The sequence below is a fragment of the Coregonus lavaretus genome, assembly GCF_964263955.1.
Source record: "Coregonus lavaretus genome assembly, chromosome: 18".
NCBI lineage: Eukaryota > Metazoa > Chordata > Actinopteri > Salmoniformes > Salmonidae > Coregonus > Coregonus lavaretus.
The window spans coordinates 22403596-22471990 of NC_140005.1; the positions used below are offsets into that span (position 1 = coordinate 22403596).

The following is a 68395-nucleotide window of genomic DNA, read 5'->3' on the forward strand; positions in this document are numbered from 1 at the left end:
AAAAAATAGAGACCCCTCTAATGTCAGAGTATAATTTGTACTCTGGATGCCACTTTCAAGTGAATTTACTGATCTATGCTAATACTTTTAAATCAAATCCTGACCTTGAATCCAAACACTGTAACAAGTGTTTTGGAATTTATTTATGATTTATTTGATCAGGGAAATGTACAAAACCTAAGCTGAAGCATTTCATATGTTGAACCATCATAATTATATTGAAAAAATCCACCTTGCATCGATTAAGGTTCAATATGTTATGGCCCCCCTAAACTGGGTCTGTATATCCACCCCATTCAAAATGTTCTGGACATGCCAGTGTCAATGTATTTTACAACACTAAGTACAGTACTTATTCATGGTAGACAGGATCAAAACAAATGTGAGCTGTAGGTGTGTTCTGGGTTATTTTGAAACAAGGCCACTTACCTCATGATCTTCCACTAAAGTCACCACTCTACCTAGCTGTGGAGGATAAGGACCAGAGAGATAAGGACAGAGATAAAGAGAGCAGGCACACTCAGCATTGTTTTACCAATTCATTTCCACTTAGGCTACAGTAGCCTACTACATGTGAGCCTATCTGGTTAGGTATTGTTGGCCATGCCAGACCTTTATGTGCATTGACATTTCCATAACCAATATGTTTGCATCACAAATCAGACTTTTTATTTGACCTCCCACTTCCTGAAGCTCAACAGTTTGATCTGAGATAATATTATGTCTGTCTACAGCAGCAGCAAATACATTGATTGTATTTCTGAAGGTAAAGACTTACCATGTCTTTGTCTCCTCGATGAAAATTGTCCCCATGCCAGAAGCGTCTACTATATCCTTTGATATAACCAACGTTGCTTCTCTTGTATTTGAAGTCTGGTTTCCAGACTAAGGAGCCATATCCGAATATATACAGGCTTGGTGTTTCTGATGTAGTAATGTCCAGAAGCTTCATTATGGTTCGTTGGTGGTGTTCAGGTAAGATGTAAGAGAATATGTAAAATGTTGCCTATTTTCTTCTGTCAAGAAATAACCCACTGGGCACACACTGGTTGAATCAACGTTGTTTCCACAACCAAAGTGGAATTGACGTTTAATTGAGGTCTGTGGCCAGTGGGAGCTGTTCTACGATGTTACCGGTGGAGCTCACTCTCCTTTGTAGATGCATTCCGAAGCGTGAGACTACTAAACTATTCTCTATAAATGCATATCGCTGACCATGTTTTTTCCTTGGCGTTTCGAATAGTCTTGCTGATGCGTAATAACCCTATCATAGCCTACCCCAAGATGTTGATAAAATGTAAAAGAGCTGATGCATAGGCCTAGTATCTCTCACTGCAACTTCTATCAGTACAATCAGTTTGGTGTGTCTATCAGCCAATGTGCAGTACTACTATAACAGTACAGACAGACACGTGTATGTGTTGTGGCGGGACATCAGACCAAGACGTTGCTGACCAATGATATCATAGAAGTTCGTCGTACTAGAAGTACAAGCCAACCAATTAGAAACCTTCTCGAGAGCAAAACATTCTCAGGAATCCAGTTTTCGAATGTTACAATGTTGCCATAATGATTTGGCTGCGTATCTCACGAAGACACTGACAACAATAACATGGTAGGGGAGAGTGGGGGTAAATTGAGCCAAATGGGTAAATTGAGCCACCATTGTTTCTAGGAAACCATACACAAAATGTATAATTTGACCAAATATTTAGGAAGAGGTCATCATTTCATGGAGTCTGTGAAGGAAGAAACCACATGGCATGGAAAAAGTGGTAAGCAAATTGGGTCCCCAAAAATATTTTCACCAAGTCAAATGAATGTATTGTGTTAGAGGTTTCATGATGCTTGTATCTAAACTAAAGTGGATCATTTAAAGATTGTTCTATACATCAGTTGGGGTCTCTATAAGCTTCAATATGAGGTCCTAAACCTAGCATGAAAGTGCATCCTTGTAGCTGAGTGGCCTAATTATAGTCTAAATGTTTGCCTTGGGGTAAGTTGAGCCAATGGCCATGGGATAAATTGAGCCAATTTTTTAGCCAATGGTAAGTTGACCAAATTGAAGTGTTTTCTTCATAGCGTAATGCAAGGCATTATCACTGGGATATGAGGTAACAACAGGGCCTGGCCTAGGTTACAAGTGTAAAAAAAAATGCATTCATTTGAATAATGACCCAAACGAAGCCGGGCCGGCTTCGTTTGGGTCATTTAGAACGTGTCTCTATTTTTCTGTTTTATCACTGGCGCTGTAGTCAAACAAAACAATACAAATGTTGTCATTATTCACTTTTATTTCGAGCTCATTTGAATTGGAAGAGGTAGCTAAGGGTTGAGGCTTTAGCATACATGCTAAATTAGACTAATTTGTCTACTTATGGAAAACAACATCGCTATAAGCAAAGATGACTGGAGATATGAACTATCCTGCTAGCATACTGTCACTGCTCTGCCTGTCCCGTCCTTTCCACCCTCCCCGCTCTGCTTGCCCCGCCCACCCGCTTCTGGTGAGTTATACCCTGTCCCGCGGCCGAACTTACCCCATACCTGTGGTAAATTGTGCCAAGAGACCACTTTTTTTGGACAAGCTATGTTTTCAAAACTGGAATGTTTACATTAATTCTGATTATTTCCAGGGAAATATATGTAGATATCTTTGTTAGAAAATAATACTAATTCTAGTGACGGAGTGATGCTGAATGAAAAAAATTGCTCAACTTACCCCACTCTCCTCTACTGTCTGAATTGATTTTGATAAGAGAGGGGATTTATTAAGTGTGTCATTTAATCTTTACTTGGGGTGTCACTGGAAGTAATGTACAATGTAGCCTACTGTACATGCAATCTTGTAGTCGTTTCATTTACTGAAAATGGTGTCTAATAATCATGAGCCACATAAAAGACACAGAAATATAAAGTAATTCAATAATTAATTAATTAATTTCTTCATTCATTAATTCTTCCATCCGTTCATTGTATTTCAGAGAATAGTTTACATAACACAGAAACTGCAAGCTATTTTTGCCCCATTCACAGGATGTTGAAAGCTCTTACGTTATGTTCCCTGGTTATACATAGATTGACAGTGACACTGGCTGTCCAATGTCCAATCTTGTCAGTTGAATTGAGTATATCCTGTAAAAATGCTTTGCTTGAGATCTTGCAATTCCACCATGGATGTTGGTGCAATAGTAGTGTGTTTGAAAAAGACATGTTTACTCTCTTTGAAGTACTTTGAAGTACTGTACGTATATCAATGTTTGCTTCATTGCTCTCCACAGTCAGGAAAGTAAGGCAAGCAGCAAGCCTGCAGTCTCTTTTTAACCATGTGTGAAAATGGAGCTCCCATTATATCCTTGAGTGTCACATAGTGTGATACCGCAGAAGCAGCTAATGAGATTAGCTATAAATAGAAGCATTAGCTTGCAGAATAAGATCCAAGTATTGTAAAGCCCATTAAACATCTGTTCTCTTCTTAGGTGTCTCTCTATCACCCTATATAAGCTTGTATCATACCTGATCAATGAATGACGCTTAAGCAGACGATTTACCTTCAGCCCTCTTTGACCTCTGGCTAGGACAATGATGTTTTGGTCCTACCGTGGCATGAACAACACAGTCTGATAATGTGGTTCCATATACAATAGTTTATTTGATTTCATCACAAAATCATAAAATATAGAATACTCCCCGTGCTTTGCATATGCCATTAGACTAAATTGTTTGTAATGACCTCATTGTCAAAGCCTCTAGTTATCCAATTCTCATTTTAAGTATTGAAGGAAATGTTGGAAGTACCTTCCATGTATGGTTTACTGCCCCCATGTGTTAATTAAGAACATTACAAGAAGAAAGGAAACTGTCTGAAGTCCTGTAGTTACTGTATTTCCTGAGATCAGATGCCCTTTCCTCAATGTTAACATGCAAATTATTGTCAATACACTCTATTTTTTAAACTGTTTTAGGTTTAATTTAGATTTTATTCTCATTGTTTGAGTGTTGTAAAGCAGTCATTCACAATTGTCTTTATTTTTCTGGATAGTCACTAGTTGGGGTCTCCTTTGGTAAGGTATATTTTTGGATGTACAAGTCCCTCAGTCGAGCACCTGATACTCTTTTGTTCAAGCTGGCCTGAAGCGCATTTAGCATACTCTCTTTCAATCAGTCATTCACTATGTTTGTTGTTTATAGGACTTCAATGACTTTTGTGATGAATAGATGCCTTTATAATCAAACATCTTATACTTGTGAAATACATATAGCAATTGATCATGATATTTGTAACCATAGGAAATAGGAAAGGGAGAGTTTAAATGCTATCAATATGCAGACTTTCTGTAACAGATGTGTGAGAAAAGTTGTTGGCCGGTGTCCTGTGCATTTTAATCTGACGGGATGCAGGAAATGATGTCACTTGGCCAAAAACAGGATGCTTTGATTATAACACAGTGAAAATACGTGGCTTTGTGGTAGATTATAAAATGAAACGGTTATAAAATGAGAAAGAATATGTAAAAAATACAAAAGTTTGGGTGTTAGGCTTGTTAAGACAAAATAATTAATCAAACTAATCAAAATAATACTAGAGATGGATGATCAGGTGTTAAGCATGTGATAGTTATTTTTGTTGGGAGATCTGGACTGGCTGGGGTGATGTGTTGGCTTTAGCACCCCTTCAAGGCTGCCAGTAACTTGGCATTGGACTCTTGGGGCCATATTTGCTGCGTTCACGCTCAGTTAGAGAGGAGGCACTGATTTTCCCAGTGGTGTAGGGTCACACCCCAAAGCATCTGCCTGGTTTTGTTAAGTAGCCTCTTTTCCAGATTGTGCCCCCTCCTCGTCTCAGTATTTTAGCTTATTGGGTGGACGTCCAAGTAAACAGCTTGACATTTTAACACCAGAAGAGCAGAGTGAGTCATTTTGACTCAATGTGAATTAAAAATTCAATTATCTCTACAATTTCTTAAGTAATGCCCCCTCCATCCTTGACTTTTCCTAAATAAGTCTATTTAACACATGTATGTAGTAAGAATTTCGATATCACAAACAATTTTGTAAATTTTTTGTCCTGAGCACCAAAAATTGACTTTTTCAAATCCTCCTACAGAGTCACATGCGGCAACAGATAGCCTACAGTAACATACATGAATGAACATGCTATTGAGTTAAATTAAATATATATTTTTTCTTATTCTGATGTTACCCAGACCTTCATAAACACAAGCCAATTTTTTTCTTTTCGATAGCATATATTAGATGTATTTATTAGACTGTTAAGAGCGTTTGAGTCACAATTACTGCTCGTTGCCTCAAATGGAGGGGATCCCTTGAGACCCAGCTTTTCTAGTGTTAAGCCAGTTGAAAGCAACTTGAACTCTTGACGACAAGGGGCTTAAGGATGAGATTGGTGTTCTTTTTGAAAGAAACAGTTCCATACAAATATTGACCATTCTGTGTACTCTACTTTAACATTTTTATTCCTTTTTTTTATATATATAACTTTTGTCCATATTTCTCACATTGCTGTCAAATACAATACTGTCCACTAAATGATTGCGTGCACATTGATTTCACATCACATTGACTCACCAGTCACCACTGTATACATGGGATTATTAGAACTGCTACAAGGTCATACATCATCTAGACAATGAAGCCATTTCCACACCAGGTGATGGACTGAAGTTTCTTGATCATTCCAATATTTAGGCATATTTAAAGCTCTATAGTTGACCACTTCTACTCAACATGAAGCAAACAAACAGCAGTGTACCAGATATGTTTTCATTGTTTAAAAAACAACAATCACAACAACATTAAACATTCAAATAAATTCAACTTTTTGGGCATCAAATTGAAAACCGTTGTACACCGACTTCTAAATTTATAAATATACATTATATACAAAATAATCATATAAAACATAATAGAAAGGCCAGTGCTTCATAATATTTAAATAACTAGTGAAATACTAATCTTTAAAAAAAACATTATTAGTTCAGTAATGTCAATTCTAATTATAGGCATCCTTGGTATGATAGTCACTTTTGTTTTTCTTTGTCTCATTTCTGGCCAATGTTGCATAATAAGAAGTAAAAATAGCTTCTTCTTGAATCCCCCTGGCACTGTATTGCATCAGTTGTTTTCTCTTAAAAGTATTTTCCCTTCATTTTTTGTTGTGCAATGGATCCAAGAAGAAGCAGGGCATCAAGCTCTATAACCCATACTTAAGGCTCTGTGATTCGGGATGCATACATTCTTTCTGAAAAAAAATTATTCAAAACAAAAACAGGTAATTTACAAAATTGACATAGGCCTGGGTCTAAAATATTCTCATAAAATGAACCGTTTCTAGTATTTTTTCTCTCTCCTTGAAAGTGTATTAAACAAAGTCTCCTTTTTTGCATAGCACATCACCAGGGTAAATGGAAGTAGCTGGCTCCTTCCACAGGCTTGTTGGCAGTAAGTTGATTGGTTGGTTTCTGATTATCACAATAAGGTGGAGTATCTCCAGAAAGAGCCCTCTCGTCCTGCTGATTGGCATGCTGGCATAAACACATAGGCCTATTTTCCATGGATATGGTGGGAAACGTCCTGTCAAGGGGCTGAATCTGTCAGTACACCCTGAAGGTGAAACATCCAAAAGTCCAAGTTGTGTATTATTTCTCACAGTCTGTTCAGTCCTTACATTCTAACAAAGGTCTGTAGTTTGAGTCCTATTGCATTCATAGAGCACACCGGCTCGGTCCAGTTATCAAGTTTTCAAGAGCAGCAATTCACAGTGAAATAAATCCCTGTCTGTTTCTACACTGTAAACAGTCCAGAAGATATCCATTCTTCAGAATGGCTGATACCCTCCATGTATTATACCTGGTAGTAGAAGAAAAAAAGTTAACTAGTTGAATCATCGGAGCAATATAATGGAAACCTTGATCAACTTTTGCATTGCTGATTGATAACTGTTGTCAAGAGTTGCAGGAACATGTTCAGAGGAAATTTGAAAAAATAAGCTTACCTCAGTTGCTATGACGCATTCATTTTTCTCCTCTGCTATCACAAACACAGACTGGTACATAGAATCTCTTGGAGAACATATCGTTGATACCCTACACTCTGGCCTTTCACTGTAAATGAAAAGAAAAACATGTCAACACTTAAACACAAATCCAAACCACTGTCATTTATCAAAAACTGGAGAATAGGAAGTAGGTCAAAATCTATCCAGGTTGTCATCTGCAGGCAGCATTTGAACTTACCTGTACTTTCTACTCAATGGCATTTTCTCCTCTATGGTCTTTTTACAGTTGTCATCTTTATCCTCTTGTGACGGTTCATCCTTGTAGTCCTTGGAGGTTTTGTAGTCCAAGTGGTAGTTGATGTGTTTGTGGTTTTGGAACTTCTTCCTGGGACAATCCACCTCCAGGTCCAGGTCCACCTTTTTGTTGGTGTTCTTCGGCTGCAGGTCAGATATGAGGTTCTCCTTCTGGACATCTGATATGTTGTTCATGGTCTCTGAGTCCTGCTCCCTCTTCCTCTGCTGCTGGATGTGGCGCAGGACCATGGCCACCATGCAGATCAGCACCAGGAGCACCACCAGGCCCACACCCAGACAGATGGCTGCCCAGTGGAGCCTGTCCTGGGGCTCTCTGACGGGACTGGGGCTGGGTCTGGGGCTGGGGGGGATGAGTAAAGGCACATCGTAGGACTGGCACTGGGTGCCGCTGAAGTGGGCTGGGCAGGTGCAGTCAGCAGGCTGGCCTTTGGCCCCGTTGGTGCAGGTCCCACCGTTCAGGCATGGTTTGGAGGCACAGCTGTCAGTGGGCTTGTCACAGTTGCGGCCGGTGTAGCCCAGGGGGCAGATACAGGTATATTCGTTGATGCGGTCCATGCAAGTTGCTCCGTTGGCGCAGGGGTTCATGGAACACTCATTGATGTTGATCTCGCAGCGCAGGCCGGTGAATCCTGAGCGGCAGCTGCACCAGCGTGTGGTGCCGTGGATAACACAACGTCCACCTGAACAGAGTAGACCAGCATTATCAAACAGTGCACATCATAGTCACTTTAGGTTAGCTCTAATGCAGATGTCTCTAGAGAGAACATTCCAAATTGATTTGTTTGACTAAGTGCTCTGTACTGACAGTGTAGAAAATAACTCAAAGACAATAAACAAATTCCTTCTAATCGTTGTTGTTGAGATGTAGAGAGAGTGGAAACTATCACATACCATTTGTACAGGGCAGGGAGGTGCATTTGTCCACTTTCTTCTCACAGTTGAGTCCAGTGAAGCCCCCTGGGCACTCGCACAAGTAGCTCCGCCCGTTGTCCCTTTCTCTGCACTTCCCGTGGAAGCAGGGTGAATCGGCACAAGTCAGCATTCTGTGCTCGCAGTGCGTCCCCTCAAACCCCTGTGGGCATGCACACCTATAGCCGTTCTCAAGGTCCTGTTGGCCACAGATAGACAGAGGTTATCACAGCCCACTGTCACAGGAAACAATCCCAGCAAAAAGAGCAGTGTAGGTTTGTTGCTGTGCCTCTCATTTCGATGCCCTTGCGACTCCACATTATTATCTCATAATTCTCATGCCCCCTGTGCCCCAGTTTGAATTACATTCATTTACAGGAGAGAGTATGTGAACTGGCTAAAGGTCTGTCTGTTGCATTCTTCTATCTGGCCCAGAGATGTGGAGTAGATAGAGGAAAAACAATAACAGGAAAGCCTGTGTGTGCTGTGTGTTTTGGGAAATGGATAGGCTTTCCGGGCTTACCAAGCACTGGCCTCCGTTCCGACAGGGCTGACTGTCGCACTCCTTGACCTCGCTGTCACACTTGTCCCCTGTGAAGCCCGGCTGGCAGGTACAGGTGTAGCTTCCCTGGCCCGTATTCATACAGGTGGCCCCGTTACGACATGGCTTGTGATGGGTACAATAGTTCAGATCTGTGGATGAATGTGTATATGAAAAACTGTTACTCCCTGCCTCTAGTCTCCTATCATAATCAGGATGCCTGATGACTCTTGCTCTTGCAATGTTATAGGAACATGTCATATTTCTACTGTCATATAGCATGTCCTGTGGTTTGCCCCTATGGGCTATTGAACAGCAGTACTTCTGTATTGTTTCACAGCAGGACACAGAGGAGCCTAAGACACTGACCTTGGTCACAGAGGAGGCCTCCCCAGCCCTCTTTGCAGGAGCACTGCCAGGGCTGCTGACAGGTGCCATGTTTGCAGGATGGATGCCTCTTACACTCATTACAGAAGGTTCCCTGCCAGCCCTCTCTGCATCTGTCACAGACAAAACACCACACCTTTAGCACTGTGTGCATACACACATGCAGGCATATACACATGCAGGCATATACACATGCAGGCAGGCAGGCAAGCATGCATGTAAACACACACACACACACACACACAGAGAGAGACACACACACAATAGAATAACTATTGTATACTTACACACACTCTCCTGGCCTTGAGCAATTTCCATTCATTTTGCTGCACCCTTCAAGGCAAATTGCTGCATACAAAAAATTGACAAAACAGGAACTTAATTTTTTGTAAACTCATTCAACAATACATCATAAAGCTTCTGGCTTCGATTAAGTATCCCCTTCCCACTGTTGTAGTATCAAAACTGTTACCTGTCTATTTCTAATTAAACCTTCATTTGCTGTTTCTGTGTTGTGACATTGAATTTGCATGGTTACAAGACTAGTGTTTAACGGCTGGTTAGGCCTGAGCAGATGCTTGCTCTCAAAAGCGGACAGCTGCCCCATTGTTGTTCGTAGGCTGTTGAACCCTGTTTGCAGCTGCTGCCCTACCGCTCAACAATAGAGCCCGCAATTTAGTGGCGCGTGGCTGATAATAATGCCGCGATTAACCCGGCGCGTGCTGCTTTCCCAGAACGCTACCCGGATTATTCTACCCACATGTGCCCAAAGTGGTGAGAAATCTAGGGGTGAAGGGGCTGGGTTGGGAGGGAGCGCGCCGCGCTATTTTCGCTCATCCTTGTCACTCCAAAATGCAAATCTAAGCCTTTCTAGAGCACCAGCATCTCGACACTATAGGTCCTATTATGCAAATACTTCTAGAAATAACATCCTGCTACATAATGTGAAAAGTATTCTTAAGAAACCCAGAACATTTTATTCTGATTGCTTACGTTCTTCGCAGTAGTGTCCCTTCCAGCCCGGTAGACATGATATTTGCCCGTCAGGGTTGCAGGTGTAGTGGCCAAAATGGTCGTCTCTTGGAGCGCATATTTTGGAACAACTGTCCCCGTAGTAATTTTCATTGCAGATGAACCGGTATGAGTACCTTAACTCCGTCTGCCCCACACTCTGCACATCCTGGGACCACTCATCCCCTACTTCCAACTTTCTTTGAATGGCAAAATAACTAATCAATAAGGCAGGGTTGTTTGTATCTGCTGGGATAGAGAACAAAACACGTGTCAAGATAGTATGGCCTATCAAATAGGCTACTACTGTATGATTGCATGCTTTTTAAAAAGGCCAAACAAACAGTGCACATTGTCTTTAATTATTTCTCTCAATAGGATATATAGAATGTAAATGTTTAATGCAAGTTATCAGTTTATGATAGGCATATATCAAGGCCTGTGCGCAATTTTTTCAACTGCGATTGAAATGTCATCTTCCTTTATGTCAGCAAAACATTTTGAACCCATTATTCCCCTTCCAAAGGGCGGAACAGCAAAAGGTGTAAAATACAGGAAAGGCAGTCAGTGGCTTTTGGCAAGGTTTAGATATCCTCACTAAAGACTTGCACACTTTCCCACGCTTAAAATAAACTAGAGGAAGTGCGATTGTGTTGGACACAGAGCATGAAAGAAGTGTTCTGTTGCACGTAATTCATCATGACACATGGACATCAACACGTTCACGTTTCCAAGTTTCATTATAACTGCAACATTTCTGTATAAATTGCATTTATTTATACTGCGTAATGATTTAAATCTAGTGCATAGGGAGTATTTGTCATGCATCTGTAACAGTGCCATGTATCCCTCTAGTGGTGGTCATGTATGGAGCGCGCCACTCACCTTCAGGTAGATCCGCTGAAGGAGAATACCATGCTTCAATGATTAGAGAAAACGAGCCCTAGAAGGACAGGTGGATAAAAAATATTAGCCTACAATGAGTTTCATTTTTTCAGTTGCACATCTTTTTTCTTTTCTTTTTTTTCTTTAGATAATATCTATTGAATTATATGTAGACTAGGCTAATAACATAATAACATGTTATCATAAATCCTCATATTTCATGTTATGCACATCCATATAGGCTAGTGCAGTCGTTTGATTTATGCTTAGCTCTTCACCACTCATCTTATTGCAAACACCGTTATTCCATGTATCAATAGGCAGATATATTCTCAACCACCTCAATGTGGTATTATAGCGTCTTACCGGCCATGCAAAGTGGGTGACTGGCAGGCGAATAGGTTTAGTGAACGTGCCGTCCTCCATGACCGTGAACGAGTTGGTGCCTAGTACAGGTGTAACGGCACTGCCGAAGTAGCAGTCACCTGGTGACACTACGGTCTGGTAGTTCTTCAAGCAAACTCGGAAAAAAGTCCTACAGGCTGGACTGCAAGCTATGCCGTTTGCCAGCAAACCTCTATTATTCTGAAACTGATGAAGATCAAGCTCGAATACACCAGATCCCAGAACCTAAAGGAGGAGAATCAATTAATATGTAGAACAATATTTAATTGCAATCATTTACATTCTGCATTATTATAGGCGTATTATATGCTATTATATTGTGTATTATTACACTGTTGCTGTGTCAACACAGGCATGAACGACTCCAATAATAGTTTAACTATAAAATTACCTGCGTAAAAATCGTTATAATAATTGCGATGATAAAGGTAAACCAAGTTGCCATTCTTTTCCAAAGATCGGTTCGTATCCTTTGAAAAATAACCTGTTCTCCACAGAGGGCTCCTATTCCAAGCAGTGATGATGAAATATGAAATTTGGAAATGAGAAATAAATAAATCCTTCTTCAAAACCGTTTTGGACGAGACCCGAGCTCCGCAATCCAAAACGCGCAGAAGTTGAGAAACCTTATTATCCAGACAGTGAGATGCAGGTTAAACGCATAACAGTAACGTCAATATCCACAGTTTATTCATCCTTCTGTCTTTACGTTGACCTTCCATCCTGATCCTGCTGAAAATGTGTTTTCTCTTGATGTTGTGTCGATGCAACTCTTGCGCTTTGCTTATACAGAAAGCTTCTGGTGGCGCCAATATTGTTGTGAAAATGTGGCAGGACATCAGTCACAGAGCACTCTGTTTCTTAATGAAGGGTGTTTCAAGTCTCGGCACAAGTTATATACTTGTGTACTCATTATGAATACTGTCAATCAATAAACGCCGCCCCTTTCCATCCACGCCTGCTGCAACCAACCCTCATGTCCAATTTTAATAATCCTGCCGTTGTCTCTCGCAGGAGACAGACTTTTGACTATCAACAATTCGGCATCTGTTGATATGTTTTTGTTTCACTGAAAGGGTTTTTCAGCACGTGTAGCCTTATAGTAGGTTTGAATTTGTTTAACAAATAGAAATCACATTTTATTACACATTTTTATTCCAAATATATTTTAAGTAATTATTGTTTTATTAATTAATAGCAATTCCTTTTCATCCTCTTTATTTGATGTTTGTATCAGTAATTACGAAATGAATATAAGAACGGATTACCCTTTCCTTTTTTTTTTACCTGTGTATCCATTTTGCACTCTCCAATTGGCCGTGCGTCATTGGGTGCGCCCTCATCCACAAAGACGCCGCGTGCCTCTTTGGTCGCGTGCCTCGCATTATCACCGACCACACATCTTTTTTAATGTCACATATTATATAGAATAGTGAAGACAAAGCGGGAGATAACCATACAGCTGTATGATAATGAGCTGAGCTCTATCCAAACCATGGGCCTCAAAAATCATAACTCTTTAAAGGTGCCCACTCCTCAGAAATGTGAAGAACTGCTCAAATCCAAACTGGCAGTCTCATTCTCTCACAGACTTACTGTAACAGAGGTTATCAAGATATGTACTTTTATTAGTGCATTAAATCAATATTGTTTTTCAACTTTATAAATGTTTTTGTTTACACATTTGATTATTGTTGTGTGTTTCATGTAAACACATTTGATTCTTGTTGTATGTTTTGTGTAAACTAAGTGTTAATTACCCTGTTCATGTTTTGTTGATATCTATTAAATAAATGCCCAGTAAAATACCATGCCACCTGCTCAACCAATCACCATTATATGACCTTCACTGGAAGACAGCCAATTCTGGAAAATGAAGTGGGGGTTGACTGTAGTCCAACTCACTGTATGTTAGTTTAACTTAAACAGCTATGTTTATTGAACTTGTAATATCCAGCCAAGCTGTTAAATAACTTTCCCTCTTTCCTTTTTAAGATCAAATGATTGTTGAGAGAAGGAAACCAAAATGAACCCAATTAAGTAAATGTAGGACTTAAACAAATCACTGAAACCCTCTATACAGTTTTATCACACATAGACTCATGCTGGGTAGCAGCATTGTTGGCTTTATCACTTATTGAGCAGACTGCCTTGTCCAGCAGGATTTACAGTGGCGGAGTGAGGGAACAGGATTTACTAACCGTTCCCTGGCCAGATGAAGGTGTCTCACGACAGAACACTCCTGCAGAGATGACCTCATTTACACCCCCCACGTTTGACTTATTGGTGGAAGGCGACTCTGTTGAGCACAGGGACAATGGACTATTGAGTCTGAACAGCCATGTGAGTAAGAGGCCCGGACATCTTACATCTCCACTGCACTGGAGCCCTTTTCCCACCATTCACCGTGGCACACTGGACTGGTCCTGTGGAGAATCGCTGGAGTCTTCAGACTGGTCTGTGTAGATGAGAGGTTAACTCAACCCGTACAGTAGCAGTGATGCTCAGAATGTCAGGAGATCAGAGTCATAGCACCAGAGCTCAGCCAGACTTCTGTAGGGTTATGTTCCTGTTTTCTTAAGTGATAGCATGGATGCAATCGGTTAAAAGCCTGTTTATTCTGACTGAATGAAGGAAACTGGTGAGCTTCAGTACTGTGCTAATGAGTCATACCCAAGGCCCCTCATACACACTTCAAAACATCTATACACATGAATAATTTAAGAGGTGGTAAATTAATAACTGTACAAGTTAAGTTGCCTGGATTTGTAACCTACATCCTCTAAATATGATAAACAAAAACAGACAGCATCATATAGGCCTATGGAGCTGTATCTCCAGTATTCTACACTCATAATGGTGTCATCAAACTTTCTCAATATTTACCCATCACCCCGTACCTACCCCAATCCCATTTTATCACTATTTTTGTGCACTTATTTATTTGAGCATTTTAAGATTCTAGGCTGAAATAATATGACATTTCAGCCTTTACCCTAGTGTTATTTACACTCTGCCAATGCAAACTATAACCTAACTGTCTCTATTCTCTCCTCTCATTGCATGCCTTGTGTAAACACATCTTTGGAAACGAGACATAGGCCGTCCATAATTCCATCTGCAGCAGCCCTTTATCGCTCGTCATTTTTCTTTGTGGCAGTGTTTTGTAAAGCTGCCCTCTCTGTGATTGTTCTCCTGCCTTTTAGCTTGGATCTGAAACCTTTAGAAATACAATTTTCATTGGGAAACAAGAAGGTATGAAAGTGCATTTGGATTTAGCTTTAAGCGCTGCTGCTACTAATCGTTTCTACTAATGATAAATTGCCTGAAGCCATCTTTTCTTTGGCCAGGTTATCTTCTATTAGCCTCAAACAAACTATTCTGATCTGGTGAGCTTACATTCTGTTTCTCTACATGGCTACAACAGAACGTAAGCTCGCCAGATCAGGATGGTTCGTACGAGGCTAATCTTCTATAGCCTTTAGGTCAGAATGTGCAGTGTCTAATGAAACTCCCTTGACATCCCATTACAAATATCCAACCTAAATCAACCCTTATTACATTGATCTTAAGTCTTGTATTAGTCTTGAAAGTAATGTGTGAGTGTACCAGCACAACACTGACATTACACATTTCTCTAAGGCTCTATCAATGCTAATATATTTCCAAAACATATTGAAAGATGAAGATACGCCTTCATCACCGGTCAAGTCAAGGGGGATCAAAGCATTTATTTCAGCTGTGTGTCCACATTTCTTTACTGTAAATCTGTATTGTCTCATTGCCAGTGTAAGAACTATGTCATGTCCGATATGTGCCTATTTTGTTCACTGTTCCAACAGTATCAACACACTGGGTAAGTGCAATGGGAAATTAGCTACAGTGTTAACAGATGGCCCCTTTTAGGCCAAAACCTGCCCCCATTTAAGGCACAGCGGTTTAACACTTCTTAACAGCACATTTGATCTCTATGCTCCAATCTGTCCAGTGAATCAATGGAGCTTTTGATGTGCTCTGCCAATGGATCTGAGGCTGGATCTAACCATGTCGCCCTATACGAAGAGAAATCACCTGCTGTTATGACTAGAGAACCCAGTGCTGTTTGTCCTCAACACTGCACTCTGCTGCCCTGTTTCATCTGAAACTGGAGCTACACATGTAGTTATGCAATGCTGCATATGCAAATCCTCTGCAAAGTAGAGTTTTTGTAGAGTTTGTATAAAATATTTAAGTTCAGCAGCAAACCTCAACATTTTCAAAGCAGTAATGGCAGTATTTTTTGAAGAACATAGCGTATTTGCCAGTGAATGTGACTGCAGTGCAGCCTCCCTTGTTTGACAGGCTTCCAGCACCAAGCACAGTTTCCTGATAAACCCTTTCTGGGCAGGCAGCAGGATTTATACCTACAGTATATTAGGGAGTGGTGGGTGAGAGGAACTCATGTCTGACACATTTGACGTGTTACAGTGTAATGGAATCAGATTGTTCTCCATTTTCTTCCAAGGGAAAACGTGGAGGTGCACTATAGCTGCAGTCATAGAAATACACAAATATATAGTTTCCATCTTCAGTAATTCCCATGTTGTTTGTCACTCTCCCATCACGAGAGTTGTAATCTTGATCTTCATCATCTTCATAGTAACCAGTAAACTTAGACAATCCTGTAGGTGAGTTGAGAGCACCTGCACTGCAGATGGCTGCTGGCTCTGGCGTCAGACGTATTAGAAATGAGAGCCCCAGGCTGTTTTGGAACTTTCCAACCACCCTCTTGGTGTAGTGTTGACTAAACAATGTCCTGTCAGCACTCTGCTACCCCTACTACAGCACTGACAACACTCTTTTATAACTGGGGATGTTTAGTGCTGCCTGGGATTTAGGTGACACTGGAACAAAGAGGACATGGCCTATTAAGTATCTAACTGCTCTCTGGACACACACTAAGAAGTCAGTTGGTTAGCATGTTGAGTCAAGTTTACAATGTGATACATGAGAATTCAGCCATTTGGATCTGTTAGTAATAATAATAACACAACATGTGTACAGTGATGTATGATAGGTTGATGCATAAACAAGTAGCTACTTACAGTAGCATATGTACTGGGGTTAAAACAAGAATGTTTCCTTTTCTTAAAGCAATGTTTTTAAGGTTGGAGAGTATAAATCAGTTTGTGGTGTCAGGGACCAGTGGGTGTGTGACAGCTGCCTGTGTGCCAGCCTACAGAGCCCCACGGGCCAGGACCAGCCTGGGAAGAGTGATCCATCCACAGGGACAACAGGACAGGGACAACACACGTCATTCCTACCTCCCACCCAGGGACCATTACCCCAGCCAGGAGGGGCAGGGCAGGGCCCTTCAATGAACACTATTGATCACTGTAGCTCTGCTCTGTTCAGCTCCGCTCCAGGTCTTACACATGGTGGGGCAGCAGGGGTGTAAAGCCGGCCATTAGGGCATCTGTCACTGTAGGACCATGTCTCCTCCGGCCTCTGACTCACTTAGAGGAAGTGTATTTCTGTGTCAAGTAGAAAGAAAGTCAAATATCTTTGCTACCGCACGGCAAGCGGTACCGGAGCGCCAAGTCTAGGACCAAAAGGCTTCTTAACAGCTTGTACCCCCTGACTCCTGAACAGCTAATCATGGCTACCCAGACTATTTGCATTGCCCCCCCCAACCCCCTCTTTTACGCTGCTGCTACTCTGTTTATTATTTATGCATAGTCACTTTAACTACCCATGTGTACATATTACCTCAATTACCTCGACTAACCGGTGCCCCCGCACATTGACTCTGTACCGGTACCCCCTGTATATAACCTCCCTACTGTTATTTTATTTTACTGCTGCTCTTTAATTATTTGCTTTTTGTATTTTTTTCTTAAACTGCATTGTTGGTTATGGGCTTGTAAGTAAGCATTTCACTGTAACGTCTACACCTGTTGTATTTGGCGCATGTGGCAAATAAAATTTGATTTTGATTTGATAAAAAAAATTAAAAATAGTGACACTTGAAGGACAAGTACATTAAAGCTGCATGTGTTATTTTTTAGTCACAATAATATGTTTTTTGTGTGTGATGTCTGACAGCAAAGCTAATTGTGTGTGTGGAAGTTGTGGACCTTAAGGAAATCCTTCCCCATAGAGGTCAAGGCATCGCCTAACAGAAGAGACAAAACCCTCCGACAGGAAAAGGAAAGAGAAAAATGGAGGAGTGGGATTAAGTCTGACGGTGTGAAGAGGGCCATTAAGATCACACCAGCTCAGGCAGCTTCTGAGATTTACACCCTGACAGAACACAGGCCCCTCAGGTTTACCGGACTGCAGTTTACACTCAAATCGACCACTTTATGTGACTCTGAAACAGGGGCATTCCCTTCTTCATATGCTGCACAGTAGAGGTCTATGTTTCCTAAGTCACCATGTTCCATTATCAGTAAGGCAGTGCAGATATACAGTCATACAGTCCCATACTCATTTAATGGTAATTCCCTTACGTTAAAGCCACAGACAGTACTGTAGTCAGTATCAACAGGAGTTTTAATAATATGTAGTAATGCATATTGAACTGCATATTACAATTTAAACTGTAATGTGTCAGTATTTTTAAGTAATGTAGTTACACTGTTCTGTTCTCCCCAAGAACATCATGAGACTGATTGGGATCAAATAATTTCACCTTGTCATAGAGTTCCCGTAGTTGGCGTGATTATATGCGATAACGGCCTGTGATTCTGGCTTAATTATAGAGTGGGCTAATGATCCCTAATCAGCTGTTCTTCCTGCACTTCCTGGCCAAGGGCACATGACCTCTAAGACTGGGTAGTCATATTATTGTTTATTTACAGTGAAGGACTGGGGTTATTTTTGGAGGGCGTTGTTTTTTCCTTTTTGATTAGAAATTCCTGGTTTGTCCCTTTCCCATTTGGTGGATGCCGAGGCCGTTTCCTACCCTGCTTCCGATTCACATAGTATGATTCCTGGGAATTAGGTGTGTTTATGGGTTCTTGTCTGTGAGAGAGTATGTCCTTTTGGGTCAGAAGTGAGGTCTGCAAGGCAGATCTCAGGTTTTCATTAGAGCACAATTACAATCACTTGTAATTGCATTCGGAAAGTATTCAGACCCCTTACTTTTTACGCATTTTGTTACGTTACAGCCTTATTCTAAAATGAATACAATTGTTTTTTCCCCTCATCAATCTACACACAATACCACATAATTAAAAAGCAAAAACAGGTTTATATAATTTTTTGCAAATATATTACAAATAAGAAAGAGTAATACCTTATTTACATACACTACCAGTCAAAAGTTTTAGAACACCTACTCATTCAAGGGTTTTTCTTTATTTTTACTATTTTCTACATTGTAGGATAATAGTGAAGACATCAAAACTATGAAATAACACATATGGAATCATGTAGTAACCAAAAAAGTGTTAAACAAATCAAAATATATTTTATATTTGAGATTCTTCAAATAGCCACCCTTCGCCTTGATGACAGCTTTGCACACTCTTGGCATTCTCTCAACCAGCTTCACCTGGAATGCTTTTACAACAGTCTTGAAGGAGTTCCCACATATGCTGAGCACTTGTTGGATACTTTTCCTTCACTCTGCGGTCCGACTCATCCCAAACCATCTCAATTTGGTTGAGGTCGGGGGATTGTGGAGGCCAGGTCATCTGATGCAGCACTCCATCATTCTCCTTCTTGGTAAAATAGCCCTTACACATTATAGTCCCACTAAGCCCAAACCAGATGGAATGGCGTATCGTTGCAGAATGCTGTGGTAGCCATGCTTTTTAAGTGTGCCTTGAATTCTAAATAAATCACAGACAGTGTCACCAGCAAAGCACCCCCACACCATAACAGCTCCTCCTCCATGCTTTACGGTGGGAAATACACATGCGGAGATCATCCGTTCACCCACACCGCGTCTCACAAAGACACGGCGGTTGGAACCAAAAAACTCAAATTTGGACTCCAGACCAAAGGACACATTTCCACCGGTCTAATGTCCATTGCTCGTGTTTCTTGGCCCAAGCAAGTCTCTTTTTCTTATTGGTGTCCTTTAGTAATGGTTTCTTTGCAGCAATTCGACCATGAAGGCCTGATTCACACAGTCTCCTCTGAACAGTTGATGTTGAGATGTGAAGCATTTATTTGGGCTGCAATTTCTGAGGCTGACAACTCTATTGAACTTATCCTCTGCAGCAGAGGTAACTCTGGGTCTTCCATTCCTGTGGCGGTCCTCATGAGAGCCAGTTTCATCATAGTGCTTGATGGTTTTTGCGACTGCACTTGAAGAAACTTTCAAAGTTCTTGAAATGTTCCGTATTGACTGACCTTCATCTCTTAAGGTAATGATGGACTGTAATTTCTCTTTGCTTATTTGAGCGGTTCTTGCAGTAATATGGACTTGCTCTTTTACCAAATAGGGATATCTTCTGTATACCCCCCTACCTGTCACAACACAACTGATTGGCTCAAACGCATTAAGAAGGAAAAAATTTCCACAAATTAACTTTTAAGAATGCACACCTGTTAATTAAAATGTATTCCAGGTGACTACCTCATGAAGCTGGTTGAGAGAATGCCAAGAGTGTGCAAAGCTGTCATCAAGGCACAGGGTGGCTATTTGAAGAATCTCAAATATAAAATATATTTTCATTTGTTTAACACTTTTTTGGTTACTACATGATTCCATATGTGTTATTTCATAGTTTTGAAATCTTCACTATTATTCTACAATGTAGAAAATAGTAAAAATAAAGAAAAACCCTTGAATGAGTAGGTGTTCTGTCACGGACAGAAGAGGACCCAAGAGCGCAAGTTCAAAATCAGAGTTCTTTATTGAAGGTTTCAGGCGGGAAGAGGAGTGCCAGGGGTGTCAGGGGTTCCAGGGGTGCTTGGGGCTCTGGGGTTTTTCAGGGTCCTGTGGGTACCTGTGCTCCGGGGGTCACCAAATGTCCGGGGGTGTCCAGTCCAAGTGCTTAGTGTGTGTGTTCCCCAGTGATGGAGCGGCGTATCGGGCTGAGGGTGGTGAAGCGTCTGGGCACGCTCATCTGGTGGTCGGAGACCTGGGGGAACACACACACAACAGCAATATGAATGGCAGGCAGAAGTACAGATCAGGGCTGGGCAAATATCGTGGTGAGAGACAGAAAGCAGAATCGAGTTACCGGAGGGGCTGAAGATCGGAGAGTAGTCGAGGTCCAGAAGGCAGGTCGGGATAGACGGGGCAGTAGAACAAGGAGGCAGTCAAGAAAGGATCGGTATCACAAACAGGAGTCAGAGCGCAGACAGGCAGGTTACTGGTCCGGGTATGAAGACGATCTGACAGGGCTTGGCTGAAAAACAGGGCTTGATATACTGGGAGAGGTTAGTGGGGAAATGCAGTTCAGCTGGCAGAGTAATTAGAACAGAGTGAGGCAAGGTGAGGATGGTGAGTGGGAAATGCAGTGCAGCTGGCCAGGTAACAAGAGCAGAGCAGGGCGGAGCCAGGTGGAGCTCGTTAGGCAGAGTAGGGAGAGAGTGAGCAGAGTGGCAGAGAATTGAATGCAATTAATGTTGCTACCAGGGAGAGAGAGTGCTCCTGACAGGACCCCCCCTCCAAGGGACGGCCCCAGAAGTCCCAAGAACAACATCATGCCGGGAGGGTGGAGGGGAGCAGGCGGCGGGTCAGAACTCCTCCGAGCGGTCCGAGTGAATCTCCTCATCCTCAGAAGGAGCTGGAGGGTCACGGTCGGGAGACAGGACAGGCACTGAGACAGGAGCAGGGTCAGGCACAGGACAGGAAGCAGGGCGGGCAGGACGGCTAGGAACCCCTCTTGGACGGCCCCTACGGATTGCAGGCTGATCAGGATGTAGTCGGTGGAAGTCAGTGATAAGGGTCCGGTCCACTATCCTCCTGGCCGGGATCCAGGTCCTCTCCTCTGGACCATATCCCTCCCAGTCAACGAGGTACTGGAGACCCCTACCCCTTCGCCTAGAGCGGAGCAGCCGCCGGACGGTGAAGACAGGACCGCCATCTACGAGGCGCGGAGGAGGTGGCGCCGGAGCTGCAGGGACCAGGGGACTTTCATGGACCGGCTTGACCTTGGAGACGTGGAAGGTGGGGTGGACCCGCATGGAAGCGGGCAACTGAAGTCGGACCGCCGTTGGACTGATGACTTTCTGCACAGGAAAAGGACCAATGAAGCGAGGGGCCAGCTTTCGTGATTCAACCCGCAGCGGCAGATCCCGGGCAGACAGCCAGACCTTCTGACCAACCCGGTAAGTAGGTGCTGGGGTCCTCCGTCGGTTGGCACCGACGGCGTAGCTGGTTCCAGACTTCAGGAGCACAGTGCGAGCCTGGGCCCAAGTGCGGCGGCAGCGGCGGGCATACGCAAGAGCAGACGGACAGGTGGCATCCGCCTCCTGGCTGGCAAACAGTGGAGGTTGATACCCGTAGACACACTGAAAGGGGGAGAGCCCGGTGGAGGAACTGGTGAGTGAATTATGGGCATATTCCACCCAGAGCAGGTGTTGAGCCCAGGCCCGGGGATTTTGGGAAGCCACACACCTCAGTGCCTTCTCCAGCTCCTGGTTCATGCGTTCAGTCTGGCCGTTTGACTGCGGGTGGAATCCAGACGATAGGCTGGCGGTGGCCCCAAGGAGATGACAGAACTCCTTCCAAAAGGTTGCTGAGAATTGCGGGCCCCGGTCTGACACTATATCCTGGGGTAGGCCATGGATACGAAACACATGTTCCAGGACCACCTGGGAGGTCTCTTTAGCAGAGGGTAGTTTGGGAAGGGGCACGAAGTGGGTCATCTTACTAAAGCGGTCAACAATGGTAAGGATGACTGTGTGTCCGTCAGAGGGCGGAAGGCCCGTAACAAAGTCCAGTGAAACGTGGGACCAGGGCCTCTTGGGTATGAGTAGGGGTTGCAGCAACCCAGCAGGAGGCTGGTTGGGGGTCTTGTTTCGGTTACAAGTGGGACAAGCTCGGATGAATTCTCGGACATCCCGTCTCATCCGCCGCCACCAGAACCGCTGGCGGACCAGATGAAGGGTGCGAGTGATGCCGGGATGACAGGCCAGACGGGATTCGTGCCCCCACTGAATCACAGGTGACCTGAGATTTGCTGGAACAAACAGACGGTTGGGGGCGCTGGTGCTTGGACCTGGCTGGTCCCGAAGAGCCTCCATGACCTGCTTCTCGATCTCCCAGGTGAGGGCCGCTACGACCAAGTGGCTGGGAAGAATGGGGGCTGTCATGGCGGTGGTCTCGTCCTTCTGAAACATCCGGGAAAGAGCATCAGGTTTGATGTTGCGAGATCCCGGGCGGTAGGAGAGCGTGAAATTGAAGCGCGTAAAGAACAGAGACCACCGCTGTTGACGGGAGTTCAGCCTCCTGGCTGTTTGGATATACTCCAGGTTCTTGTGGTCTGTCCACACTACGAATGGTTCCTTTGACCCCTCTAACCAGTGCCGCCATTCTTCAAGGGCGAGCTTGACAGCCAACAGCTCGCGGTTCCCAATGTCGTAGTTGCATTCGGCAGGGGTTAGCCGACGGGAGTAGAAGGCACAGGGGTGCATCTTGCCATCCTCAGCTGCTCTTTGAGAAAGCACTGCACCCACTCCCACGTCCGAAGCATCTACCTCCACCACAAACTGCCTTGCTGCATCTGGCATCTGGAGGATGGGAGCAGAAGTGAAACATGTCTTGAGGATATTGAAGGCCTTATCAGCAGCTGATGTCCATTGGTACGGTTGTTTAGTGCTGGTTAGCGCCGTGAGGGGTGCAGCCACTGTGCTATAGTTTCTGATGAATCTCCTATAAAAGTTGGCAAAGCCCAGGAACTGTTGCAACTTTTTCCGAGACTCAGGAACTGGCCAGGAAGTGACAGCCGACACCTTCGTGAGATCCATCTGAATGCTGCCCTCGGTCACCACATACCCCAGGAATGAAACGGTCTTGGCATGGAACTCGCACTTCTCTGCCTTCACGAAAAGAGAGTTCTCCAGCAGGCGGCGCAGGACCAACTGGACGTGGTGCGTGTGTTCTGACAGAGTCTTTGAGAATATTAAAATATCGTCAAGGTACACAAATACGAACGTATTTAGCATGTCCCTGAGGATATCATTCACTAGGGCTTGAAAAACTGCTGGGGCATTGGTGAGGCCGAAGGGCATGACGAGATATTCATAGTGGCCGGTTGGTGTGTTGAACGCTGTCTTCCATTCGTCTCCCTCCCTCATCCGCACCAGATGGTAGGCATTGCGAAGGTCCAGCTTTGTGAATACAGTGGCTCCCTGCAGCAGTTCGAAGGCAGACGAAAGTAAGGGCAGTGGGTAGCGATTCTTAACCGTGATGTCGTTCAGACCCCGGTAATCTATGCATGGACGAAGAGAACCGTCCTTCTTGCCGACAAAGAAGAATCCCGCTCCTGCGGGGGAAGATGACGGTCTAATTATCCCGGCGGCAAGAGAGTCATTAATGTAGTCCTCCATGGCCTTTCTTTCCGGGGCTGACAGTGAATACAGACGACCCTTGGGAGGTGCTGTGCCAGGCAGGAGATCAATCGCGCAGTCATAGGGTCTGTGTGGGGGTAGAGATGTCGCCTTGGATTTGTTGAACACCTCTTTCAGGCTGTGGTAACAGGCCGGAACATTGGATATGTCGGGGGTAGCGCTAGATCTTTCCCGGTGAACGGGCAGGGTGGCCCCCCTTAAACAGGTCTGGTGACAACTCCTTCCCCACTCACGGACTGTTCCTGTCTCCCAGTCGATGTGGGGGTTGTGCTGACGGAGCCACGGGTATCCAAGAATGAGTGGTTGGCCAGGTGAGTGTAGGAGGTGAAACTGGATGGACTCCTGGTGGTTTCCTGACAGCAGGATTGTCACAGGGGCGGAGATATGAGTGACAGTGCCAAGATGATGCCCATCCAGGGCTCGTGCAGGAATGGGTTGTGTCAGTTGATGATGGTTCACGCCCAGTTGCTGTGCAAGCTCAGGGTCCATGATGTTTGCTTCGGCTCCGGAATCCACAAGGGCGGCCAATGTATGAGTCTTGTCAGAAAGCTGAAGGCGGAGATGAAGCAGGGTCTTTCGGATGGAGGGAGACTGAAGGCTTGTTGAGCTCACCCGGATCTCCCCTACACCTGGTGAGCTGCGGCTTTTGCCGGACAAGTGGCGACACGGTGATTTTCGCCACCACAGTAGAGGCAAAGGTTGGAGCTTAGACGGCGCCGACGCTCCTCGGGAGTCAGAGAGGCACGGCCAATCTCCATGGGCTCAGGCTGATTGAGTTGGCTATGGGACTTGACAGGCAGGGGCTGGACAGAAGCGGTATCGACCCGAGTGCGGATGGCAGGTTGACTGAGACGGCCCTTCTCCCTCCTCCGGGTCTGTATACGGCGGTCAATGCGGACGGCAAGGTCAATGGCGGCATCAAGCGTTGAGGGCGGGTCATGGGAAACAAGCTCGTCTTTGATATAGTCCGCCAGGCTATGGAGGAAGGCTTGCACCAGTGCCTCTGGGTTAAACGAGCTTTGACTGGCCAGGGTACGAAAGTCAATGGAGAAGTCTGCCACTGTCCGATTGCCCTGACGGATGGTGAGCAGAGCTTGTGACGCTTCGGCTGTTGGCGAGCCTAGGTCAAAGACCTTTAACATCTCCTCCTCAAAGGCACTGAAGGAGGCACAGGCTGGGGTTTGCCGGTCGAATTCCGCCGTTCCCCACAACCGAGCTCGACCGGTGAGATGTGTGATGACATACCCCACCTTGGCTCCCTCTGTTGAGAAAGTCCTGGGCTGTAGTGCAAACTGGATTCGGCAGCTGCTCAAGAATGGTCTTACTTGCTTCTGGTTGCCATCAAAACGTTCCGGGTTCCCAATCTTTGGTTCAGGAGCGTGGGGATCTGGTGGCAGCACTGCCGGGCCTGCAGCATTGGGACCTCCAGCGGAGGGATGAAGGAGTGTCGGTGGTACAGGAACAGAAGGACCAGGGGGGGGTGCAGGTGGAGTAGCCGGGTTTGAGAGTAGTTGCAGGGCTTGGGCTAGCTGTTGTTGCTGCAGTTGGAACTGTTGTTGCTGCTGGTTGAATAGCTGGAGAAGGGAAGCGATGTCGCCAGCCATCCGATTTATGTCTCCCTCAGAGCGTTCCAGTCGCTGTAGGGCAGTCATCTCTGGCTCTTCTTCCATCGTGGTCAGGAAGTGCGCTGGGTCCATGATGGTCAGATCGTTCTGTCACGGACAGAAGAGGACCCAAGAGCGCAAGTTCAAAATCAGAGTTCTTTATTGAAGGTTTCAGGCGGGAAGAGGAGTGCCAGGGGTGTCAGGGGTTCCAGGGGTGCTTGGGGCTCTGGGGTTTTTCAGGGTCCTGTGGGTACCTGTGCTCCGGGGGTCACCAAATGTCCGGGGGTGTCCAGTCCAAGTGCTTAGTGTGTGTGTTCCCCAGTGATGGAGCGGCGTATCGGGCTGAGGGTGGTGAAGCGTCTGGGCACGCTCATCTGGTGGTCGGAGACCTGGGGGAACACACACACAACAGCAATATGAATGGCAGGCAGAAGTACAGATCAGGGCTGGGCAAATATCGTGGTGAGAGACAGAAAGCAGAATCGAGTTACCGGAGGGGCTGAAGATCGGAGAGTAGTCGAGGTCCAGAAGGCAGGTCGGGATAGACGGGGCAGTAGAACAAGGAGGCAGTCAAGAAAGGATCGGTATCACAAACAGGAGTCAGAGCGCAGACAGGCAGGTTACTGGTCCGGGTATGAAGACGATCTGACAGGGCTTGGCTGAAAAACAGGGCTTGATATACTGGGAGAGGTTAGTGGGGAAATGCAGTTCAGCTGGCAGAGTAATTAGAACAGAGTGAGGCAAGGTGAGGATGGTGAGTGGGAAATGCAGTGCAGCTGGCCAGGTAACAAGAGCAGAGCAGGGCGGAGCCAGGTGGAGCTCGTTAGGCAGAGTAGGGAGAGAGTGAGCAGAGTGGCAGAGAATTGAATGCAATTAATGTTGCTACCAGGGAGAGAGAGTGCTCCTGACATGTTCTAAAACTTTTGACCGGAAGTGTAAGTATTCAGACCCTTTGCTATGAGACTCGAAATTGACCTGAGGTGCATCCTGTTTCCATTGATATTATTGCGATATTATTGAGTGGCGCCGGAGAAGATGGCTGCCGTTTTACAGCCCTCTAACCAATTGTACTATTATGTGTGTTTTTTCACGTTATTTGTAATTTATTTTGTACATAATGTTTCTGCTATCGTCTCTTATAACCAAAAAGAGCTTCTGGATATCAGGACAGCGATTACTCACCTCGTATTGGACGAATAATTTTTCTTCAACGAGGCGGCCGCGAAGGATATCCTACAGACACCCGACAAGGCCCAAATCCCCGTCATTCGCATGAGGAAGAGACGGAGATATCGTGGACGTAGGTCGGGGTGCCTTGTAAGGATCCGACGGCAAGCGAGTAAACTGCGGCTTCCATCAATCCTATTAGCCAATCTTCAATCATTGGAAAATAAATTGGATGACCTAAGATTACGGTTATCCTACCAACGGGACATTAAAAACTGTAATATCTTATGTTTCACCGAGTCGTGGCTGAACGACGACATGGATAACATACAGCTAGCGGGCTATACGCTACATCGGCAGGATAGAACGGCTGACTCCGGTAAGACAAGGGGTGGCGGTCTGTGTATATTTGTAAACAACAGCTGGTGCACAAAATCAAATACTAAGGAAGTCTCGAGGTTTTGCTCGCCTGAGGTAGAGTATCTTATGATAAGCTGTAGACCACACTATTTACCAAGAGAGTTTTCATCTATTTTTCATAGCTGTCTATTTACCACCACAAACCAATGCTGGCATTAAGATTGCACTGAATGAGCTGTATAAGGCCATAAGTCAATAGGAAAACGCTCATCCAGAGGCAGCGCTCCTAGTGACCGGGACTTTAATGCAGGGAAACTTAAATCCGTTCAACCTAATTTCTACCAGCATGTTAAATGTGCAACCAGAGGAAAAAAAACTCTAGACCACCTTTACTCCACACACAGAGACGCATACAAAGCTCTCCCTCGCCCTCCATTTGGCAAATCTGACCATAACTCTATCCTCCTGATTCCTGCTTATAAGCAAAAACTAAAGCAGGAAGCACCAGTGACTCGGTTAATAAAAAAGTGGTCAGATGACGCAGATGCTAAGCTACAGGACTGTTTTGCTATCACAGACTCGAACATGTTCCGGGATTCTTCAGATAGCATTGAGGAGTACACCACATCAGTCACTGGCTTCATTAATAAGTGCATCGATGATGTCGTCCCCACAGTGACCGTACGTACATACCCCAACCAGAAGCCATGGATTACAGGAAACATCCGCACTGAGCTAAAGGGTAGAGCTGCCGCTTTCAAGGAGCGGGACTCTAACCCGGACGCTTATAAGAAATCCCGCTATGCCCTCCGACGAACCATCAAACAGGCAAAGAGTCAATACAGGACTAAGATTGAATCGTACTACACCGGCTCTGACGCTCATCGGATGTGGCAGGGCTTGAAAACTATTACAGACTACAAAGGGAAGCACAGCCGCGAGCTTCCCAGTGACACAAGCCTACCAGACGAGCTAAACCACTTCTATGCTCGCTTCGAGGCAAGCAACACTGAAGCATGCATGAGAGCACCAGCTGTTCCGGATGACTATGTGATCACGCTCTCCGTAGCCGATGTGATTAAGACTTTTAAGCAGGTCAACATTCACAAGGCCGCAGGGCCAGAAGGATTACCAGGACGTGTACTCCGAGCATGTGCTGACCAACTGGCAAGTGTCTTCACTGACATTTTCAACATGTCCCTGACTGAGTCTGTAATACCAACATGTTTCAAGCAGACCACCATAGTCCCCGTGCCCAAGGACACTAAGATAACCTGCCTAAATGACTACCGACCCGTAGCACTGACGTCTGTAGCCATGAAGTGCTTTGAAAGGCTGGTCATGGCTCACATCAACACCATTATCCCAGAAACCCTAGACTCACTCCAATTTGCATACCGCCCCAACAGATCCACAGATGATGCAATCTCTATTGCACTCCACACTGCCCTTTCCCACCTGGACAAGAGGAACACCTATGTGAGAATGCTATTCATTGACTACAGCTCAGCATTCAACACAATAGTGCCCTCAAAGCTCATCACTAAGCTAAGGATCCTGGGACTAAACACCTCCCTCTGCAACTGGATTCTGGACTTCCTGAATGGCCACCCCCAGTTGGTAAGGGTAGGTAACAACACATCTGCCACACTGATCCTCAACACGGGGGCCCCTCAGGGGTGCGTGCTCAGTCCCCTCCTGTACTCCCTGTTCACCCATGACTGCATGGCCAGGCACGACTCCAACACCATCATTAAGTTTGCCGACGACACAACAGTGGTAGGCCTGATCACCGACAACGATGAGACTATTTGCACTGCCCCCCCACCCCATCTTTTTACGCTGCTGCTACTCTGTTAATTATTTATGCATAGTCACTTTAACTCTACCCACATGTAGATATTACTTCAACTACCTCAACTAGCCGGTGCCCCCGCACATTGACTCTGCACAGGTACCCCCCTGTATATATAGCCTCCCTACTGTTATTTTATTTTACTTCTGCTCTTTTTTTCTCAACACTTTTTTGCTGTTGTTTTATTTTACTTTTTTATTAAAAATAAATGCACTGTTGGTTAAGGGCTGTAAGTAAGCATTTCACTGTAATGTCTGCACCTGTTGTATTCGGCGCATGTGGCCAATAAAATTTTATTTTATTTTATTTTATTTTATTTTATTTGATCATTATTGAGATGTTTCTACAACTTGATTAGAGTCCACCTGTGGTAAATTCAATTGATTGGACATGATTTGGAAAGGCACACACCTGTCTATATAAGGTCCCACAGTTGACAGTGCATGTCAGAGCAAAAACCAAGCCATGAGGTCGAAGGAATTGTCCCTAGAGCTCCGAGATAGGATTGTGTAGAGGCAAAGATCTGGGGAAGCTTACCAAAACATTTCTGAAGCATTGAAGGACCCCAAGAACACAGTGGCCTCCATCATTCTTAAATGGAAGAAGTTTGGAACCACCAAGACTCTTCCTAGAGCAGGCCGCCTGGCCAAACTGAGCAATCGGGGGAGAAGGGCCTTGGTCAGGGAGGAGACCAAGAACCCGATGGTCACTCTGACAGCGCTCCAGAGTTCCTCTGTGGAGATGGAAGAACCTTCCAGAAGGACAACCACCTCTGCAGCACTCCACCAATCAGGCCTTTATGGTAGAGTGGCCAGAAGGAATCCACTTCTCGATAAAAGGCACATGAGAGCCCGCTTGGAGTTTGCCAAAAGGCACCTAAAGGACTCTCAGACCATGAGAAACAAGATTCTCTGGTCTGATGAAACCAAGTTTGAACTCTTTGGCCTGAATGCCAAGCGTCACGTCTGGAGGAAACCTGGCACCATTCCTACTGTGAAGCATGGTGGTGGCAGTATCCTGCTTTGGGGATGTTTTTAAGGGGCAGGGACTGGGAGACTAGTCAGGATCGAGGGAAAGATGAACGGAGCAAAGTACAGAGAGATCCTTGATGAAAACCTGCTCCAGAGCGCTCAGGACCTCGGACTGGGACGAAGAGTCACCTTCCAACAGGACATCAACCCTAAGCAACCAGCCAAGACAACACATGAGTGGCTTCGGGACAAGTTTCTGAATGTCCTTGATTGGCCCAGCCAGAGTCCGGACTTGATCCTGATCTAACATCTCTGGAGAGATCTGAAAATAGCTGTGCAGCGACGCTCCCCATCCAACCTGACAGAGCTTGAGAGGATCTGCAGAGAAGAATGGGAGAAACTCCCCAAATACAGGTGTGCCAAGCTTGTAGCTTCTTACCCAAGAACACTCAAGGCTGTAATCGCTGCCAAAGGTGCATCAACAAAGTACTGAGTAAAGGGTCTGAATACTAATGTAAGTGTGATATTTTAGTTATTTCTTTTTAATACATTTGCAAAAATTTCTAAAACCTGTTTTTGCTTCGTCATTATGGGGTATTGTGTGTAGATTGATGAGGAAAAAATACAATTTAATACATTTTAGAATAAGGCTGTAGCTTAACAAAGTGTTGAAAAAGTCAATACTTTTTCAGAATGTATACTTTCCGAATGCACTGTATGTGGTATCACTGTATGGAATTTTCCATTGACACTATACACTGTGTACAAAATATGAAAAACACCTGCTCTTTCCATTACGTAAACTGACCAGGTGAATCCAGGTGAAAGCTATGATCCCTTGTTGATGTCACCTTTTATATCTACTTCACTCAGTGTAGATGAAGGGGAAGAGACAGGTTAAAGAAGGATTTTTAAGCCTTAAGACAATTGAGAATGTGTATGTGTGCCATTCAGAGGGTGAATGGGCAAGACAAAATATTTAAGTGCCTTTGAATGGGGTATGGTAGTAGGTGCCAGCCGCACTGGTTTGAGTGTGTCAAGAACTGCAACGCTGCTGGGTTTTTCATGCTCAACAGTTTCCTGTGTGTATCAAGAATGGTCCACCACCCAAAGGACATCTAGCCTACTTGACATAACCGTGGGAAGCATTGAAGTCAACATGGGCCAGCATCCCTGTGGAACACTTTCGACACCTTGTAGAGTCCATGCCCCGACAAATTGAGGCTGTTCTGATGGTAAAAGGGGGTGCATCTCAATATTAGGGAGGTGTTCCTAAGGTTTTGTACACTTAGTGTATGATGGGATTATTTAAATTAGTGTTTAAGGTGTAAATGTTTGTGTTTTATGGACTGAGGTAAGCAGTCTGGTTCCATATGAATTTACAGTAAATAGGCTATTGTACACTGTGTGTAAGGTAAATATAAGCCATAGATAAATGTCAATTTTACAATTTCAAAAAAAACTTTTGCACTTAATTCACCCTATAGTAAGCTACGCGCTGATGTACTGTAACTTATGCTTAGTAATGGAATATATTTTAGTTGAGGTATGTACTTAAGAAATATATTTTGGAAGAGAAAAGGTATTTAAATGACTGTGTTCATAATTCTAATGTAGCAACGGCAGAAAGTGATACAGTATCCACTCAGATTTCCTGGCCTGAAATGTTTGAGTAGATGTCCGCATGGATGTCAGAGCCAACATAAGCCTAATATATCTGTCACAACTTCCTCCGAAGCTGCCTCCCCTACTTGTTCGGGCTTCGGCATTCGTCGTCACCGGCCTTCTAGCCACTGCCGCTCCATATCTGATCATTCCATTTGTCTTGTATTGTCAATTACACACACCTGGTTCATATTCCCCTCATTAGTACATGTATAAGTGTTCCCTCTGCCCCCTTGTCCTTGTGGGTGATTGTTTCATGTGAGATGAGTGTAGCTCGGTGGAGCTACAGTACCTGTACTTTGTATTGGCGGGGTATATTTTCCCAGTGTGCCTGTATTTTTTCCAGTGCGCCTGTTTTGCGCACTGGACTGTTGACGCTATCCAGCGTAACTGTGTACTACGGAATAAACTCTGTATTCTGTGATTTACCCTCCTGCGCCTGACTCCTTCAAATCACACTCTCACAATATCTACCACATATTTGATCTCTGGGCATTTTAGCTAAATAACTTTTCTTTAATGTTTTTACGGTCTGTTTGGTTTTGTTGACGTTCTGACAATCCCCAAAGGTCCAAATAATAATATTTTATTCATATATTTCCCACTTACTGTACTGTATATTGTAAAAGCTTGTTAGAGCTCTGTAGGAAAGTAGACTGAAATCATACTCTGACTGTATATGAAAGGGAAAGTGCTATGTCCACAGCTGTTTAGTTAGATCTGTGTTTGCTGTCTTCAAGCACTAATGCCTGCTATGCATCATAATTCATATTTACTTAGTTGTTTGTTCTCAATCAATTGCTATCTGAACTAGGATTGATCTCATAAGAGCTAGTTGGTGTACATACACACCTATGCAGCGCAGGATACAATAGGTTGTGAGCCTTTTCTTAAGTACAACATGCTTTAACTCAAACCCCATATCTCATGCATTAAGCTTAGCAAATACTATACACTGCAAATGTAACTCGGCAGATTTTCACAGTCAATTAGAGTCCATGGGCAATAGGCAGTCTTCATGCTGAGTCCCTGGCCAATAGGCAGGCTTCGTGCTGAGTTTGCTATCATTCAGGCAGTAAGTTGGTGCTTACTCAGCTGCACTAATAAGACAACAGGAGCTGTCTGAATCGCACCTGATAAATGCTCTCTATGGGACGTCTCTGTGGGATGTCAGAGGAGAGGCAGAAGTGGGTTAGTTGCGACCCAGGGTGTCTGTGTAACGAGGCCTGTATGAGGCTGAGCGGTCTCTGATGAGGGGTGGGTGGAGGAGGGCTAGGCTTCATGGTGATAAATGGCTCTTCACATGGGCCTCTGTGACGGGAAGACTGATGTATTTGCCCCACTTTGGAGACCCCGGCCCAGAGTTTCCTCATTGGCAGGGTTGAAGGCTACTGTGTGTTGTTCTTAGATTATCCCCCTTTCCCTCTGGGGTCTAACTGACTTTATCGTGTCTCTACCCACCAAGCTACACCTCTGAGAACCACACGTCCAAATGAACTGTGAGGGCAGAGTTCCTACTCTCCTACTCTGCGACACTTCAATCCAAACGTGTGCATTGTTGATGTTTTCTCACTAAATGGCACTATTTCTAATGGCTGGAGTTGCAATGTAAACCACACAGTGCTAATTCATTTTCCTGCAGGCCCAACTTTCTCATACACCCTGTGTGATGTATTATCCCTAGTGATGAATGACATAGATACTGTAAGTGCAGAGCTAGCACATTGAAACCCTATCCCCTCCACCAGCCAGCCATGTAGTTCTCTTACCTAGGAGAAGTGGCTCTATTTAGTTTAACTTCCCCTTTCCTGACCTCTCTAGAGGAGGTGGACTGTGTTAGGTATGGCTGGCATGGGAGGGTTTTACTCAGAGAGGAAGCCATCTCTGCACTGATATACTCTGTGTTTTGCAACTTCAGGGGCTACAAAGGGGGTGTTCTGGAAGTCTCCTGGGAAGTCATAGAATTGCCTGTCCAAATAGTAAATTGCTTTTCCCTTACAATAGGTAAGACAATATTAAAGGGCTCTTTATAGAGTCCTAACCAGGGGCCTTATGACTTTCATTTACTGTTTTTATTTTCATCTGCACTGACACCAGGACTTCACTCTGCTCTCAACATACACCCACCCAGTTCACCATCAACATAATGCATGTCAGCATAATGTCACCTTTGTGGTGGAAGACGGGATTTTGCTAGGTCCAAATGGAGCAGTGTAATTTGGTTCGGCTCCAAACTTTGTATGATATGTTGATGCTGATAAGGCTGAGAGAACAGCAGTGCCTACCCTCTCACGGTAATTACAAACACAGAGCAATGAGTCGCTTATGTAATCCCAGCGGACCGCTGGCCTGCCTGTCTCACACACACTTTCATCTGATCAGTCTTGCTGGCCAGACCACGGCTAGTCCGACCAGCTGGATGCAGAACTATAACTGACATACCATGGAACTAGTGTTCTGTAGTCACTATACTGCTCCAGTGCCCATCACTATATCATTGTGAGTCACTTCTATGAGTTCCCCATATATACAGTAGTGAGAGCATGAAGGCCCTAATGGATTAAGTGTTTCAGCTACTCAACATTAAACTCTCATTGAAAACGAATGAGGAACTATAAAGGCTTTATTAGGGCTTCATAACTTTAATCTGTCCAGTGCATTAAACTAATGGACATTCAGACCCACAGTGTGAGCAGTCCATGAAAAGCTATGAATTTAGGTACTTATGCCCTCTAAAAATGTCATTTGGAGCAAATGTGTTTCCATAGACACAGCACAGTGCTTACGGTAACAAGTGTCCATTGGTCAGCTCGTGTCACTCTCTCCCCTCACTACCGTCACCCCCCGCCCCCTCACCCCATCCTCAGCCTGAGCCTGGGAGCGGAATTCTGGGAACATTTTTCCATGTGAAATGCCGAGGTCCAGTCGAGGGGTGTGACGCCACTGCATTGTTCGAGCAGCAAAAAAAGGAACCGCTTGTGATGAGGCCAATTCCTGTTGGTCCCAAAAAAACAGGCACTTTCTCACACCGGCTTCCTTCCTCATTGGACAGCACAAAACAATCCCAGACTGGCCAGCCGAGCAGAGAGAGGGAGAAGAGAGAGAGAGAGAGAGAGAGAGAGAGAGAGAGAGAGAGAGAGAGAGAGAGAGAGAGAGAGAGAGAGAGAGAGAGAGAGAGAGAGAGATAGGTGGAGGGACACAGAGGTGGCGATAGAGGTTTTCTGTCAGTCTCAGCAGACAGTTTATCAGTAGCTGAAAACACACCAAGCGCCTCTGCAATCTCCTGCATCCACCTGACACTGTCACCACAAAGGTAGAGGGGAATGAGCCCTTTATCAGTCAGCACAGACACCAACAAACATTGTTTGCCATTTTAGCAAGCTGCTCTTATCTCTAGTGGTGGTAGGAAACCACACCACATGATATCAATGCTCAGAGGATTGTATAGCTATCACAATTTGCCTTCCAGAAATCTCAACCCTTCACTTCCAACCATCTGGCCAATGCACTTTGCTTTTGATAGTAACCCAATGTTTTCAACATCATCCTACTTTTTTAGAAAGGTTTACATCAATGATAGATGAGGGGGAGAGGGAGGGAGAGAGAGAGGTTGAACTGATTGAGAGTGCAGTACTCAGGAAGCATCTGTCTGTGTGGCGGCCCGTGCGTTTATCTGACCCCGCTCACATCAGGTGGTTTCCTTGTTTACGTTAGCCCCCCTGCTCCCAGTGGCCCAGCCCTCATTGGCCACTCCTTTTTCCACCACATTCATTGATCTTGAGAGAGTTCTGCACTTCCCTGCTTCTCCTTTCCCACCATACTGGCTGTAGTGAGAGAGGTTTGGAGAGAGAGGAGGGGTATTAGTTGAACCCCCTGCCCCTGCCCCTACACCTCCTCTCCACATCCCTTGGCTCTCTTTCCACTTGCTAATGGATCTCTGCTTCTCCTAAAGCCTCTCGCCTCTGTCCTCAGAAGGTAAACACATGGGCCTTGAAGACAACTTCCCTTTACCGCTTCTTCCCTATACTTGGGCTCAGTGAAAACAAGCAAACTCATCAATTAGGCTGAATGATAGCCCTGAGCTCTGTGTGCCCCCACTTGTCAGCTGTATTGCTCAACCCTTACTCAGCGATGTGGCTTTGTGTCCCAAAATCTGAATGGTATCGTGGCAGTCAATAGCAATACCATTGATAAGAATCTGATGTCTCTTTCCTCTCAATGAAAAGTAGCACCATTTATGGGAAAGGTAATTGCATAGTATTTATAGAGCTGTTAGTCAATGTTGTAATCCCTTTAGTGTACTTGTTGATGGTAAATTGTTGATTGTTGTCGCTCATAAAGATTACAGGTGTACCTTTATGATTGGTCTACAGCCACTCATATAGCCCCTCTGTAGCCAGTACAGGACACAGCTGAGCACACTGTCACAAACAGACACCACCTTCCTGGTCCCCTCAGTGTGCACACTTCCCTTCCCCCTGGCCGACCCCTCTCTCCCCCTGGCCCACCCCTCTCTCCTGCTGGTCCACCCTTCTCTCCCTTTGGCCCAATTCTCTTGCCCTCTTCCTCTATGTGGAGCGCTCCGTGGCCTTTCAGCGGCTCTGCTTTCCTTACTATCTTGTTATCTCAGCAAGTGTTTCCTGAGAGCACCTCTCTCCTCTGTGGGACATGGTGTGGAGCTCGTGCTGTGTTACGTCTGAGGGGTATTGTTCTCCCTCACTCTGAGCATCGTAAATGAGCTGGAAACGATTTGTCAGATATGAGAAGGGGGTAGAGGAGAGAGAGAGAAAACAACATACGAACAGAGCCCTGACATACCCCTGCTGTTGAATCGTACCTCTCAGATACGGTAATGGAGCGCTCTAATTGCCGCAATTCAAGCCATTAAGAAAAACATTATCCAGAGCCCCCATATATAGGCTAATTTAATGGCATTTTCTCATTTTATGCCTCCATGAGAATGTTTGACACCGTTACTTGTAATGCCATATGCTTGGCATTTTCTATATTTGTCATCCCCTGAGACACTTGCTGAAATTATGTCATGTTTCAATGCTGTTCAGTCCCCTAGCCCAGTCCAGGCAGCTGAAATACTGCATGGTAATCACATTTTTACAATGGCACTATGAATGAATGCATAGTACTTCTGAATGATGTGATTAAAGCATGTTTGACTGAATATTATTTGCCTCATACATCTCACAGAACCAAAGAACATTCCTTTCATGTATTTTGAATTTACGCTTTTGATTGCCCAGCAAACCGGGAACATTCCTGGGACATTAGCTAACATTCTAATTAAGTTCTAGGTAGGGTTTTATCTAACATTAGGATGATAACATTCCAAAAACTTTCAAAAAATGTATATTTTTTATGTTTTAAATGAAATATCCTTGGAATGTTCTCCTAACATTCACTAAAATGTTGTGCACAACATCTGTAACAACCACCCCAGATCATTCCCCTAAGGTTATTATTAGGTTTCCAGGTAATGTAATAAGAAAGTGTGTTCTGGCAACATCAGGCGTATGTTTTATACAAACATTGTATGATCATCTGTACAACTGGACAGTTTTTATGTTATTAGAGCTTTTGGGGCAACCTAATGAATGTTCTGGAAACGTACATGTTGTACGATGAATGAGTCCCATGTTTATTTGGCTCCAGCGGAGTTCTCCTCTGTTTATTCCGTCACTGATTCCTATGTGACCATCAGCATGAATTTCTTTAATGAGAAAATTCCCGAAACATCAGAGGATGTCCACGCACATCCTGGCCCTTAATCAGTGAACGCAGGGAGAGTCACCTTCGCTGTGAAGGTCACACAGGGGTCACACCATTCGGAGAGGGGTCGCACATCCTTCTGAGACACTACTCCCTATCCCTCCTAAAAAAACATCCACACATGGCCTTGCCATATAGGGACCCAGGTTGAGTGTCCATGCCCCACATGTCCTCGCTGGCCTCCCTCCCTCTCCCCAGTTTGGATGCTGCAGAACATTCTTCATGTTAAAAGTATCCTGTGCCTTCCTCTGCTTTTCTGTCAGCCTCTTGACTTCCCTGTGCTGCGTACGTCCACTGGGTTCCCAATGTGACCATAGCCAGTGTTCCCATGGATGGGGCTGACCCCTGAGAGTCAGGATGTGACACAGAGCAGAGCATGACAAGAAAATAAAGGTCTCCAAACATCCACGAGACCTGACAGAGGAGCAAAAAGGACAACATGCTATAAAGCAAACCCATAACATTAGCATGGTTCTGACATGGGAACCCCACCCCCTCTCCCGCTACGCCAGGCCCAACTGGCCCTGTACCCCCTGGACAGAGCTCACAGGTCACACATGGGCCCCAGCCCAGGCCCACTATAGCTGAGCCAGCTGGGTCCCTCTCTGCTGCTAGCTACCTCATGCCATGTAAAACAGGGCTGGGAATGGACTGAGTTGACCCTAAACCTTGAGATTGGCCCTGATTTTCTATATACAGTGGGGGAAAAAAGTATTTAGTCAGCCACCAATTGTGCAAGTTCTCCCACTTAAAAAGATGAGAGAGGCCTGTAATTTTCATCATATGTACACGTCAACTATGACAGACAAAATGAGAAAAAAAAATCCAGAAACTCACATTGTAGGATTTTTAATGAATTTATTTGCAAATTATGGTGGAAAATAAGTATTTGGTCAACTTCAAACAAGCAAGATTTCTGTCTCTCACAGACCTGTAACTTCTTCTTTAAGAGGCTCCTCTGTCCTCCACTCGTTACCTGTATTAATGGCACCTGTTTGAACTTGTTATCAGTATAAAAGACACCGGTCCACAACCTCAAACAGTCACACTCCAAACTCCACTATGGCCAAGACCAAAGAGCTGTCAAAGGACACCAGAAACAAAATTGTAGACCTGCACCAGGCTGGGAAGACTGAATCTGCAATAGGTAAGCAGCTTGGTTTGAAAAAATCAACTGTGGGAGCAATTATTAGGAAATGGAAGACATACAAGACCACTGATAATCTCCCTCGATCTGGGGCTCCACGCAAGATCTCACCCCGTGGAGTCAAAATGATCACAAGAACGGTGAGCAAAAATCCCAGAACCACACGGGGGGACCTAGTGAATGACCTGCAGAGAGCTGGGACCAAAGTAACAAAGCCTACCATCAGTAACACACTACGCCGCCAGGGACTCAAATCCTGCAGTGTCAGACGTGTCCCCCTGCTTAAGCCAGTACATGTCCAGGCCCGTCTGAAGTTTGCTAGAGTGCATTTGGATGATCCAGAAGAGGATTGGGAGAATGTCATATGGTCAGATGAAACCAAAATATAAATTTTTGGTAAAAACTTAACTCGTTGTGTTTGGAGGAGAAAGAATGCTGAGTTGCATCCAAAGAACACCATACCTACTGTGAAGCATGGGGGTGGAAACATCATGCTTTGGGGCTGTTTTTCTGAAAAGGGACCAGGACGACTGATCCGTGTAAAGGAAAAAATGAATGGGGCCATGTATCGTGAGATTTTGAGTGAAAACCTCCTTCCATCAGCAAGGACATTGAAGATGACACGTGGCTGGGTCTTTCAGCATGACAATGATCCCAAACACACCGCCCGGGCAACGAAGGAGTGGCTTCGTAAGAAGCATTTCAAGGTCCTGGAGTGGCCTAGCCAGTCTCCAAATCTCAATCCCATAGAAAATCTTTGGAGGGAGTTGAAAGTCTGTGTTGCCCAGCGACAGCCCCAAAACATCACTGCTCTAGAGAAGATCTGCATGGAGGAATGGGCCAAAATACCAGCAACAGTGTGTGAAAACCTTGTGAAGACTTACAGAAAACGTTTGACCTGTGTCATTGCCAACAAAGGGTATATAACAAAGTATTGAGAAACTTTTGTTATTGACCAAATACTTATTTTCCACTATCATTTGCAAATAAATTCATTAAAAATCCTACAATTTGATTTTCAGGATTTTTTTTTCTCATTTTGTCTGTCAAGTATTTGATACACTGCCGATTTTGCAGGTTTTCCTACTTACAAAGCATGTAGAGATCTGTAATTTTTATCATAGGTACACTTCAACTGTGAGAGACGGAATCTAAAACAAAAATCCAGAAAATCACATTGCTAGGCCACTCCAGGACCTTGAGATGCTTCTTACGGAGCCACTCCTTAGTTGCCCTGGCTGTGTGTTTCGGGTCGTTGTCATGCTGGAAGACCCAGCCACGACCCATCTTCAATGCTCTTACAGAGGGAAGGAGGTTGTTGGCCAAGATCTCGCGATACATGGCCCCATCCATCCTCCCCTCAATACGGTGCAGTCGTCCTGTCCCCTTTGCAGAAAAGCATCCCCAAAGAATGATGTTTCCACCTCCATGCTTCACGGTTGGGATGATGTTCTTGGGGTTGTACTCATTCTTCTTCTTCCTCCAAACACGGCGAGTGGAGTTTAGACCAAAAAGCTCAATTTTTGTCTCATCAGACCACATGACCTTCTCCCATTCCTCCTCTGGATCATCCAGATGGTCATTGGCAAACTTCAGACGGGCCTGGACATGCACTGGCTTGACCAGGGGGACCTTGCGTGTGCTGCAGGATTTTAATCCATGACGGCGTAGTGTGTTACTAATGGTTTTCTTTGAGACTGTGGTCCCAGCTCTCTTCAGGTCATTGACCAGGTCCTGCTGTGTAGTTCTGGGCTGATCCCTCACCTTCCTCATGATCATTGATGCCCCACGAGGTGAGATCTTGCATGGAGCCCCAGACCGAGGGTGATTGACCGTCATCTTGAACTTCTTCCATTTTCTAATAATTGCACCAACAGTTGTTGCCTTCTCACCAAGCTGCTTGCCTATTGTCCTGTAGCCCATCCCAGCCTTGTGCAGGTCTACAATTTTATCCCTGATGTCCTTACACAGCTCTCTGATCTTGGCCATTGTGGAGAGGTTGGAGTCTGTTTGATTGAGTGTGTGGACAGGTGTCTTTTATACAGGTAACGAGTTCAAACAGGTGCAGTTAATACAGGTAATGAGTGGAGAACAGGAGGGCTTCTTAAAGAAAGACTAACAGGTCTGTGAGAGCCGGAATTCTTACTGGTTGGTAGGTGATCAAATACTTATGTCATGCAATAAAATGCAAATTAATTACTTAAAAATCATACAATGTGATTTTCTGGATTTTTGTTTTAGATTCAGTCTCTCACAGTTGAAGTGTACCTATGATAAAAATTACAGACCTCTACATGCTTTGTAAGTAGGAAAACCTGCAAAATCGTCAGTGTATCAAATACTTCTTCTCCCCACTGTATATATATATATATATATATATATATAGAGAGAGAGAGAGAGAGAGAGAGAGAGAGAGAGAGAGAGAGAGAGAGAGAGAGAGAGAGAGAGAGAGAGAGAGAGAGAGATAGATAGATAGATAGATAGATAGATAGATAGATACATTTACATTTTACATTTACGTCATTTAGCAGACGCTCTTATCCAGAGCGACTTACAAATTGGTGCATTCACCTTATAGCCAGTAGTACAACCACTTTACAATGTGTTTTTTTTTTTTTTTTTTTTTTTTTTTTTTTTTAGGGGGGGGTGGTGGGTTGGGGTAAGGGGGGGGTAGAAGGATTACTTTATCCTATCCCAGGTATTCCTTAAAGAGGTGGGGTTTCAAATGTCTCCGGAAGGTGGTGAGTGACTCCGCTGTCCTGGCGTCGTGAGGGAGCTTGTTCCACCATTGGGGTGCCAGAGCAGCGAACAGTTTTGACTGGGCTGAGCGGGAACTATGCTTCCGCAGAGGAAGGGGAGCCAGCAGGCCAGAGGTGGATGAACGCAATGCCCTCGTTTGGGTGTAGGGACTGATCAGAGCCTGAAGGTACGGAGGTGCCGTTCCCCTCACAGCTCCATAGGCAAGCACCATGGTCTTGTAACAGATGCGAGCTTCAACTGGAAGCCAGTGGAGTGTGCGGAGGAGCGGGGTGACGTGAGAGAACTTGGGAAGGTTGAACACCAGGCGGGCTGCGGCATTCTGGATGAGTTGTAGGGGTTTAATGGCACAGGCAGGGAGCCCAGCCAACAGCGAGTTGCAGTAATCCAGACGGGAGATGACAAGTGCCTGGATTAGGACCTGTGCCGCTTCCTGTGTAAGGCAGGGTCGTACTCTCCGAATGTTGTAGAGCATGAACCTACAGGATCGGGTCACCGCCTTGATGTTAGCGGAGAACGACAGGGTGTTGTCCAGGGTCACGCCAAGGCTCTTCGCACTCTGGGAGGAGGACACAACAGAGTTGTCAACCGTGATGGCGAGATCATGGAACGGGCAGTCCTTCCCCGGGAGGAAGAGCAGCTCCGTCTTGCCAAGGTTCAGCTTGAGGTGGTGATCCGTCATCCATACTGATATGTCTGCCAGACATGCAGAGATGCGATTCGCCACCTGGTTATCAGAAGGGGGAAAGGAGAAGTTTGTTGTGTATCGTCAGCGTAGCAATGATAGGAGAGGCCATGTGAGGATATGACAGAGCCAAGTGACTTGGTGTATAGCGAGAATAGGAGAGGGCCTAGAACTGAGCCCTGGGGGACACCAGTGGTGAGAGCACATGGTGCGGAGACAGCTTCTCGCCACGCCACTTGGTAGAAGCGACCGGTCAGGTAGGACGCAATCCAAGAGTGAGCCGCGCCGGAGATGCCCAGCTCGGAGAGGGTGGAGAGGAGGATCTGATGGTTCACAGTATCAAAGGCAGCAGACAGGTCTAGAAGGATAAGAGCAGAGGAGAGAGAGTTAGCTTTAGCAGTGCGGAGAGCCTCCGTGACACAGAGAAGAGCAGTCTCAGTTGAATGACCAGTCTTGAAACCTGACTGGTTTGGATCAAGAAGGTCATTCTGAGAGAGATAGCAAGAGAGTTGGCTAGAGACGGCACGCTCAATAGTTTTGGAGAGAAAAGAAAGAAGGGATACTGGTCTGTAGTTGTTGACATCAGAGGGATCGAGTGTTGGTTTTTTGAGAAGGGGTGCAACTCTCGCTCTCTTGAAGACGGAAGGGACATAGCCAGCGGTCAAGGATGAGTTGATCAGCGAGGTGAGGTAGGGGAGAAGGTCACCGGAGATGGTCTGGAGAAGAGAGGAGGGGATAGGGTCAAGCGGGCAGGTTGTTGGGCGGCCTGCCGTCACAAGTCGCATGATTTTATCTGGAGAGAGAGGGGAGAAAGAAGTCAAAGCATAGGGTAGGGCAGTGTGAGCAGGACCAGCAGTGTCATTTGGCTTAACAAACGAGGATCGGATGTCGTCAACCTTTTTTTCAAAGTGGTTGACGAAGTCATCCACAGAGAGGGGGGGGGGGGGGGGATTCAGCAGGGAGGAGAATGTGGCAAAGAGCTTCCTAGGGTTAGAGGCAGATGCTTGGAATTTAGAGTGGTAGAAAGTGGCCTTAGCAGCAGAAACAGATGAAGAAAATGTAGAGAGGAGGGAGTGAAAAGATGCCAGGTCCGCAGGGAGTCTAGTTTTCTTCAATTTCCGCTCAGCTGCCCGGAGCTCTGTTCTGTGAGCTCGCAATGAGTCATCAAGCCACGGAGCTGGAGGGGAGGACCGAGCCGGCCGGGAGGATAGGGGACATAGAGAGTCAAAGGATGCAGAAAGGGAGGAGAGGAGGGTTGAGGAGGCAGAATCAGGAGATTGGAGGGAGAAGGATTGAGCAGAGGGAAGAGATGATAGGATGGAAGAGGAGAGAGTAGCGGGAGAGAGAGAGCGAAGGTTGCGACGGCGCATTACCATCTGTGTAGGGGCAGAGTGAGTAGTGTTGGAGGAGAGCGAGAGAGAGAAGGATACAAAGTAGTGGTCGGAGACATGGAGGGGAGTTGCAGTGAGATTAGTAGAAGAACAGCATCTAGTAAAGATGAGGTCAAGCGTATTGCCTGCCTTGTGAGTAGGGGGGGACGGTGAGAGGGTGAGGTCAAAAGAGGAGAGGAGTGGAAAGAAGGAGGCAGAGAGAAATGAGTCAAATGTAGACGTAGGGAGGTTGAAATCCCCCAGAACTGTGAGGGGTGAGCCATCCTCAGGAAAGGAGCTTATCAAGGCGTCAAGCTCATTGATGAACTCTCCAAGGGAACCTGGAGGGCGATAGATGACAAGGATATTAAGCTTAAATGGGCTAGTGACTGTGACAGCATGGAATTCAAATGAGGAGATAGACAGATGGTTTAGGGGAAAAATTGAGAATGTCCACTTGGGAGATATGAGGATTCCTGTGCCACCACCCCGCTGACCAGATGCTCTCGGGGTATGCGAGAACACATGGTCAGACGAGGAGAGAGCAGTAGGAGTAGCAGTGTTTTCAGTGGTAATCCATGTTTCCGTCAGCACCAAGAAGTCGAGGGATTGGAGGGTAGCATAGGCTGGGATGAACTCTGCCTTGTTGGCAGCAGAACGGCAGTTCCAGAGGCTGCCTGAGACCTGGAACTCCAGGTGAGTGGTGCGTGCAGGGACCACCAGGTTAGAGAGGCAGCAGCCACGCGGTGTGAGGCGTTTGTGTAGCCTGTGCGGAGAGGAGAGAACAGGGATAGGCAGAGGCAGATAGATAGATAGATAGATAGATAGATAGATAGATAGATAGATAGATAGATAGATAGATAGATAGATAGATAGATAGATAGATAGATAGATAGATAGATAGATAGATAGATAGATAGATAGATAGATAGATAGATAGATAGATAGATAGATAGATAGATAGATAGATAGATAGATAGATAGATAGATAGATAGATAGATAGATAGATAGATACTGCATATACATATATAATATATATATATAGATAGATCGATAGGGACTGACCAGGGCAGGCCAGTATTGTTCCCAACCGTCTGCTTAGGGTTAGTGCTATCTGGGATCTTTGGGACGTCCCTACCCTAAACCCAAACCAAAGACAGTACAGTATGAAGATAGGCTAAAACTGCTTCTCCAATAGAAATCCCAGATCACAATTGTAGTCGATGTCATGGCGACATTGGCTAGCTAAGCACATACGCAGAAACACGTCATCGGGTCTAATGGTCGTCTAGCGAAATGCACATGTGCAGGCCATCAAATCAAAGGCACCTTTGAAATAAAGTTGTTTTTGACGAAAATGAAAACGTGTCAGTTTGTCACTTTCACGAGGTTGGAGTAATAACATGTTCAGCTACTTAAGACATTGGCTTGAATCTAGGTTGTGAATTTAGATTTCGAGAAAATGAACAACTAATTAATAATTTATTCTCATTGACTTCTTAAAACCCCAAACCCTAGCCTCGTCTGTTTCGCTAGCGTTCCCGGAAGTCTCGCGATGTTGCGCCTCTGGGTTTAGAAACTCTGTACCCTAACCCTAGGAACTTGTTCCTAGCCCTAACCCTAAGGGCTTGAACACAGCTACCGAGAGTACTTGCGAACCGAGTGCAAACCAATTGTACATGTAGAATCGCGCGAAAATGTCGGCAGTCAGACATCAACAGCAAGCTGAACGAACGGGAGATCCACATTCGGTGCGATGTGTGCAAACCTTAGCCTTACCCTAACCCTAACTTTAACCGTTTTAAATTCAACTTCAATGGGGTGATGTCATAGTTTGGACGTCCCAAGGATTCCATTTAGACAAATGGAACCATGAGTGCACCATTACCATGGCACCATGTATTTTGGGAGGGGGAAATGATGGCAGGAGGACAATATTAAAGGGTTGTTGTTTTGTGTGTGATGTTGGAAGCTGTAGATGTTTCCTGGCTCCTCTCCTTGTTCTGCAGGTGTGTAGGGGAAGACAAACAGATTCAAATGAAACGGGAGCGTGAGCTTGGCTTGGTGAGCTTGGCTTGATGCATGCTGGACAGCCTGAGCGTGCGATGTGGACTGTTGTCTGTCTGCCTCAGATCTGGCCAAATAACAGAAACACTGCACATCAACAAAAGACAAGGCAATTAAGGGCGAGAAAATAATCACATCAACAAAAGAGAAGGAAATTAAGGGCAAGAAAATAATCACATCAACAAAAGCTTTTGGTTGGTTTTCTGATGGTTCTTGTTCAGAATAACACTTTACAATCCAGGTTTTGATAGTTTAGATTGAGAGCATCAGCCCATTGTTCATTATTTTAATTTTAATATATTGACAGTTTTAACAAAGTCTTTCATTTGACCAGCGTCAAAAATAGACATATTGCCAGATTATTATTTTGTGTGCAATTCCTCTGGTGGTATTTTGCTTCTTAAATGCAGCCATCTATCGCTCTTAGGCAATGATTTCCATTTGCTCTAAAATTGAGGTTGACTGTAATTTCATCAGCTCTATCTTGTTTTTCCTATCTCTGCATATACATCTAAATGATGTGCAGTAGAACTGCATTATATCTGCTCTCATTTCATTCCCCACCACAGCTCTCTCTCTCTCTCGCAACCTCCGCGGGGTGGCTTGTGAAAGGGAGATAAGCGTCACCTCCATGTTCTGGACGGTTCCTGTTTGTCCTGTGAGAAAGGAGAGTAGAGGGGGTTCTGTGCTGCTGTTAAACCTATTAAGGTACACACTGTATACTACAGGAGAATGGGACCCTCACTAGACAACATGGCTCCTCATCAGACAATAAGGCTGTCATCTGACAGTGCATTGTGCCTTCTCAGACAATGTGGGTCTGCTACTAGGAGTGTGCAGGGTGGGAGCCTATAGCCAATGGAATGGTGGTGAGTAAAGCAGCTTACTGTAAATGCAAAAGTTCAGTTTACACTGTCAGCTTGATTGATTGTCTAAAGCTATTTGGTATTTCAAATGTCATCATTAATTGAATGATCAAGGTATTCACATCATTGTTTCTCCTATGGTGGTTATGATGTGTAACACAACTCTGTCAAATGACAAATCCCCTACACTCTTAGAAAAGAAGGTGCTATCTAGAACCTAAAAGGATTATTTGGCTGTCCCCATAGGAGAACCCTTTGAATAACCCTTTTTGGTTCCAGGTTGAACCCTTTGGTTCCAGGTAGAACCCTTTCCACATAGGGTTCTATATGGAACCCAAAGGGTTCTACCTGGAACCAGAATGGGTTCTACCTGGAACCAAAAAGGGTTCTCCTATGGGGACAGCCGAATAACCCTTTTTCTAAGAGTGTACCTTGACCAACAGGACCACATGACGTGAAAACACACTGACCAATCTCTGAGTGCCTGTGCTAATGTATTCACCATGACACAATCAATTCATCTGGAAAGCCGTGTCACTTCCCCTCCTGACCTACACCCACTCCCCCATCATCTCCCGGTTCGGCTCATTCATAGAATCACAGGACTTTGTCATTCTCATGGAGCACAATGTCCATTGTTCTCATTGGTGCCCCTGGCTGACAACCAGAGAAAAATATACTACAATTTAAGATTACTATTGAATTTTAATGGGAACAATTTGTTTTTTTTTCATCTTATGGCAATTACAACATTGTTTTCGGCATTGTCAATAGTTACACATATACTTACTTCAACCTGTGCTTGTGTGTGTGTGTGTGTGTGTGTGTGTATACGTACGTGCATGTGTCTCTACGTGTGTGTTTGAGGAGGAAAAGGCAAGGAAGAGCTCATTCTGTGTGATGTTATTATGTCATGGCCCACCCCTGCTGGGTCCCTGTTCCCTCTTCCCCCATGTTCCCCCCGTGTTTCCACTGTGTTCCCTCATGTTACAACTGTGTTCCCCCATATTCCCACTGTGTTTCCCATGTGTTTCCACTGTGTTCTCCCGTGTTCCAATTGTGTTCCCACTGTGTTCTCCCGTATTCCCCCCGTATTCCCACCATGTTCCCCCAGTGTTCCCACTGTGTTCACCCGTATCCCCCCGTATTCTCACTGTGTTCCCACCTTGTTCCCTCGTGTTTGTATGCGGCTTTATTAACTCAAATATATATATATATTTTTTTTTACATTGTTTGCAAACTGATATGTGACACGTATTAATGCCAAAATAACATGCAAAACAGGCAAGCCAATATATATATATATATATATATATATATATATATATATATATATATATATATATATATATACAGTGGGGGAAAAAAAGTATTTAGTCAGCCACCAATTGTGCAAGTTCTCGCACTTAAAAAGATGAGAGAGGCCTGTAATTTTCATCATAGGTACACGTCAACTATGACAGACAAATTGAGATTTTTTTTCTCCAGAAAATCACATTGTAGGATTTTTTATGAATTTATTTTCAAATTATGGTGGAAAATAAGTATTTGGTCACCTACAAACAAGCAAGATTTCTGGCTCTCACAGACCTGTAACTTCTTCTTTAAGAGGCTACTCTGTCCTCCACTCGTTACCTGTATTAATGGCACCTGTTTGAACTTGTTATCAGTATTAAAGACACCTGTCAACAACCTCAAACAGTCACACTCCAAACTCCACTATGGCCAAGACCAAAGAGCTGTCAAAGGACACCAGAAACAGAATTGTAGACCTGCACCAGGCTGGGAAGACTGAATCTGCAATAGGTAAGCAGCTTGGTTTGAAGAAATCAACTGTGGGAGCAATTATTAGGAAATGGAAGACATACAAGACCACTGATAATCTCCCTCGATCTGGGGCTCCACGCAAGATCTCACCCCGTGGGGTCAAAATGATCACAAGAATGGTGAGCAAAAATCCCAGAACCACACGGGGGGACCTAGTGAATGACCTGCAGAGAGCTGGGACCAAAGTAACAAAGCCTACCATCAGTAACACACTACGCCGCCAGGGACTCAAATCCTGCAGTGCCAGACGTGTCCCCCTGCTTTAGCCAGTACATGTCCAGGCCCGTCTGAAGTTTACTAGAGTGCATTTGGATGATCCAGAAGAGGATTGGGAGAATGTCATATGGTCAGATGAAACCAAAATAGAACTCTTTGGTAAAAACTCAACTCGTCGTGTTTGGAGGACAAAGAATGCTGAGTTGCATCCAAAGAACACCATACCTACTGTGAAGCATGGGGGTGGAAACATCATGCTTTGGGGCTGTTTTTCTGCAAAGGGACCAGGACGACTGATCCGTGTAAAGGAAAGAATGGCACCAAGGCACGTAAATGTAAAATGTAAATGAAAGAATGAATGGGGCCATGTATCGTGAGATTTTGAGTGAAAACCTCCTTCCATCAGCAAGGGCATTGAAGATGAAACGTGGCTGGGTCTTTCAGCATGACAATGATCCCAAACACACCGCCCGGGCAACGAAGGAGTGGCTTCGTAAGAAGCATTTCAAGGTCCTGGAGTGGCCTAGCCAGTCTCCAGATCTCAACCCCATAGAAAATCTTTGGAGGGAGTTGAAAGTCCGTGTTGCCCAGTGACAGCCCCAAAACATCACTGCTCTAGAGGATATCTGCATGGAGGAATGGGCCAAAATACCAGCAACAGTGTGTGAAAACCTTGTGAAGACTTACAGAAAACGTTTCACCTGTGTCATTGCCAACAAAGGGTATATAACAAAGTTTTGAGAAACTTTTGTTATTGACCAAATACTTATTTTCCACCATAATTAGCAAATAAATTCATTAAAAATCCTACAATGTGATTTTCTGGAGAAAAAAAATCTCATTTTGTCTGTCATAGTTGACATGTACCTATGATGAAAATTACAGGCCTCTCTCATCTTTTTAAGTGGGAGAACTTGCACAATTGGTGGCTGACTAAATACTTTTTTCCCCCACTGTATATATATATATATATTTATTTTTTATTAGTATTTTTGTTGCTAAAACTTTGGGGCTCTGCCCCACCTGCCCTGAATGACAGGTCGCCACTGGTCCTTCTACATTCTCTAGACTTGGCTGGGAAAAAACAACAGTTTAGAAAAACACACACTGGTGACAGGTGCATAACAATAGAGTGCTAATTCAAACCGGTTTATCACTGTGAAGGCTGGCACGTTAATGCACTCTTTGGCACATTTGGGCATAGGGGCTTCAGTCTGACAGGTGCATCAGGTGCAGAGATGTGGTTGGCACCTGTAGCCCGAGGGAACTAAGGGTGAGAAGTCAGTACAAAACTCTACGGGGGTTGACAGGGAATTACAACTCCAGATTAAAGATGGGATCCAAGCAGGGGCGGTGTGTTCAATAGGGCGATATGGGCGACGCACTGCCAAACGGGAAAAGGAAGGGATTTTTTTTCTAATCAATTATATCACGGCAACAGTAGTTATCAGTGTTGTAATCTAGACGTCTGATCTGCCACAGTGCCACTAAATGTCCAATCAGGCTAAAGTCGTGCTTCAAATGCCCCCCCCCCCCTTTTGGGGCGATTTCAGTCAGGTTGAAAATCGCCCAGAAGTCTGTCATAGACTCCCATGTAAAATCTATTTTTTTCAAATATCAGAGCTTTCAATACAATCTCTATGGGTTTCTGAGGGCTTGCACTTACGCGCTTTCGTCATACGTAACATATAACCATGAACGTAACTAAGAAAAGAGCGGGTAGCAGCGTCAATCAATTCACTACTTCTATCAAAATGGCTAGGCTTCAGTGCAACTCGATTGTGTCTTTGAAAGAAGTTCCTTTTTGTCGGCGAACAAATGAAGATAAATTGGCAACGAAACAATTAGGACCTCCCAGACCAAATTTAATAATTCAACAGGTTTCTACTAAAGGGGGGAAGTCCTACACCCGAGGATTTTCCAAAAATTGGTACGAACGAAAAACCTGGCTAGCAGGCTGCGATGTAGCTAATGCAGTCTTCTGCTACCCCCTGCTTACTCTTTCACCCTGAAGGCGGCACGGCAGACAGCACCGCTTGGACAGCGACTGGTGTGTAACGGACATGCACCATCTTTCAGGAAAGATTAAGAAACATGAGCTGTCAAAGACCCACATGGATAGCTGTTTGAGATTGTCTGCTTTGGGGAGAGTGAACATTCCCACTCAACTGGATGAGGGATACAGGCTAGCTGTCCGCCGCCACAACGATGAGGTTAGTGTTGATAATCACAAGTTTACTGGAGAACTGAAACTGACAAGGCTGACAAGATAGGACCCTTTTGTCCATTGTTATTGGATAGGAACAGAACTTATAACCAGCTCCTGACCTAAATAGATCTTAGCACAACATTTTACTCAACATATCATATTCCATATTCACTATAACAAATATATTTACTACGACATTAGCAAGAACCGCCACATCCTCAGCCGGCTAATCCAGTGTGTGAAGTTTTGCGGAGTGTTTGAGTTAGCTTTGCGAGGCAAAGATGAAACTGAGGGCTCCACCAACCCTGGTAAGCCAACACTTTTGAGATCAGTCAATAAATGCTTCTGGTATTGACTTATATGCTGCCCCTGTCTTCATGTTGTTGCTGGACATATCTTTTTTTAAATGTGTGTAGGTCACCTAAATCATCAGAAAAATTGCCCCCCCTGAGAATTTTTTCAGGAGCCGCCACTGGATCCAAGATGTATTTTGACAGTGTTGTAAAAGTCATTGACTGCTAAACTAATAACTGCACTATACTGTATTTGCACTATGTACTGTACACCTCGGCACAACACTGTATGCACTGTATATATGTCATTTCAGCACCTCTCCCTCTGCATATAGATACGCATATCCACACTGTAAGTATATTGTCTGTACATTTGTCTATTGCTGGCAGCATCAATTCACTAAGTCAAATTCTGGGTATGTGTAAATGTACTTGGTGAATAAAAGTGATTCTGATTCTGATGCCTTCTTGTGGTTATCCATAAGAGAAGCACAAGTATGTACGTTCATATCTGTTATTTTGTCCATATTACGACAAAATATTTGTGTTTAGTGGGTTGTTAGGGAGTATTACATAAACCTATTCAAATATGTTTATTGGGAACTTCGTCTGGAAAGCCTTGTGCATCCAGGCTTGAAAAACAGTGGCAATGAGTCCTCCAAATTGGTTTTAGCTGCGCATTAGTAATCACCCGTAGTTCAATGTGGATCGGGAGACTATCTGCTGATTTATAGCTCCATGGATTTCCTCCATAATCAACTAGCAGAGATCATGTTCTGTTGTTAGGGGAATGGAACCCTGTTCAAATCCAGCTCATTAATGGAGAATATTAGAATCATTACAGTGGAGCCAGATGCAATCCATCACAGATTTGAACAAAACATATTTTCTGGGCTTGTTACAACTAATTCAGCTCAGATATGCATCTACTGTGAGGCTGCTTGTGTGTGGTTGGCGTCAGCAGCTCCTCTGAGCCTCAACACTGAGGATGTTATCCCACCTGAGAGACAGGGCTACAGCTGTGGAGGAGAGGAAAGAGGAGGACACAGGGAATAATGAGAGAGGAACCCCCAACCACCACTTCCTCCTCCTCAGTGATAGGGCTAACATTTCAGTGAATAGTGTAAAACAAAGCACTGTAGCTTCACCAACCTGTGATTTTACAGCTTTCTTGTTAAGTATTGTTTTCGGCCAGACGTAGTCTCAGGTGAGGGTGCAGATAAAGGCTAGCACCAGCTTGAGCAGATAAACAGTCAGCCAATTACCTCAGGCTTACACGCCTCTGCAAATGGTGATGGATTATCCTTGGCTTCTTATTGCAGTGACAAGATACCCTATCAGTCTGCGTTAAAGCATGTTTCCTTAACGAGCACAGCACACTCCAACAACATAACAAGTAATCCTTCTAACCCCCACCCCCCAAAAAAAATAATAATTGTAAAGTGGTTATCCCACTGGCTATAAGGTGAATGCACCAATTTGTAAGTCGCTCTGGATAAGAGCGTCTGCTAAATGACGTAAATGTAAATGTAAAATCTCCTAAATGTGCTCAATCTGTTCTGCTGACAGCAATGTAGTCTGTAGGCTATAAAGTAGAACTTTTCTCTACTTCATTTAAATTACATTTAACATTTACATCATTTAGCAGACGCTCTTATCCAGAGCGACTTACAAATTACTTCCACACTAGATGGGGAGAGCTTCCTCAGGAGTTTGAAATGTCCTGTGCATGTGCTTTGTGAATGTATGGTCAAAATGACTTGTTGTTTTTTAGCTCATAGCCTTCTGCTAATTTAGGGACTTGAGATTGTGATGGAGAACTGAGAAAGTTTCCAGGGACCACAGGGTTGGCAGGGCCTTCTTCTGATCCCTCCTATGGCTTTTCCCCTGTTGAGGTTGGGTGGTCCATGTCTGGAGGTGAGGTTATTACTGTAGGTTGTGTGATAAGGGTTGGCTGGAGCACCATAACTTTCAGGGTGTCTAGGCTTTGAAAACTAGCACTCAATTTACTATCAGTCATACTCTTCTTCTCTCTGAGTTCCTAGTGTACCGCTTACTTTGATGAGTAAGAAGATAGGAGTTTGCTCAGATAGCATAAGACTCAAATAACACATTAAGACATGCTTAATAGCCTTACATTCTTAAGTGTAGTCCAGCTTTGGAAGACTGATAGAACATAGATTTATTGATTTTGTCTGGGAAATGGCTAGGTTTCTTTTTTTCCATTTAAGTCATGGAAGTAAATGACAACAACTCTTTGAGTATCTACTGCCTCATTCTCAAAAACATATTTATTCCTTGGCCAATGTGACGTGTTTGGTAATCAAACATTAACAAGTAGCATGGACTCATGTTGGTGACTGCAGATGCAGTTGGACCCTAGCAACTTCAGATGGCTGCAATAATTAGCCTGACCACTTCATCCTCATTATACCAGCAGCACCAAAACACCGTGCTCTCAGTATCCTCAGCCATTGTGTTCCCCAGCACTTTGAAGCCATTTTGCCATCCCCATGGATTTTATTTTTATTAATTTTTTTACATTTTTTAGTCATTTAGCAGACGCTCTTATCCAGAGCGACTTACAGTTAGTGAGTGCATACATACATTTTTTTTTTTCATACTGGCCCCCCGTGGGAAACGAACCCACAACTCTGGCGTTGCAAATGCCATGCTCTACCAACTGAGCTACATCCCTGCCGGCCATTCCCTCCCCTACCCTGGACGACGCTGGGCCAATTGTGCGCCGCCCCATGGGTCTCCCGGTCGCGGCCGGCTACGACAGAGCCTGGATTCAAACCAGGATCTCTAGTGGCACAGCTAGCACTGCGATGCAGTGCCTTAGACCACTGCGCCACTCGGGAGGAAATCAAAGAGAGGGGAGGTAAAACAGTTTACCCACAAATCTGCCTTGGTGTGTTCACTTGTTCAGTGACCCAAGCCCTGCTCAGATAATCCCTACCATTGTGTCGCTGAGTTGTCATAGTGCTGCTGCAAATGTACATTGTCCTATGGGTGTTGGCAGTTATAATGTAAGTAACCTAATTTATGTTCCTCTAACTCCCCTGAATTACTCTGTCAATCCAACAGCTACTGTCAGCAGTAATCAACCTGCACTATCAGCTCAAACATAAATATCACTATCATGTCTACCTCTGATAAACCTCCCAGTAAAGCAATCAAGCATCGCAGAAAAGTGCAAAAAAATGGCCCACATTAACATACGTAGCCTATGAAACAAGGTTCATGAAATCGATAACTTGCTAGTAACAGATTACATTTGTCACGATCGTCAGGGAGAGACCAAGGCGCAGCGCTGAATGCGAACATTATATATTTATTTAGAATGATCACACGATCAAAACGATAACGTGACGTCTACAGTATAACACAAATCAGAACAAGAAACCACAAACACAAAGTGAAAGACAGACAGTTAAATATGGCTCCCAATCAGAGACAACCAGCTGACACTCGTTGCCTCTGATTGGGAGTCACTCAGGCCAACATAGATAGACAACGACTAGAACCTAAACAAAATAAACACCCTGGCTCAACATACGAGAGTCCCCAGAGCCAGGGCGTGACAGTACCCCCCCCCAAAGGCGCGGACTCCGACCGCGCCAACCAACCACAACAGGGGAGGGACCGGGTGGGCACTCCGCCTCGGCGGCGGATCCGGCTCCGGACATGACCCAGGCACGGGTTGTGCTGGACTGACGACGCGCACCCCTGGCTTGGTGCGTGGAGGAGGAACGGGCCTTACCAGGCTGACGACGCACACCGTAGGCTTGGTGCGTGGAGCAGGGACAGGCCGGACTGGGCTGACGAAGCACACCACTGACTTGGTGCGGGGAGCAGGAACGGGCCGAGCCGGGCTGACGAAGCGCACCACTGCCTTGGTGCGGGGAGCAGGAATGGGCCGGACCGGGCTGACGAAGCGCACCCCTGACTTGGTGCGGGGAGCAGGAATGGGCCGGACCGGGCTGACGACGCGCACCACTGACTTGGTGGGAGTGGCAGGAACAGGCCGGACCGTACTGGAAACACACACCACTGGCCCTACGTGGGGATCAGGAACAGGCCGGACCGGACTGGCAACACACGCCAGTACCTCTCGCCGTGCCTCTACAACCTCCTTCCCCCTGGTGACCAGTGACTCCCGTAACCTGGCGGCCTCCTCTGCCAACCCGCTGGACCGCTCTATCGCGGCCTCCTGCTGCCCCGACGTCGTGGGGGTCTCTCCTCCCCGTGGGCCAGGCCTCCATCGTTCTCGCCCAACTCTCGCTCCTCTGTCTCCAACTCCCGCCATTCAGCTCCTCAATGGGCTTGACCCAGTCGAAGCTCTTCCTCAACTGGTCCCAAGTCCTCCCTCTCTGCTCCTCACTAGGCTTGACCCAGTCGAGGTTGCCACGGAGATCTGCTAGCGATGGCTCCTGGACACGCTGCTTGGTCTGGTTTTGGTGGTTTCTTCTGTCCACGAAGACGGTCCTCCATAATGTCCGTTGGCGCGGTTGCTCCTGCTGATTCCATAGTGTGATGTGTGATTATTATTGTCAGCTGTTGCCATTGTTGGGTTTTCTCTCTCGTGTTGTTTCTATTCGAGAGTCCGCACTGCGTGCGCCTTTTCTTGTTTTTGCGCACTGTTGGTTGTGTGCGTAATTTGTTCATGCCTCCCGGTCGGGTTGGCTATTTCACCTGTGTGGAGTTACTATTTTTGGATTACTAAAGTCTGTTGACGAACACCCTTGTTCCTGCGCTTGATTCCCTGCACCACATCCACACTCAGCGTTCTGACAACATTCATGTACTGACTATCTCTGAAACTGTACTATAAAAGAAAGATAAATTATATAAAGGAGCTTTGGAGCACCTTTGGAGTACCTTAAATGAAATCTTCTGCAAAAAAAGTGAACTCAGCTCCATCATTAATTGAATCAGATTGCTCATTCATCACAAAACCAATTGAGATTGCCAACTACTTTAATGGTGTTTTCATTGGCAAGATTAGCAAACCTAGGCATGACATACCAACAACACATTCTGAACCTATACACCCATGAAATACAAACATTGTAATTTTGAATTCCGTAAAGTGAGTGTGGAAGAGGTGAAAAAAATATTGTTGTCTATCAACAATGACAAGCAACCTGGGTCTGACAACTTGGATGGGATTATAGCGGACTATATTGCCACTCCTATTTGCCATCTCTTCAATCTAGGCCTACAGGAAAGTGTGTGCCCTTAGGCCTGGAGGGAAGCAAAAGTCATTTTGCTATACAAGATTAGCAAAGAACCCTTTACTGGCTCAAACAGACGACCAATCAGCCTGTTACCAACACTTAGTAAACTTTTGGAAAACATTGTCTGACCAGATACTTTCACAGTAAACAAATTAACAACATACTTTCAGCACGCTTATAGGGAAGGGCACTCGACATGATAATAGGAAGATTGTGGGAGCTGTTTGTCAGTGCAGCTTTTAACATTATTGATCAAAATCTGCTGCTGGAAAAACGTATGTGTTATGGCTTTACATCTCCTTCTATATAATGGACAGAGAGTTACCTGTCTAACAGAACACAGAGGGTGTTCTTTAATGGAAGTCTCTCCAACATAATTCAGGTAGTCAGGCATTCCCCAGGGCAGCTGTCTAGGCCCCTTACTTTAAAGAAAATATTTACTAATGACCTGCCACTGGCACTGAGTAAAGCTTGTGTGTCTATGTATGCTGATGACTCAACACTATACACATCAGCTACCATAGCAAGTGAAATCACTGCAAAACTTAACAAAGAGTTGCAGTTAGTTTTAGAATGAGTGACAAGAAATAAGCTAGTCCTAATTATTTAAAAAAACTAAAGGCATTGTATTTGGGACAAATCATTCAGTAAACCTTAAACCTCAACTAAATATTGTAATGAACAATGTGGAAATTGAGCAAGTTGAGGAAACTAAACTGTTTGGTGTAACTCTGGATTGTAAACTGTCATGGTCAAAACATATTGATGCAACGGTAGCTAAAATGGGGAGAGCTCTATCTGTAATAAAGTGCTGCTCTGCATTCTTTACATCGCTATCAACAAAACAAGTCCGACAGGCCCTAGTTTTGTCGCACCTGGACTACTGCCCAGTCATATGGTCAAGTGCCACAAAGAGGGACATAGGCAAATTACAGTTGGCCAAGAACAGAGCAGCACGGCTGGCCCTTAAATGAACAAAGAGAGCTAACATCAATAACATGCATGCCAATCTCTACTCAAAGTAGAGGAGAGATTGACTGCATCACTACTTGTCTTTGTGAGAGGTATTGACATGTTGAAAGCACCAAGCTATCTGTTTAAACGACTAGCACACAGCTCAGACATCCATGCATACCCCACAAGATATGCCACCAGAGGTCTCTTCACAGTCCCCAAGTCCAGAACAGACTATGGGAAATGCACAGTACTACATAGAGCCATGACTACATGGAACTCTATTCCACATCAAGTAACTTATGCAAGCAGTAAAATCAGATTATAAAAACAGATAAAACTACACCTTATGGAATAGTGCAGACTGTGAAGAGACACACACACACAGGCACACCCACACATACGCACACATATGCTAACACACGCACTCTACACACACGTACATTGTAATATTGTTATATTGCTGTATTATGGATTTTGTATTGTAGATATGTTGGGGTAAAGTAGTGTGTAATAATGTGTGGTGTGATATACTGTTTTATTTTGTATGTAAGTGCCTTAATCTTGTTTGGACCCCAGGAAGCAGCTTGGCAGCAGCTAATGGGGATTCGTAATAAATACAAACACAAAGAAAAGAGAGGGGAGGTAAAACAGTTTACCCACAAATCTGCCTTGGTGTGCTCACTGGTTCATTGAACTTGTTTAGGCAGGAAAGTAAAGGCCATCTGCTCTTTTCAGACAACAACCCCACCTCAAAATCCTCCCTTTGCCCAAGTCACATTTACCACTTTCATTACCATTGGCCAGTAGATTGCTTGACCAAATACCCCCTCTCTCACAGGAGCCATTTATCCTAATGGGAGCCAAGGTTGGTCAAGCGACTGTTAGGGGTGTTGGGGATTTCTCTGTGTGGGTTTGTGTGTGTGTGTGTGTGTGTGTGTGTGTGTGTGTGTGTGTGTGTGTGTGTGTGTGTGTGTGTGTGTGTGTGTGACTGTGAGAGCCAGGGAGTCTCTGATGCCTCATCTCCTACTGGCGCAGAATGAAAGGAGAGAGCTGGACAGCGCACGGTCACAGCCATCAGTGTCACTGGACCAGCCATGACAGGCAGCTGCTCTTCTCTTCCCATCGCCAGGCCTGGAATGGGCAGTAACATTTACACAGCTAATGGGCAGGCTGGGCTTGGGATGTATTGTTCAGCTTTAGAACAGGCCTTCAATGAAATACAAACTTTTAGTTGATGAACTGGGCTGATATGGGGTACTGTCCATAGCTTTCAGATGGTGAACTACCACTCTAACTGGGCCAGTGCCTGGCATAGACAGTTGGACACTGCCACTTTGTTCAAGGCTTCATCCTGGTTTTTCCTCCACCACAGTAACTGTCCCTCTATCTCAGTAGTGTTATGGGTGGATCTGAAGACATCCATGCGTGCGGTGCCCATGCAGCATGTGGCATACTATGGCTGTCTACTCTGGAACTGGGCAGCCACACACAGCGTCCGCCGGCCTGTTTGAAGGCACACCAGGTGGGGCCAAACAAACACACATTAATCTGTGTTTTTTATGAATATTCAGACACAGCTGTCTGTGACGGGAAGATAGCAGCTGGTGCGTTTGGGCCCTGCTGATATCTCAGTGCCATCCCTGGACAGGAGCTCCTGCATCTGGGCCAACGGTACGGCCAGCCAGCCAGCCTGCCTACCTGGCCCAGGCTCCCCCAAACCCCATAGCTGACAACTTTTACATGCAGTGGGTCAAAGACACTTGTGACACTACCGTACACAGACACTTTGTGTGTTTGTGTATCACAATGAATGGGAAAACTTTATTTTACAGCATCTACAGATGCTCAACAAACTATCCCCAATCAGATACAATTGTTAACTGTCAACTGCATGAAGGTTCTATCAAAATTAGTTATCAGTGTTTTCCACTGAACTATATATGATATATTAGAACATATTAGGCTACTTTGTACACATTTGTGAAGTAAGTTTTCACTAGATGGTAGCAAACTTGAATCCTGCCATAAAATGAAAGGATAATTTTCCATTCTCTCGTTTCTTTTCAATGAAACAGTAGGTACAGATGGGTAGTAATGAATACAACTGTGTTATAAACAGCTGTTAAAACAGATGTCATTCCTCTATATCACATTTGATTTCCCATTTAGAGCTTTTCTTAAGCATTCCTGACAAAGGAAAGTATCTCAAATTGAATCATAAGGACATGTTCATTACGTTTACGTTCAGCTGAATGCGGTGTGAGGGACAGAGCATAACTGATTGGCATGTCTTGGCACCAAACTGTCTTCAAATTAATGTGGTGTGAAGAATACTGTATGGTGAAATGTTTCATTACTGCTGAATGTCAGATAGGCTTAAAGTGGCATTGACAATGTCCCACATGAGATAAATCAAATTTGCTATTTTTAATTGCCAAACTTGATCCACCACTAATCCAATAATATTGCCATAAGTAGAGCTATAATGGTGAGTAGGTTTGGAGACAAAGCTTGGCGGAGGGACTGGAGGAGTTTGAGTTTGGTGTGCCTGGCGTTGGTGCCTACCAGGCAGACTGCTGGTTGGCCCTGGCAACATGGCATCATCCTGCTAGGCAGGCTGTCAGTGTGCCAGGACCAGAGCCCAGCTGCCAGGCCAAACCAGCAGGCACTAATTCAGCCAGCCACAGGGAGCCCTTCTCCCACCCCTAAGCCCTTCCCTGTGGCTATAACCAACCCTCCCACACAAAAACACATGCACACACACACACACACACACACCTAACTGACTCACATCCCCCAACATCAGCCTTAATTATGCCAAACTTGCCAGAACCTAATCTCCCATCTTTTTAATCAAATACATTTGTAACAGATGATCGTGCCAATATCCAGATGACTTATTACCAGAGATTCTGGTGAATAAACATATTTTCTTCTGTTGACCAGCACTACCCTCTTCTCGATACCGCAAAGCCTATGAGGCTGTCAAAGGCAGGAAGGGACAAAACCTCACTGAGAAAAAATGTGCCTTTGCATCTTCATTGATGTTGAGATGAATTTGTGTGTTGTCTCTGGTTGCTGTACTGAAGATGTGTGGAACATCAAGTGGAGTTTCCATTCATTTTCATGGATCTCTTTGACACATGTCCATGTTAATCTTTGTGAATAATTAATGTCCTGCTCGTTTGGTCATTATCCCCCATGTGGTTAAGAACAAGGCTCTGAACCCCAGGGACTACTATGAGGCCAGTTAGTCAGCGGTTGGTAAACTCATGTTCAAAATGCTCGGAAGCGTTCAGCTGGCATTCTGATTGTTCTAGAGCTTCTCTGTTGACATCCCACTGTGTCCTTGGCCTCTACACTGGACACAGGTTGAGATGGGAAGGCTTCCACTAGTCCTCCAGTGCTGGGCGTGGAGTTTCTTAGTGCTATGCCATGGGGTTCATCATCAAGGCCCAGTGAAACCCCACGCTCCAACCCTCCAGAGCAGGCAGGCTGACAGACATGGGTGGTTCCTCTATGGTCATCTCACATCCCCTAAGGCAAGAGCCACCTCTCCTCATCCTCTCACCATGTACATACGTACATGAAGCCAAGTCACAAAGTCTCTTAGGTTATTTTTATCACTCAATAAATGGATGTAATACATTCTGTAAATGTAGCCAGGGAGAGCCGGAGCGTTGCACAGAACCGAAGCCAGGGCAACATACTGCTGGAGCTTAAAGGCCTGGGTGTGAATGTGCCCTCAAACAGTCCATTTGATGTCAGTTGTACAGATTGGCACAGGGGTATTTGTGTGGTATTCCGCGGGCCTGCCCTCTGCCCGGTTACACACGCCTCATCTGCTCACTCACCTGTCACTCAATCTGTTGCTGATTCAGTCTGCTCTGGCTGATGGTCACAATATGGTGATGGGCTTCTGGTGGAGAGAGAACCCTCCAAAGGCCCCAGCCAGCCTAGTCTCCAGCCTGTGTACACAGGAGAGGAGCGGGAGAGAGCACTACAGAGAAACATGTGCAGATATTAACATTCAAGGCCCCAGGCATGATATAGAATCAGCATTTAGTATAGGGTAGCGGCAGGTAGCTTAGTGGTTAAGAGCGTAGTGCCCGTAACTGAAAGGTCGCTGGTTCTAATCCCCGAGCAGACTAGGTGAAAGATCTGTCAATGTACCCTTGAGCAAGGCACTTAACCCTAATTGCTCCTGTAAGTCGCTCTGGATAAGAGCGTCTGCTAAATGACAAAATGAAAATAAAATAAATAAATAATCAAAGCCGAATTTACAAGATTAAGCTGCTTTTGCCTCAAAGGCCCTTATGTCTGAGGTCTAGTCATTAGGTTTGGTCACAGCTCTCATCTTGTCCTTGTGGAGACTGACTAGTGACCACAGGGAAACACAGCATACCTACAGTATAACATACTGAAATATTAATGCTGTTTCTTGTTCACATTTTTGGCCCTACCTAAGTGGCCTTCAGGGCAGCTTGGCTGTTCTCACGTTAACTATTAATTCCCCTGTTGAATATGACCAGTGCTGCACAGTGGGAGCTAATTGTGTTACTCTAGAGAGAATGAGAGAGAAAAAGAGAGGGACTATACGTAGGATGAATGACATGAATCTTGTGATAACAGATTAGTGTATTCGTATTGTACAAGCAGATGGAAGTCGAATACTGTAGAATGTAGAAGCTGATGATTGATGATGTGTTTGACCCTGTGGACAGGGATAATAAAATTCAGATTATTAGTTTACTCTTGTTTTCACATTTGAGAAGCACAGTCCAGAAGTGCCAGCTAATGCTCATCTCTGCCTATTTGCCTCAGTGCTCAGGTAAGACTGACAAATCAAAACTCCCTAACACTACAGGGCAATTAAATCACCCACCTCTGACTGACTCTGCCACTCAGGCAAAACTACAGACACCCAGGGGAGAAATGATGGCTGCCAACAGCAAAGCTCTCGCTGACACCTTATGCCAGTCATCACACCTGACAGCAGAGAAGTGCTTTCTTGGGGAGCCACAACCACTCAGGCCTGATGATCAAGACCTGACAGATTTGAAGAGCGCACACACACACAGGGAGAGAGATGATCCAGTCAATGACCCGAAAACTGCTCTCAGGTCCTTTCTCCTTTCTGCTCAATCCACTTAATGACAGGCGAGCTGTGGACAAGATAAGCGCTTGCCCAGGAGAGCTCAACTCAAGTGTGAATAGTAATGATTGTTTTGGCCAAGATGTGCTGATTGGAGCCAGCCAACAAATGGAATGACAGTTCTAAGGAGAGGAGCAAAAAAGGAGAGGGTGGGATCATTTATCCCCCTTCTATGGTTAATAATTAATGAAACCCTATTAAATATGAACCAATCTGTAACTAACACTAGTCATGAGGGATGCTGGTTGCCTAGGAACATTGACCCATTTAAAATACTACACCTTATTGTTGCTGTTAATGAGACCCTCCCCAGGATAGTGGTAATATAGTAGAAAGTAAATCAAGCGGGCCACGACAATAACAGTTGTTTTGGGTCCTGTCACAAAGGAGATACAAGCCCCGGTGATCAATAATGCAGTTGTGTCTGTTGTGTCAGGATGCCTTTGGGATCTTTGGCATTCCCCCACTGAACCTGCCTGAGCATGTGTATACAGATAGGCCCAGATTCCTATGGAACATTATTCCCTTTTTATGCACTTTTCTGTCTACGCGTATTTTGACCTTGAACTTAAGCATGTGAACCCACTATTCGTTCAGGGTGGAGATCTAAGAAAGTAAGGGGTGGCAGAGGTGTGTCTACATATAAGCCGTATTCTGACCTTGACTTAATTCCCTGATAATACCAACGCTTTTACGCGCGAGGAAACCATGAATAAGGTCGAGAAACCTGCCGGTTCCAAGTGGGAAAAGCATCAACTTTATTTTTTCCGATAGAAATAACAGCATTCTCCATGCACTGTAATTTATAAATGGATAAGAGCTATTGATAAGAGCTAGGTAAATTAGTAATCCGTTTGGAGAAGGGGATTATAAATACACATAGCAATTACTTTAGATTATATTTCCTTACGATCCCTGGAGACGAATGTGAAACCAGCCATATGGAAGTAAATTGAAACTCATATCAACATGACATGTATTGCAGCCCCTTTTCCACAGGTGCCATTTTTCAGAATTGTAATTGTGTTCCCTCATAATTTACGTGGATGAAATTTGGACACCCAAACTATAGGCTTCTGTAGGGCTGGACTTGCAGAGTTAGTCTATGCGCTTTATAATTGTTTTTATTACAGCCTATGCCCGGGCTTTTCTCCATTTTATTTTAACATTTGTATCTGTATGTTAAATATTAGCCACTATCCGGAGCCACCATCAGTAATACCCACATACATTTATAACTGTCACTTTAGTGTTTTGTTTCTTCAATGTAGCTTACATTTAGCATCATTCCATTCCATTCTGTTTACCTTTTTTTCCTCTGTCACGTTCGTGTGGTTGTTCCTGAGGGTCGCTAGCATTAGTGGATCATATTAGGCTAAGGTTGTGCAATAATTTGGGACATGTAGCCTATTTGGATCATTATGGAAGTCAGACCACACGTAGCAGGTTAAACCTGGAGCCTGGCGTATGGTTCACGACGACTGGACCGTTGTCATACAGTTCTATGATTAGTGAGAATTAGGGTAGATTTATAGGACTATTGTTCAACCCCTATTGTACACTTTTTTCCACCTTCCAATATTTCATGGATGGAACTTGAATATGACAACTTTAAGGATGAATCAAACCACTGTATTTTTTATTCATCGATATATTTAGTGCGTAAAGGCTCTCCAAAACAGTTTTTTTTAATGATTCATACCTACTTTCCTAATCCTAAAATTTACCAAAATAATCTTCAAGATCAGAGTATTTTTAAATGTACCAGTTGGTGCTGAAACGAAGACGAATATGCATAGATGGCATTCTTTCATTGATCCCTATTTTCTGAACCCGTTCTCTCAATGTATTCTCGTCTGTAGACAAAATTCTAATTAAAGGTACACTGTATTTAAAGGGATGGCTTAAGATAATTGTACTGAAAACCACATGAGGTTGGAGGCACCTTAATTGGGGAGAACGGGCTCGTGTTAATGTCTGGAGCGGAATTGGTGGAATGGTATCAAATACATCAAACACATGGTTTCCAGAATTACATTTATTCAGCCACGCAAGGGAACCACGCCTGCAAAGCCCATTACGCACCTTCATAAGGTAAGTCTGAATACCAACTACTGAGAAGTGTATAGGAAAGCAATGAGTAAGAAAGGCCTAATTTCGTTAAGTCGGAATCTGGCCCATAGTGAATGTCTGTTTAGTGGAGGTGTTATTGGGAAAATATAATATACTTTATAAGACCTAGAGATGTTGTAGGAAACATTATTCCTGTTGGATAATATTAATTTTATTTTATATTATGTAATCAATTCACATTCTATTAAGATTAGCTGTTTTGAAGGTTGTGTATTGAGTTTATAGTGTGGATAAAGCATACAGTAACTGTATGAAGGAGTTCATTGTGTGGTTGTTATTTATTTAACTGTGGAAGGAATTGTTTGTTTCTGACCCACATTTAGACACGATGAGCAAACAGTAGACCTCCACTCCACGTTCCTCCGGTGAAGAGGCACAACATGGAAACAACAATTTCTTGTAACCAATAAACACAGCGGGTATTTCTAAAGTTTATGTTTATGTCTGTGTCCTACCTTCTCGACCTGACACTAAAAGTAACCATACACATCCTGCTGCAATGTTCAAGGTGTAGTCATCTCCCCTCAGAAGGAAAGAGACTGTCTGAAGTTAGGGGCCGGGGGGAGGAGGTAGGAAGCCATGACTACCGTGTGACAAGCGGTAGTTCCTTCCTCCCAGGCCTGAGAAACAGGAAGTGGAGCTCATAATGCATTATTGTGACGGACAGGAAATGCAGTGTCCTCTAAAATAAGATCCCTCTCTACCTGTCAATGACAGGTCCCTGCCCTCTATAGCCCTTTGTTAGACCTCTCTCCTACTGCACCCCTTTCTGTCTTCACGTTAGCAAGACACAGAGACTGGGGAGAGCATGACCATTACTGTAACAATATAGCCTACAAAACTACTAGAATGTGTGAGAGTGTTTAGTCATACCCTGCAAATCTACATCCCCATCATCAGGTATTATAGAAAATGATGGATAAACAATGGGAATGTTGAGTGTTTTATGACCAAAGGCAATGACAGACAGGTAATTTCAGGAACAGGAAGAGTGTGGCACACAATGGACTGGGCCATGTGATTTCTGCCAACCAAATACGGTACACTTCATATATACAGACTGCTGACACAGCCCAACAGGGAAGAGAGCCTTGAGTAACCCTTAGAGCACCCTCCTGCATTTACAGCCACTGTCAGTGTTTCAATGCTAAATTGATTGGAATTGTATTTTCAGTCACATTACTTGAAACAAGACTGTGATATTGTATATTCTGTATGATGTCTATGAGGATGTATTCTGTATATTGTTTATTGCTTGCTGGCAGCACTTTCTCACTAAGGCAAATTCTGGGTATGTGTAAATGTACTTGGCGAATAAAGGTGATTCTTATATCTAAAAGACGATCTAAAGGCCTAGGAGGCTAGGAGGTGAAGCATATGAGAAGGATCCAGGATCTATCCATCCAGTCCCTAGCAGAAGCTGAGGAGGAGCGGTTGCTAAGAGAGATGGGTCTTTGTGCTCTGCTCCCTCCTAGTTAATTAAAAGCCTACTTTATCTGTTTCATGCTTTCAATGAGGGGTCCTGGCACAGGCCCAAGCTGCTATATCTAGATAACCATGGAAATAAGATGTGATTAATGTGGGCCCCATTTGTACCGTGCGCCCTGCTGCTGTTTGAACACATTGTTTTGTCTTAATATCCTGTTTTGTTCCAAACCTCTGAAAATTTATTCAAAGAGGCTGTTTGTGGAACATCTGTGTAATATCCTCATTGCAGGATCCTTATTCAGGAAACCGATAGTAGATTGATAAGACAAGGCTTTGTTTTGCTGTGTAAAACATGGCAGGTGTTGGGTACTTGTGATCATTACCATCTGAACTTCTTGAGTGATTAGTGCTGCAGACAGGCAATATCAATTTAATAATGTCAACGTCCTGCATTCATTCCTTGCCAACTCTAATTGTTTTCCAGTCATCTGTAATCAAAGGAACCTTCCAGAAACAATGTTTTTCCTAAATTAACAGCAAATCCATCAATGCTTTCCTCTGCTTTCAGCCTCAATTAATAGCAGCCAAGAAGCCAGGTTTTTAGGCAATGAATCATCATAAGCTAAATGCATTTAGCTATTGGGTGTTTTGTTCTAACATGTTCTAACACAACTTCCCATTTGACTTTTGAGGAGAAAAAAGTGTCAATAGCACAATGAGAATTAGTTTTATTTCCACAATTAACTGATCATGAGGTTTCCTTTGACGAAACATTTAAAATGATAATTCTGCCAGTGCTGAATACATTGTCTTCCTAGAAGGCTGGTATGCATTGATGGGTCTAGTACCACTGCATATAGTCTTATCAAAGAAATTAGTTGGACATTATCGGGCTGTAACCCAGCAGAATATCACTGTACGCTGAGGACCTCATTACCAAGTGAAATGACTTTGAAATGACTGCACTTGACAGATTCAGAATGTACCATTACTCACGCAAATCAGGCCAGAAAGAGAGAAAGACAGAATCACAATAAGCAGAGTACTGAACTGGTGTTTCATTTACATTTGTAACAAGTCTTGAACAGCAATTTGAATAAACAAAAAAATACAAACTCAAATGAACCACTGCACACAAGATAAACTAAATACCATGATACAGAATTATCAAAATATCACTCATCCAATTTTAATTTTATGTGAATCTACTGTTGTTTTTCCATTTGAAATAGAAAACTATTTAACTGAAACACTGTTGTTGATACAATTTAAATTGCAAACAAAATCGACACTGCCATCTAGTGGTCTTTGTAGGATAAACAATTACAAAAGTAATTTCATTTACATTTACATTTTACATTTTAGTCATTTAGCAGACGCTCCTATCCAGAGCGACTTACAGTTAGTGAGTGCATACATTTTTCAACCAACCCTTCATAATCACAGGTGGTCCTCTTAAGTCTTTCTAAAGGAACTGAAGGAGAGACAGAGGAGAGGTGAGACCTTGGGGTTTCTGGATGAAGAGGCCTCTCCCTGCACCAGGGATGTTTTCAGGCCTGGCAGGAGGAGGGGCAGCATGCTGGCCTGCTGGGGAACAGCTCGCTGTACTGTACTGGGGAACAGCTCGCTGTACTGAGTCTTGGGCCTGGGTCTTCAGGACCCTGGGGCTCTCCTTGGGGACCTGGGCCGCTGGTATCGGGAGAGCCAGGCCTCTTCCCAGGGAGAGGAAGGCAAGTAGGGAAGGCAAGGGAAGACAGGGAGGGTTGGTGGTGCTGGGTCTTTCATCAGAGACCTCCCTCTGCCTGCCATTGTGTCCACCACTATCTCCATGAGTCCTGATGCTCCTGATCCTGATGGAGCCGCTGGGCTGACGACTCCAGAGGGCTGTTTCCTGGAGCTCTGCTGGACCTCTGGGGTCAGGGCACTGGGCATAGCATGGAGGTCAGATGCCCACGGGGTATTGCTGGGACGGGGGGTCTCTGCTCGGGCCTGCAGCCCTGCTGTGGGGACAGGGGGGTCAGGTTGTCTTTGGGTGTCTGTGTTCTGGCCCTGCCCATCCTGTGATGGGGGTAGGGGTCTGGGGTTGGAGCGCTCCAGCAGGCCCTGCTCTATGACAGGGTGATGGTCGATGGCCCACTCCTGCCGCATGTGCTCCAACTCCTGCAGCTCCCTAGGCAGCTCCAGAACACTGCTCTGTAGACAGATACACACAGCAGTACATAAGCTTCTATATCATCTCAACACACTGGGACATTTATATCTCAGATAATTACTGTCATTGAGATCTATTCACTAAATATTCTCTACTATTACAATGTTTTCCGTCAACATTGCCATTTGTCATATGTACAGTAATGAGTAAGTGACTCTGGATGTTTGAGGATGTAAGTACTTTATTTATCTGGGTGGTTGTGTGTTGGGTCATGTGTGTGTAGCTCATTTGCTCACAGAGCCAATGTTCTGCATGTGGACAGGTTCCTCACGGCTGCAGCTAAGGTAGGAGTCCACCAGGCCTGTGTAGTCAGCCATGAGGGCATACAGCAGCACCAGCCTCAGAGGCTGCAGATGGATCACCGACAGGGCCATGACCTTCAGCAGGGACGCAGAGCAGGGACACACGTACCACACCTCTTTGTCCTCCTACAGGT

General features: G+C 44.7%; 2 protein-coding genes and 1 pseudogene across 3 annotated transcripts in view; all 3 read right to left on the bottom strand.

Annotated features, from left to right (window-relative positions):
- LOC311145698 (glutathione-specific gamma-glutamylcyclotransferase 1-like) overlaps positions 1–952 on the bottom strand; it is a gene marked incomplete at both ends in the record, with an annotated part of 1502 nt that extends 550 nt beyond the window's left edge. Inside the window, 2 exons of the mRNA XM_084181959.1 lie at positions 430–465; positions 779–952. Coding sequence (XP_084038085.1) covers positions 430–465; positions 779–952 — 210 coding nt within the window. The remainder of the gene's footprint in view (positions 1–429; positions 466–778) is intronic.
- Positions 953–5459: 4507 nt separating this feature from the next.
- Positions 5460–12313, bottom strand: LOC311145778 (delta-like protein 4). Its single transcript, XM_084182089.1, has 11 exons — positions 11863–12313; positions 11433–11696; positions 11067–11124; positions 10164–10430; positions 9458–9518; positions 9153–9283; positions 8766–8935; positions 8225–8441; positions 7257–8013; positions 7016–7124; positions 5460–6870 (listed from the first exon to the last, which is right to left on the bottom strand). The coding sequence occupies exons 1-11, from the start codon at positions 11914–11916 to the stop codon at positions 6865–6867; spliced, it is 2094 nt and encodes a 697-aa protein (XP_084038215.1). The 5' UTR covers positions 11917–12313; the 3' UTR covers positions 5460–6864.
- A 54889-nt stretch (positions 12314–67202) lies between these two features.
- Positions 67203–68395, bottom strand: part of LOC311145351 (piRNA biogenesis protein EXD1-like) — a 9631-nt pseudogene continuing 8438 nt past the window's right edge. Inside the window, exons 8-9 of the transcript in view lie at positions 68196–68387; positions 67203–67940 (exon numbers count right to left, since the gene is read on the bottom strand). The product of the transcript in view is annotated as a biogenesis protein EXD1-like (transcript). The remainder of the gene's footprint in view (positions 67941–68195; positions 68388–68395) is intronic.

Excerpts from the sequence above, each read along its gene's own strand:
- LOC311145778 (XM_084182089.1), bottom strand. The coding sequence starts at position 11,916 with ATGGCAACTTGGTTTACCTTTATCATCGCAATTATTATAACGATTTTT. Across the intron at positions 11,697-11,862 it reads TTATAACGATTTTTACGCAG|GTTCTGGGATCTGGTGTATT; the intron begins GTAATTTTATAG and ends CTCCTCCTTTAG. Across the intron at positions 9,519-10,163 it reads GGGACACTACTGCGAAGAAC|CAATTTGCCTTGAAGGGTGC; the intron begins GTAAGCAATCAG and ends TTTTGTATGCAG.